We start from the raw sequence: 72089 nt of genomic DNA, 5'->3' as shown, positions 1-72089 counted from the left end.
TGGGGGCTCAGCAGAGGGCATTCTGCCCTTGGACTCAACCCTGAACCCAATGGCCCAGGGCCTGGCCAGTGAACTCTTGGGGCTTTTGACGGTATTGTGTGGGAGCCCTATTGTCCTGCCCATGCGGGGTCTTGCTCCCTTCCAAAGTCACCTGGCAGCTGCACCCTGATTGCAGGACCAGCCTGTACCACCCAGCCTGAAAGAGGAGCAGTGTTCCTGTGTTCATCAGCTGCCATGTTTCTCCCCAGAGCGGGCTGCATTTCAGTACTGAGCAAGTGATCCTCGTGCCCTGTTGCTGTATGACTGTTAATCAGCTGCCATGTTTCACCCCAGAGCAGGCTGCACTTCAGTACTGGGTGAGTGCCAACAGGCCTCCTTGGCAAACCTGCTGGGACCCTTCAAACAGCCCTGGGAAAATGCTGGATGCCATGGAGGGGGTCCTCCCTGCAGGGAGCCAGGGAGCTGCTCCCCTGGTGAGTATCCTGACCCATGCATCTAAAGCGCCTCGTACCCACAATAATATCATGCCCCCACTCAGCTCTGTGCCATACCAGGCTCCCCTGGCATCTGCCTCTCCCCACTCACTGACTCAACGGCCCCTCCACTCCCACAAAGTGGGAGGGGCTCTTGCCACCTGCTGCCTGCTTGGCGCCTGGCATTAACAGCCTAATTAAGTTCATTGGGCTGGGAAGGGGCCCAGCCTTAGCTACAAGGGATGGGCAGGGAGCCACCCTTTGAAGGCTGAGTCAGAGGGGTGGGGCTGGAGTTATATGACCCCACCCCAAGCTGGTAGCTGGGGGCATCCAGCGGGGTTTCAGATAGAGACAGTGTGGAAAGGGAGGATGGGGAGATGGGAGGTAAAGAGGACACTAGACAAATGGGGGAAGGAGGGAGCAGGAGAGAGGAATATTGGGGTGCTCAGGCAGGGGCTGGGGTCTGAATGGGGAAATGGGGGCACTTGGGTTGGGGAGTCTTACAGGGCGTGGAGGGGGCTGTGTAGAGGTGAGTTCAGACGCGGCATCGGAGGGGGAAGAGAACAGCAGAGTGCGGGGGACACTGCAAGGGAGTTAAGCGGGAGATGGCAGAGTCGGATGAGGGCAACTAGCAAGCTGAAAGCTTGGGTGGCCACCCAGGAGAGATTCAAACACCGCCCAGCAGCACGCCCACAGCCAGCAGCGTGTTTCTAGTGGGGGTGCACATCTGCACATGCCTTGGTGCCAGAATAAAACTTATTCTGTGCATGGATGTTAAAAATTAGAAGGAAGCCTGGGGCTGGGGAAGCAAGAAAGGGAACCGGGGAGGGGACTTGGGGGCTGTGAACCGGCAGAGGGGGAACCAGGGTTGGGGACAGGGGGATCGAGAGAGGGCTGTGGATGAGTGAGAAGGGAGCGAGGGACAGGGACGGGTAATGATGGGCAAAGTGAATCCAGGGCTGGGGTCATGGCGAGCTGAGGGAGGATGAAGGGTGAACCAGGGACAGGGATTTTTGGGGAACAACTGGCCTTCCCCATGCCAGCCCCCTGCAATTGATGTATGTTGCCCAGTCGGCCAGCCTCTCTCTCTCTGGCAGAGCAGCCACGCTGGCCCCTGGGCTGTTGTCCCTGCCTGGCGGAGGTGGCAGGACAGGGACGCCCTGGTGCCCCTCCTCGCTGCACACAATAGCGCTGTATCCGGTGGAAAAAGTCTGGCCCCTTGTTATTGTTGCCCTGGGCTTTTCCTGGTGAACAAACACCTCCTCAGTGAGCACAGGACAGCTGGGGGGTGGTGCCCAGCCCCCCAGGGACCTGCTGCCTGCATTGTGCCATCATCCAGCTCTGTCCACATTGTGTGTGTGCGTGGGGGGGGGAGGGCGGTATCTGTCTATCTGTCTGTCTCACTCCAGAGGCTGGCAGAAGCCAGTGGCTCTGCGTAAACTCTGGGGCTCCGCTGGGTGGGTAGGACAGGTGGTGCTGGAACTATTTTGCGGGGCGTGCTGAGCTGTGGCCCCTTTAGAGCTGTTGTGATTGGGTTATCAGCTTTCCCAGACCAGACTCCATTGCTAGGCCACAGCTGGGGGCAGGTGGGACCCCAGAACCAGAGGGACCTGCAAGTGGCAGAGCTTCGGCGGGGGACCCCAAGGGCTGTTGGAGCCTACGAGGTTAACAGGTGGCAGAACCCTCAGGCTTGGTGGAGCCAGCAGCAGGGCCATCCCCCAGGTGCGGGGAAGCCAAGTGCAAAACCTGGGGGTGCTGCAGCCCTCCCCATGCCCTGCTCCCCCCGCCTATGGGTAGGACTGGGTGGGAACCACAATCACTAGTGTGGGATACACCAGCACCTCTCACCAGCCATGAAGAGAGGCCAAAGCCCCACGCCCTCCTAGCACACCCTGCTTGGCTCCCCTCTCCCCAAGCCCAGACCCAGCATGCCCTGGGCTGAGACTTGGCGACCAGGGCTCAGACTCTTGGCCTAGTTACCCCTCCCTGCCTGCCTGTGGGTCATGGATCTGGGAGGTGGCTGGTTTAAGCCGTTGTCATGCTCCCCATAACCTACGTTTGGGTGGGCAGTAAGTGGCCTGCAGGCTGGATGTGGTTCACCAGGGTTAGCACCAGCATTCCCTGTAAGCTGAATGCTTGGGCATCCGCTCAGGAGAGTTACAGGTGCTGCCCAGCTGATCAGCAGAGTTTCCCCAGCTGGTGATGGTGCACACAACAAAATTTATTCTCCACACAGGTGGGAAAATTTAGCAGGAACTCTGGTTAGCCTCTGGCAGGCTGCCAGATGCTTTATGTACTGAAGTATCCACAGGTAAGGCAGCTTGCTGCTCCCATTGGCTGCGGATCACAGTTCCCAGCCAATGGGAGCTGTGGGAAAGGGTGGCCCGGGCCGTGCCCTTCCACAGCTTCCATTGGCCAGGACCATGACTCACGGCCCATGGGAGCTGCACCTGTAGACACTCAGGTACATAAAGCATCTGGCAGCCCACCAGGCCCAACCCTGGTGAACTGCATCCAGCCCTTGGGCTGCTTCTTGCCCACCCCGATCCAGATACCTACCTGTTCCCTGGTGTAACTTGGAGCGGTCTCAGGGCTGCTCTAACACACGCTGCTCCCTGGGCCCAGAGAGGCTGAGAAAAGTAAGCTGGAGTGAAGTGTTTACACAGGGCCCCCCCATGCAGGGTGTGGTTCTCCACACGCTATTTCCTCCCCCTTTGCCCTATCAGAGCACCCTGAATGGCGATCCTCAAAGAGTTGAGGATATAAAGGGGAGATCAACTGTGACCCCTTTAGCAGTATATTGGGGCACTGGTCTGCAGGGCAGCAAACCCCTTTGTGAATCAGCTGCTTGGCTTCCTTCTGAGCCTGCAGGCTCCAGCCAAGTCCTGGCCTAGCCTGCCTTGGTGGAGTTGGCGAGAGAGCCCAGCCCAGCAGCTCAGGTGTGATGCATGCTGGCGGTGCCAGGAGGGTTGGGACTCATTCACAAAGCTCCTCAGCTGAACTCCCTGAGCTCAAGTTTGGAGGGAAGCTCAATGTGGTGATGGGAGAGTGAGGACTAGAATGGCTGGCTTCAGTGGAGCTGCTCCAGTTTACACCAGTTGTGGAACTAACCCCTCTGGCTCCAGAGAAGAGAAGCCCATTTACACCAGCTGGGGATATGATCCCATGGACCGATGCCCTCGTACACCAGCAGAGATTCTGGCCCTGAAGTTTTATGTGTCTTTACAGAATAAGGACAGGCAAGAGAAGATAGATAGATAGAGGACAGAACAAGAGGCAATGGACTGAAACTGCAGCAGGGGAGGTTCAGGTTGGACATTAGGAAAAAGTTCCGAACTGTCAGGCTGATCAAACACTGGAACGAATCGCCAAGGGAGGTGGTAGAATCTCCATCACTGGAGCTATTTAAGAAGAGGTTAGACAGACGGCTTTCAGGGATGGTCTAGAAAGCGCTTGGTCCTGCCATGAGGGCAGGGGGCTGGACTCGATGGCCCCTCGAGGTCCCTCCCAGTCCTACTCTTCTATGATTCTAAGAGCAGCACGAGTTTCCCTTGCCACCACTGTTCTAATTTTTTCCATTTATGTGGGGAATGAATTTTTTAGGTGCCCCAAGGCTTGTGCAGCTGCGCACCACCAACAGAACCACAGGCTGCCAGCTCTGGGCGCTCTGCTAATCAGCTGGGTGGCACCTGAATCTCTTCTGGTAGTCACCCAGCACGCAGCCTCCAAGGAACACTGCTGGACACCCAGCTCTGCACCCATGTGCCTGAGCCCTGCACTGCAGGGACCATCTGCAGAGATGAGCAGGGGTGGCTCATGGCATATTCAGTTCTCTGCCCCTCTGCTGAGACTGCCAGGGAGGGGTGGTGGGTCAGCAGCCAATTGGCAGGAAGCGTCTGTGACCTGGGTGACTTTCCCAGCAGGAGCAGACTGAGACCTGAGAATCTCATCTCATACCAGGGCCTCCCAATGCCCATTGGAGAGGAATGACTTTGTCACCACCCGTCTGATGGTGCAATGGTCTGTGTCTGTTTATCGTCCCCTCTGGTCCTTACTTCCACCACCTACCCATGTTATAAAACTTTCTCGGGGGCCTTTTATCGACCCCTCTTGGTAACCCTCTTTCCTTCAGAGAAGAAAGCTAGAAGCTGGGGGGAGGGGGTGGGGAAAGAGGAAACCAAATCCTCCCTTTGTTAGAAATCAAACGAGAATCCCTCCTGACAGACCTCTTGTAAAAATGCCACTGGGTCATAAAGTTGAGGCTTGGGGGGCGCTGGGGTGAGGACGAGGGGGCTGGGAGGCAGTGGGGCCTGGCAGAGGGAGGAAACGGTATGTGTGTGGGGTTACTGTGATATGCTCCCCCTTAATGTGATTTCCCTCCAAGCTTGGAAAGGCAGTCAGCTTCTCTCGCACAGCGTTCCTAGAAGTCCATCCAGGTTTCTGGAGCCCAGACTCTCCTCTGGTGTAAATCAGGAGTAGCTCTGTTACAGTCACTAGAGACACCTTGGTGTCAGACTGCTGTAAGTGAGAGGAGGGCTTGGCCCAGCCTGATTTACAGTGGGCCTGATTAATGTTCTAATTTTTTCCATCAATGGGCAGAATAAATTTTATTGCGTGAATTGAGGTATGTGCAGCTGCGCACCACCAATAGAAACACACGCTGCCGGCTGTGGGTGCTCTGCTAATCAGCTGGGTGGCACCTGAACCTCTCGGGGGCAACCACCCAAGTGCTCTGCTGACAGAGAACACGGGTCCGATTCCCATCACTCAAACCAGTGCCCCACCATTCACTTTGAAGGGGAGCCTTTGCACCAGGGTGAACGATGTTGGAGATGAGCGCAATGGAGCTGCACCCCGTCAACACCAGCGCAACAGGTGGAGTGGGGAGAAAAGAGAAGAGGTTTTCTCCTAGCTCTGCCTACAAAGGAAGCTCCACCTGCAGGAGACACCACGTAGGGGGGACTGTGTAGAGTTTTGTTCAAAGTGTGGCCTCACTACTGGACCACACTCATCTTACCTATTGATTTATATGACTTATAGATGATTTATAGAACCCACTCCCAGCATTGTCCCCTGGTGGGGAAGAATGCACCACACTCCTCTTCTGTTTGTTCTCAGGGCTGATAGGAAAGACAGCTAGCCTACGGGAAACTCATTTGGCAGGAGCTCTGACCTCTCCCTTTCACGGGGCGAAAGTCACATGTGTCGAAGTGTGCAAAACACACCACATGGGTCTGGCTACGCTGCCAAGTTAACTTTTGTCAACACCCAAAACTCAACAAAACAAAACTTGCTCTCATCCACAGTGTGCGCAATGCACTGGGGGCAGGTATCCCACAGTGCAGTGGTGTGGAAGGCCGAGCTGATCCCTGCACATCTTGGGATTCCCTCCGAGCCCTCCTGTGGCCTCCTCAGCTGCCAGGAGCCCCATCTTGAGTAGGTCGGTGAGCTCTCCATGCTTATGTATGTCCAAGCTGCACAGTGGCCTGCTCCCTTCCCTCTGCGGCAGCCATCTGCCTGGGCTGAGGAGCAGTCCAATGATTCCTCCTTTCTTTGTTCCCTAAGGGAGCAGCTCCCTCAGCTGTCAGATGCTTTCCAGAGCTTCGAAAAGGGAGGGGCGCAGGCCTGCAGGGCAGCAGAGATCAGACAGCAGAACCCTCAGGGCAGAGCATTGTGGGATACTGGGGGAGGACAGATCTGTCAATGAAGCAAACAGCAGAGTCTACACTGGCTCTTTGTGGACCATAAAGGCAGGGGAAAAGCCAAAATTCATAGAGATGGAAGTTTTGTCACTAAAAATGGGTGTTTCTCCCCACAAAAGTTGCACTGCAGCGCAAACACTCTCACTCTTTTGTTGCCAAAGGGCAGTTTTTGGAAACAAAACTCAGCAGCGGAGACAGAGCTTTAAAGAAGGTGAAGGAGGGGCTGAATAGACCCACACGGGGATCGAAACTTTGGTAATGAGCTCTTCAGTCTGGCAGAAGAAAGTCCAATGACTAGAAACTGCAACTACAAATAGGTACACATTTTACACAGCGAGGCTAGTAGCCACTGGACAGCATGTCAAGGGTTGGTGCCCTCTCCATCACTGCCCATTTTCCCAAAAGAACTGTTCTAGTTCCGTCAAGAATGAAATGGGGGAAGTGCTCCGTGGCCTGTGTGATACAAGACTAGCCGATCACAACAAACTTTCTGGCCTTAGCAGCTATGAAGAAATGACGCCAAAACTGCACTGAGCGATGTTACACAAAGGCCTGCTGTAGAATGTGTAGCAGGGGAAAGGTATTGGGGCCTGAGAAACAGCACAGCAGAGAGGACAGGACCGGTAAGCAGGTGTTGAAAGCTCAAGGAGTGTTTCCAGTGAAGGTGCCAGACACTTCCAGCAAATGCACTTTCCCACCCCGTAGTCTGCAGAGAAGAGGTGGAGATGACTTTCTAAGACACACAGGGATATCTTCATTTGAGGAAGCTCATTCCCCTAATCTCCCCATCCCTCACTTTAGATTTTCCAGGGTTTTTTTTTTTTTAATTCAAAACATAACCCTCTGCTTTTTTATTATGGCAGATGAATGGGGGACGCAGGTTTGATTTGGGATGTTGCTATAGGAAAGAAAGGGAAATTATTGTCAGTGAAGCTCTGTTGATGGCTCGGGGTTTCATGGACCTGTGCTACCATCAGGACCGCCAACTGGGAGTAGGGGAAGGGGGCAACTGCATAGGGGTCAAGTTTTTCAAAGGGCCCTGGAGCCCAAGGCCTTTTTGAAACTCCAGGGGAGTGTCACTCTGCCACTCTGCTTGTCTCTGGAGGGCTGCTTGGGGCACCAGAGATGGTCCCCATTACCCACGCTAACACTATCCGGAAACTTACCCTCCATATTTCTTACTTCACAGGCGAGAATGATATGTGCACAACAATGGGGTATACAAAGGCAGCAGATTATAACGTTAAAATGATAGGTTACAGGAGGTATTTGGTCCCAAGCATCTCCAAGTTAGGTATGTTTATTTTCATAATTCATTTTTCATAAAGCTTGGGAGGTGGTCCATCACAGAGAGCACTCACAGACTTGAGTGGTTTGCCAAGGAGGGGCCAGAGGGTTGAGCACCCTGCTGAACTTAACCCCTGGGAGCTGCTTCTGAAAGGTGCTGAGCTGTGACAGCTCCCTTTAAGGTGAATGAAAGCTCAAAAGGACCAGCACACAGGACTTCCAGGCTGCTTACTGAGGTGCATGGGGATGGATTCACCAGAGCCACCTGAGTGTAGAAGTTCTGATACGCTCAATTGCACACATGCATGAAAGGCATGCTAAGCCGATGTGTTATGGACATCGACGCACAATCACACCTGCAATCGTGCTGTCACAAGGACACACTCTCTCTTTTAATCTCCTCACCTCACACACACATAAGACCATCAGACCAAAGGTCCATCCAGCCCAGTACCTGTCTTCCAACAGTTGCCAGTACCAGGTGCTTCACAGGGAATGAATAAAACAGGGCAAGTTACCTAGCGGTCCATCCCCTGTTGTCCAGTTGCTGCTTCTGACTGTCAAAGGTTTAGGGACAGCCAGGCATGGAGCTGTGGCCAGTGGTCGCTCTAATTTTTTCAATCCATGGGCAGAATAAATTTTGTTATGTGCACAGAAACATGCGGATGTGCACCACCAATAGAAAGACACAGGCTGCTGGCTGTGGGCACTCTGCTAATCAGCTGGTTGGCACCCGAATCTCTCCTGGGCGGCCAGCCAAGTGCTCAGCATACGGGGGAAACTGTATGTCCCTAATATCTTGGCTAATAGCCACTGATGACCCATTGTTTTGTATGATAACTTTGTATTTTAAAATGTGAATTTCTTAGATTCTTCTTATCAAGGGATCTGGGGGTTACAGGAGAGGAGATGGAGGTTATGGGAGGGTTACTTGGGGGGTTCTAGGAGAGGGACCTGGGGGGGTTGTAAGAAAGGGATATGGACTATATATCACCCCAACATCTGCACCATTTGCAAGCCATGTGGACTTTCCATTGTCAGGAGTGCAGCAGGCTGGCAGGCTGCAGTGGAAATCGAACGGTTGGCTTACGAGGGCCGTTGCCTCTCAAAGGTGCCCATTGTGTGGCACTTTGGAGAGGGAGGAAAGAAACGGTGCTTTGAAGAGAAAAAATCGAGTGCAGGCCAATGAGTTTCTCAGCTGGCTGAGCTGGCAGGGCTGAGATGTCCCAGGTAAGCCTTTGGTGAAGCAGCATCCAGAGCTAATCCCTGGGATGTCCAGGCTGCCTGAGAGGTTTCCTGGGGAAGCCAGTGGCAAGTTCCTCCACAAAGACCTGATCCTGAGACGCCTCCAGATCCATGAGGATTGAGGACACTGAGCCCCTTTCAGGATCAGGCCCCACATTGGCTAAGTTTACTCTTGTAGGGTTTGTGCCAGGTCACAATGTCCATGGGAATTAGCTGGTAACCCCTGTGAAAGCTCCACGAGGCACCGAGCTGCAGCTTTAGGTTCCCAAACCCCTTCACAATCTGGCCTGATGCCACTTGGGAATACAGGACTCGAGCTCCTAAGTCACTGGGGCGCTTTCAAAACTGTCACCCCGGTGCCGTTCTCTCGCTTTTGTTCTGCTGCTATTGGAAACGGACGGAGTTCAGCTTCAAATGCTCACAGATCTTGTTTCAAAAACATTATCTTGGCCTTCCTCTGATTTGAGGTTTTCTGTCCTTCCTCCTGGTTCCTTTCCAGCCCCTGATCCCCCCCGTCCTCTGTGGATGGCATATTCCACATCCATTACAAGTATGCCGAAAAGTCAAAAACCGCAAATATGAGCCCAGATGACTGGAGTGAGTGGGGACAGATTCCCAACTACTGTAAGTCTAGCCAAGTGACACTGATCTACACGCGCTAAGGATTTGACCCAGAATCCAGGGACCCCTCTGTAGAAAAGAGGAGGCTGGTTCTTGCTCATTGCCGGGTGGGGGAACCCCACCACCCTAAGTCTTCATATACCCTGATTACCCAGGTCTCTGCTTGCCTCCACCCCAGAGCTTTGCCCTCATGTGACCATGCAGCGCTTTATGTCAGATTTTTATTTTAAGCCCTATGAAAATCCCTCCTAAAGACTCATTTCTCCAGCATTGCTCACAAGAAGTGAGTCATTAGTAAAACAACAGAAATAGTTCATATTCCTCCCTCCTCTGGACTTCCCAGCATATCCTGCCATCTTCGGGGCCCTTCTTTGAGGACTGATTTAACGGCTGGGTGTGGTGCTTACTGCTGCCAACGATCCCATGGATATCCAGGGGGCCAGTTTCTAAGTGAGGTCCCATTCATGAAGGAAGATTTCCCATCATAAGGCCTACGCCCCATTCACCCTCTTGTTTTGAGTGTCAGAATGGTGCACAGATTTCCTGCCCTCTGAAACATTTTCAAATGCCTTCAGGAGTGCGGAAGGGTAGCACAGCTGCACTGGTAAGAAATAAATAAGAAAAAGAGGACAGAGTCTGATCACAGTTATAGGTACTGGGAGAAATCTGGAGTCGCTCCCTTGGCTTCACGCTGGAGCATCTGAGCTCAAATCAGGCTCTATTTGTTATGATGTCTAGGTCTCTACAGGTGGCTGGATTGTGCCCTGTATGAATGTTGAGGACTGATTTGATCAGGCACAGGCAGAAGAAATCTGATTCCTGAGGGCTCTTTAACTTAGTGGACAAAGACCCAACCCCAGGAAGAATTCGAAGTGGGAAGAAGGTGAATACCTTTTTAGCAGCCAGGCTAATTAACCACTGGGCTGGCTTACCAACAGAGAATGTGCAGTGAACAAATGAGTCTCTGCCACAGCCTCTGCTGAGGCTCATGCACTGAGCTCCAGAGATCCCTGGTTTGGTGCCAGTTGTCGGCATTACACCAAGATAGAAGCTAAGTGACTTGCCCCCAATCACTTGGAAGTGCCTAGCTAAGTGTGGAACTGAACCTAAGCTAATGCACTCACCACTTAGCTACACTGCCCCTCTCGCCAGTGCTTTGAGTCTTTCCCTCCTAGCGGATGCCATTCTAGGGTCTTGGCCAGACTAGGATTTAAATGTGCATTCTGACTAGTATCCTCTGCTAGCCAGGGCCTGAAGCACCTGCTGCAGTTCAACCACAACTTACCAGGAACCAGTGGCCATGTCACCAAAACGAGCTACACGGGTTACTCGCCAGGGCGGAAGCAATCATGGCATTCACTAGCCTAACCATTGACAGGCAGACTTTGAACCAGGGAGCCTCTGCACAGGGGCTGCTGCAGTGTGAGTTAAAGCCAGCTGATCCACCGCTAAGGCTGTAGAGGAAAACTCACTTTTACACTAGCTGGTCAGGGTGGTGGAGCCTCCAATTTACCTCGACCAGCACACATCAAAACTACAGCTTGCCCTGTCTACACTAGGATTTGAACACATGCTAAATTTTCCTAAGGAAGGCAAGGTTACTTGGTAAGATCCTAGGACCAGTGTTTGGAAGGAGGACAAACTAGAGGATTGTAATTATCCTTTCTGCTATGAATCTTGCCGTGAGCATGGTGGACTCTTGAGTGGGAGTCCCCTGGAGTTCAGACCAGCTTGATTGGAAGATGCAACCAAAACACAAAAAGCAGTCATGGAGCACGTTAAAGAGTAACAAAATGATTCATCAGGTGATGAGCTTTCGTGGGACAGACCCACTGCTTCAGATCTATAGCCTTACCAGAAAAGACTCAATATATAAACCACTGAGGTCCAAAAATTGTTATCAAGGTTGACAAACTAGAAAAATTATCATTGTTGGCAAATCAGATAGAAGAGCAGAGAGAAGGGGGTGAAGGATAGGATAGTAAGTGTTAGGTCAAACATCAAAGTATGTGAAAGAGTCCTTATAATGGGTCAGGTAATTACTGTCCCTGTTCAAGCCAACCGTTAATGTGTTGAATTTGAATATGAATGTTAGTTCCAAACATTCCCTCTGCAGATGGTTGTTAAAGTCTCTTTTCTGAAGAACACAAACTCTTTAAGGGAATGGCCCACTCAATTAAAGTGCTGGCTGACAGGTTTGTGTATTTGGAGATTTTTGATGTCTGCTCTATGTCCATTCATTCTCTGGCGTAGAATGTTTGTAGTTTGCCCAATATACATAGTGGATGGGCATTGTTGGCACATGATGGCATATGTGACTTTAGTTGAAGAAGAAGAGACTGTGCCCATGATTCTGTAGTTAATCTGGTTAGGTCCCGTGATAGTATCTCCATAATAGATATTTGGACAAAGTTGGCAATGGGGCTTGTTGCAATGAAAAGTTCCAAGATTAGTATTATTGTGGTAGAGCCTGTGGTTAGTAGTGAGAATCCTCATAAGGTTGGGAGGTTGTCTACAGGAGAGAACAGACCTGTCACCTAGGGTCTCCTGGAGTGTGGCATCCTGATTTAGCATAGGTTGTAGGTCTTTAATGATGCGTTGCAGTGGTTTGAGTTGGGGGCTGTAGGTAATAATGAGAGGTGTTCTGTTCTTGGTTGGTTTTGTTCTGTTATTGGTGTTATTGTTATTGGAAGATGCAGTGTTACACTACTCAGGTCAACAGGACTTTTGCAGTTGGTTTTTAAGGAGGTTTTTTGTGTTTTATCCAGTGTTAAGTGTGCTAGTATCACTATGAGTAGCCAGGCTTGCAAATGCTTTCCATGTACTTTACATGCTGCTATGTATAACACAGACCCGGACAAAAATGTGGTGATTGTTTCTTTCCAGCTGGAAAAAGCGCATTCAAAAACTTTTTATTGGGAGGCATAAGTTGAAAGCGGCTGAAGAAACTTTCCACATGCACAAAACACCCCAATAATGTTTGGGATGAGACGAGGCTCAATTAGCTCAGGCTGCAGAGGACAGATTATTGCAAATGGCCCTCTTCCATTCGCTCTCTCACTGACCCAGTTGTGCCAGGTGCTGCACAACACTTAGTGAGAGAGATTTGCTGCCTTACACTGTGGGCAATCTCAACAGGCAGGTCAGACAAAAGGAGGAAAACAGAAAGGGTGATTACTAGATTGTTTCTTAATTTTTCCTTTCATAAAGTGTTTTGTGACCGCAAAAGGCTTTTCTTACAGAAATTAATATTTTCCTGGAAAATGTCCATTTCCCCCTGAATTTTTCAGGTTTTTGTCCCCCCCCTTTTTTTTTCCTGATACCCAAACAACAGAAAAATTTCTCTTAGAAACTGAAAAAAAATGGGTTTGAGATTTTTACTTTTTGACAAAAACCCGAGAGGCTTCAGGGAAAAATGCCAATGCCTGTTTTCATCAACATTTTTCATAGGGGAATAAAAAGTAATTTAAAACGTTCTAATTATTGCCCCCAGACACAGAGAGGAAACTGAGTCACAGGTCCTTGCCTGGTGAAAAGCCATGTACGCCAATTTCCAGCATGGTAACTTGCCCAAGGTCAGAGGGTGTATCCCTCACAGAAGTCAGAGCGTCTCTGTCCCAGGGCAGAACTGTGATCACGCAACCCCCTTGCTTCTCTCAGCTTGTACAAAGCAGGGTTGTGATACAAACTGTGCGGCAGCCCAGTAAAAGACTGTATTACTTTTGGGCCACCTGAATGTATACACAGGTTACCACTTTCTTAAGAAGCCCCATTAACATCAGTCAGACTTCTCAGATGAGTACCTGCTCAGCAGAGAGTGAAATCCATCACCAAGTGAACAGGCAGCCCCGGGTCCCTGCACCATTTAAATCCTAATTGGAAATCTGGCCCTTTCACACTCTTCCCCACTCTGAGTATGAGGACTGTAATAAATAGGGCCAGACTCAGATTACTACTATACTGGTGTAAATCTGGAGTCACTCCATTATTTTCAGTAAAGTGACTTCGGATTTACGCTCCCGCATCTGAGGTCAGTCATTTTCCACATTGCTCATTTGTTCCACTCTTTCCTTCTCAGTCCTGCCTGGCCCTATGATTTATTAGTACGATGAACAAGAGGTGGGTATGAGCCACAGAGGTCTGGAGCTGGGTCTCAGCTTCAGGGCTGTTTGGGATTTTGTGGTTCGGCCCAAAACAGAGAAGAGGGTAGCTGCGGTATTTGGAATAGGATCAGAAGTTCCTGACATTTGTGTTTGTTCAGTTCTTGGGCTTCTGTTCAGGGCCCAACCCAGATAGTAAAATTGTTATGAAACAGCATAATCTTTGATAGATGTTCATTCTTCAGACTCTTAATTCAAACCATCGCTTCACGAGAGCCTGGTAGCTGTAGGGGGATTCTGTAGTGAGGCAGCACGCTTCCATAGACAAGATGGCTGGGGTTCCCTACTGTGCCTTGCCACTCACAGTATCTAAAACCATGGTGTCCAACACGCTAGCCACAAGCCACACAGGGCTGTTTGGCCAGCTGAGTGCGGCTATTTGGCTTGAACAATAAATATATTTGCGGTGAGTTCTATAGTGGCCTCTGCTTAGAACTGGTTGGACACTTGGACTGAAAAGGTTGTTACAAGGAAGGGGGAGGAAATTATTCTCCTTAACCTCTGAGGGTAGGACCAGAAGCAATGATTTTAAGTTGCAGCCAGGGAGGTTTAGGTTGGACATTAGGAAAAATTTCCTACCAGGGAGGTTAATTAGTGCAACAAATTGCCCGGGTGCTTGTAGAATCTCTGTCACTGGAGATATTTAAGAAGCGGTTAGATAAATACCTAACGGGGATGATCTGGACGGTGCTCGGTCCTGCCGTGCGGGCAGGGGACTGGACTCGATGACCTCTCAAGGCCCCTTGCAGTTCTAGTGATCTATGTTTCTACAATGGTCTTCTGTGCCTCGGTTTCCCTGTTTGTAAGATGGGGCTCATAGCTCTGTGCTTTGAGGATAGCTCAGTGCTCTCTTTGTATGGCCAAGCAGCAGACGATGACACAGGGAGACGTTCAGTCGCACAGTGCCATGCTGCACTTCAGAGGAGCGCCTTGTGACCAGATGGGACATCTCTCTCGTGCAGTGCCCCCTGCTGGAAGGTTTTCATATTACTTGCCTCATCTTGGCTGAGTCGCTCACGCCAGCAGTGGGGCTGTAAAGAGGAGACCACACTGCTTCAAAAGACACGGGACACGCAGCCGTGCACACCAGGGTTCCTGCTATTTGTTTCCATCCATGGGCAGAATAAATTTTGTTCTGTGCACAGAGGCATGTGCACCAGCAATCAGAAAACATGCTGCCCATTGTGAGTGGCTGTGGGCGCTCTGCTAATGAGCTGGGCGGCATCTGAATCTCTCCTGGGCAGCCGCCCAAGCACTCAGTTTACAAGGAACGCTGGTGTACACTATTGCAAAATGTATGTCAAATGTAACTGCCCGTGAAATGTGGAGGGCTGATGCTTGGGTTTAGCTGATACATGATCATGTGCTGTTCTGGCCTCTGTTGAGAAGCCCTTTTCTTCCTGCAAATCTCAGCTGTTGTTAATAAAAAGCCCTCTAGCTGTCGTGACTGCGAAGAAAACCTCAGAAATGTGACTCAGATGGAAGCAGTCTGCCTGAGTCTGCAGAGAGCCTGGACAGATAGCTTGCAGGAGGGGAGCTAGAACCACCCGCTTCCCCACACAGAGGAAGTTACACAGGTGGCCCAGTGCTGAGCAATGTTCCCTCTAATTTTTTCCATCCATAGGTAGAATAAACTTTGTTTTGTGCACCAAGGCATGTGCAGATGTGCACCACCAATTGAAAGACATGCTGCCAGTTGCTAATTTTCTACTAATCAGCTAGGCAGCACCTGTATCTCTCTGAGACAACAAGAGGGTGAGGGTAGGAGGGAGTAGGAATAAATCCCAGGAGTTCTGTACCTTAAGCACATCTCAGACAGAAAATGTTCTAAAAAGAAGCACTCAGAAATGTGGAATCTGCTGTACAATGCCTGCTGTGGAAACCCTTGTGGTCATTCTCTGGATGCCTTGTCCCCTCCATCTGCCTCATCGTGTGTCCGGTTGTCCAGTTCCGCAGCCAGGAGATCTGCTGTCTCCAGCGAGGTTAGCTGCAGAGTAGCCCGCTGAACCTCTGAGATGGAAGAGCACAACATGCTGAACAGTGTTTCCTGTAAGCTGTGTGCTTGGGCAGCCGCTCAGGAGAAATTCCAAGGCTGCCCAGGTGATTGGCAGAACACCCACAGCTAGGTGTGGTGTTTCCATTGGTGGTGCACATTAACACCTACCTCAGTGCACATCAAATTTATTCCACACGTGGATGGAAAAGATTTGAGGGAGCATAGGTGCTCAGATACTAGGGATGGGAGTGAAATGAGTGTCCCATTGGTGGAGAACCCAGAAGGAGCGTGGAAGATTAGCTGCAAATCCTCCAGTGAAAGTCTCATAGTCCCCTTTAGGGGCAAGAGGCAGGAAGGGAAGCCAGTGGATCCTCTCAGCAATCTGCTGGGCTCAGTGTAGCCCCCTAGGTGGGTCTCCGTTTCCTACTCCCCGAACAACAGGGTTCTTTTTGGAGTGGTTCTGCCATTGCAATCCCTGTACCATATCTACACCCTGGGTGTTAACTTCCTCTGTGTGGGGAAGCGGGTGATTCTAGCTTCCCTCCTGCAAGCTATCTCTCCAGGCTCTCTGCAGACTCAAGCACACTGCTTCCATCTGAGTCACATTTCTGAGGTTTTCTTCACAGTCACGACAGCTAGAGGGCTTTTTATTAACACCCATATCAACATATCTGTTGTGCAGGGTTGATACAGAGCTCTCCACTGCCTCAGCTGCCTGCAAGTTGGTGCCCCAAATTTCACAGTGCCTCATGCACCTGTGTATTTTTGCATCCTGGTAGGGAGGACCTGGGTCTGGCACACCCTCTACCACACTTTAGACCCACAGAGACTCAAGCCCACACATCTTGCATTGAGGGTCTTCTACAGTGTCTCAAGGCTGGGGGAAACTCTCTTGGCAGTCACTCGATAACGAGTAAGACGTTTTCAGGTCACCTTCCTATTTGTGAGTCTGTTGATGGCTGATCAGCCGGATTCTGGAGCCGCAGGTCTCATCACAGAAGGGGCAGGTGTTGGTAGCTGTTGGAGTGACACAGGGAAGTTTTTGCCACTCTTTCCTCCTTCTCCACCCCTCCTTGTCAGCGCTGCGGTAGGACCTCTCAAATTGCACCATCCCCTAACGGACTACTGCTCTCTACTGGGGACGGTCCTGGGCAAGGTTCTCCCAAGTGTCCACATGGTGCTGCACTTTTTCATGTGTGCCTTCAGCATGTCCTTATGTTGCGTCTGCTGGCCCCTAATGCTCCTCCATCCTTCCTCCAACTTGGAAAACAGAAACTGTTTTGGGGGGCGCTGATCAGACATCCGAACCACATGACCAGCCCAACAAAGTTGTTGGTGAATGATAATGGCTTCAGTGCTGGTCCTGTTTGACTCTTCCAGGATGCTGGTGTTCATGTACCTGTCCTCCCAAGAGATACTTAGGATTCTCCTAAGGCACTGTTGATGATGTTGTTCAAGTGTCTTCAAATGCCCCTTGTATGTTGTCCAGGTTTCACATGCCTACAGTAGCGTTGGACCAACCATCATGCAGTATTCAAGGACCTTTGTCTTGGCATAGTTGGCCCAGTTCTCAAAGACCCTTTGTCTCAGGCAGGTGAAAGCAGAGCTTGCACGGTTCAGAAGATGCTGGATTTTTGCATCAATGTTGACTTTAACAGAAGGATGACTTCCAAGGTCTGGAACACACCTTGCCCGACTGCTGCTCCATTCCCCTATTCCCCTCTGCACCTCGTCCTTTAGTACCTCATCACCCAGCCTTATATATGGTTTGCAAAGGCACGTCCCAATTCAAAGGGACTCCTATACTGCCAGTTCCAAAGATCCCCACAAGGGGGCAGACAGACATTGCAAAGAACAGGGCTCGAATGCAACTCCCAGCTAGGGAGGGAGCCCATTCCCAGGCAACTCTCACTGAGGTTGGGAGACCACCTGCCAAGGGAGAGGAATTGCCGAGCTAGCAGAGAGCTTTAGCCCCAGGATATTAGAGAGGGCAAATGGCTTCAGCTGAGCTGAGTTAGATGAAGGGACTGAGGTGTTTCACAGAACAGCCACAGGACTTTGTGCTGTGCTCTCAGTGGATGAGGCCTGCAAACCCCCGGCGAGCTGAGGTGTATGGCCTCCCCTGTGAGCCAGTGCAGGCCTAGGAGGTGCTGTGCTGCAGGATTGGAGTTTCAGGAGAGGAGCTTCTTCTTGTAAAGGCGGTTTGACACTACAGGTTGCAGCTCCCTTATCTGGCATGCTCGGGACCACAAGAGAATTTGCTGGATGAGGGGAGATCTAGGCTTCTGCACACAGATAGACCTGCATTCCAGGGCTGCTGCAGACCCCGCGTCCCGCCTCTCTCCCTGGGACTCTGGCCCCAGCCCAGGCTCTGCCACAGGGCTCCGGCCAACCCTTGCCCCTCCGCCTCCTGGCTGCCACGGGGTAAGTGGAGGCTCTGACTCCAGGTCCCCTTGCTGCAGGGCAAGCAGACTCCAGCTACCATGGGACAGGTCAGGGCTCTGGCCCACTACTCTCTCGTCTGGCAATCGCTGTGTTCCTGCACGACTACAGATATTACTGGATGAGAGAGCACTGGATTTGAGAGGTGCAGCCTGCAACAATACCCTCCCCACAATTTCAAGCAGGCCCTGGGGTTCTTCTTCACAGATGATCCTGCCGGTTGCTCTGCGATTGATAGAGGTGCTGCATTGCATCAGGACAGAGCCAGTGACTTTTCAGCTGCAAGCAAGTGATCTGGGGAGTTGGAATGAGCTGTGTAGTGAAGGGTGCTGACAGCCACTGAACCAAACTGTAAACCCTGTTTATAATGGAAACCACTACAAGCCAGGGAGTGTGGCAGCTTCCCCCACCAGGTCTCCCTCGTTCAGCACCATATACACTATTTGTATACACAAAAAGCTACTTCACTCAGAGGACAGGGAAGCACTGGACTGGGTTAAATAAAGAGGTGGCAGAATCTTCATCCTTAGAGGTTTTGAAGTCTGGCTTGACAAAGCCCTGGCAGGGATGATTTTATTGGGGTTTGTCCTGCATTGAGCAAAGGGTTGAACTTGACGACCTCCTGAGGTCTCTTCCCACCCTAATCTTCTATGGTTCTAGGATTCTTCCATGACTCTAACGAACACAGCCAGGCCTGTGCCCAGCAATCCAACAGGCCTAGGAGTGGCCATAGCTGGAGCCCCGGGCCCTTTAAATTGCTGCTGGAGTGCTGTGCTGTGGGCAGTGGGCTTCAGGCAGCTCAGAGAGGCTGGCAGGAGTGGGAGTGGCACACTCCGCACAGTGCTGAATGCCGGCTACCCCTAGCTTCACCCCTTCAGCCTGAGGCCCTGCCCCTCCAGGAGCATGGAGCTCTCCCACCATCTTGCACAGGGGCTTGACACGTTTGTCGCCCTCTCTCTGAACACAGCGTGCGTGCCATGTCAATAAATTCCCCTCAAGCCCTTTGGAATAATAGCTCTTGCTGTTACAAAAGTTCTCATTATCACAGTGCTGCCTTGTGTCACAACTCTCAATACCTGGATTTGACATTTTCAGATAGAACTGGTTTGGGGGAGCCCCTGGAAACCGACATCCTGCAGAAGGTGGGAGTTTCAATTCCCCCCTTTTCCTCTTTCACAGTAATAACAACATCCAAAGCTGAGCAGTTTAACAAAGGAACCAGCCACAGTTTCTTCCTCACGTGCCAGCAGCATTGCCAAACTCCAAGAAATACAATCCCTGCATTTAACTTGATCCGAAACCCATCTGAAGGGTCAGGAAAGTGAGCCACCCTCCCACCCCATACAGCTATGTTGACAGACTCCCCCTCCCTTCCAGCTCCCTGTGGTTATTGCTAAGGGCCCTCTGCTGCCCTACGGAGACAACCCCCATTATTCCTTGTCCAAAAGAATCCTGTCCAAGGGGTGAGTGAGAGGTGGGGGAGCAGGGAGGAGACATTCCTGGTGATTTAATAATGAGCATCCAAAAACAATACAACAATTTTGCTCTGAGGATGCAGAGACAGCAGAGTCCAATGGTTAGGGCACTGGAATGGGGTCTAATCCGAACTCTTCTGCCTTCGCACTTTGCCTGTTCACTTTGATGAGGCTTCTCATGAAGTGAGAGTCTCCCAGGACATACGGGGCTGGATCAGAAGGTGACCCGGTGCTCCCCTGACACTGCACCACTGACAGCTCTCCTGTGTCTCTGCCCTTTGCTGGCGGGAGACAGCTCTCCTGCCGGCGTACTGAAATCACCCCCAGGGAACAGCTGTAACTATGGGGGTGGAAGATGCTCTCTCACTGACAGAACACTGTGATTTTTTTTCACACCCCAGACTGAAAAAAGTTTTGCGCAGACAACGCCTAAGCTGCTCCGTGCAGCTTCTGGAGCCCCAGCTGTAAAAGGGGAGTTGTGCTCTTGGCCCTCCTTAGTAAAATGCATTGAAATTTGTGGTTGACAAGTGAAATGGTGGGGCCATTAGTTCAAAAAAGAACTAGATACGTTCAGAGAGGACAGGTCCCTTGATGGCTGTTAGCTAGGCTAGATGGGAGCCATGTCCCTGTCAGAGGCTGGAAATGGGCAACAGGAGAGGGATCACTCAATGATTACACGTTCTGTTCTCCCCCTTTAAGGCATCTGGCATTGGCCTCTGTCGGCAGACAGGACACTGGGATGGATGGACTTTGGTCAGATCCAGTGCGGCTCTTCTTGTGTAGTTTTGGATCATCCCACTTCATATCATACTAGTAGACGAACGCAGTGTTGCCTGGGGCTGTGGCTCTGACAGGGGGCTTGCAAACCTCCAGCTTGTGCCTGGGCAGGGGGACATCCCCCCACAGCTGGTCTGCGGAGGTGGGGGCAACCACCCCCCCTGCCAGCTGTTCCTCAGGGTGATGGGGGGGAGTGGGGGCTGTGCACCATGGCTGCTGGCTTCTCCTGGGGCTGGGCGGGGCCAGGCTGGGCTGTGCAGGCCACCTGCTGGTGCTCCCTTTGGTGGGGTTGTGGGGCAGCCAGCAGCTGTTCCCTGGGTCTGGCTTGGGCGGGGGGAGCCTCCATCTACCAGCTCTTCCCCAGGGCAGGGTGGGGGGTCATTCAGCACAGCCACTGGTTTCTTCTGAGGCCAGCAGGGTCCGCGTAGGCTGCCTGACGGCACTCCTGGTGGCCAGCCCAGGCCCACAGGGCGGCCAGCAGCTACTCCCCAGAGCAGGCTTGGGTCGCAGGGGCTGTGCTACCAGTCAGGGAGTGATCACTGGGGCGCTTGTTGCTCCTTCACCTTACACTTAGATTGTCAGCTCTTGGGAGCAGACACCATCTTTTTATTACATTTGTACAATGCAGTGGTGTTTGAATTCATGCCTGGGACCTGTAGGCACTCAGTCAGTACTGTGTCCCTCCTGTGAGCCTAGCTTTGAATGGGACAATACCTCCCTGTGGTGACAAAGCCACAGCTGTTTCTCTAGTTTGTGTAATGCCGTCTGCACAGGAGGTCCGTGAGGATCAAACCTTGGCTGCCAGATGAAAACACAAGCCTCTTCCATTTAAGTTAAAGAAGGAACACTGCAAACTGGTAGCAATACCAGGCTCCCAGCCAGTGTTCCTTGTAAGCTGAGAACTTGGACAGCCGCCCAGGAGAGATTCAGGTGCTGCCCAGCTGATTAGCAGAGCACCCACAGCCGGCAGCGTGTGTTTCCACTGGTGGCACATATCCACACATGCCTCAGTGCACATAATAAAATTTATTCCACCCATGCATGGAAAAAATTAGAAAGTACACTGCTCCCAGCCTCTAAGTTGACCAGCCGCTAGATGGGCCAAAGACAACATCTGGCATCAGCCCTGTGGGTAAACCGAGGCCAGCATTTTCTGGCACATTTTGCCCTGTGAAATATTATTCCTAACAAACCTGCTCTCACGGCAGCTGACAGCTGGGAGAGGGGCCCTAGTTTTGGCAGGGCGCTCCGTGTGCGTGTGTGTTTTTCCGCTGATGGAGCAATGCAGGGGTGTGTGGGTGCGTTTGCAAGCTTCCGCTGCCAGACTATCTGTTCTGATTGCAAACAGAGTCCTTTAGTCTCCAGGCCTGTCAACCTGGCGCCTTTCATCAGTGGAAAAATAACTCAGGTCCGTGATGACTGAGGAACCTGGCTGCCATTGACAATCTCCTTCCAATCAGCTGCAGAGGAGGTGGTTAAGGCCTGAGCCTGGTGCGCTGTGGTAGCGCTTTATTCAGCCTAGCCCAGCGTGCTAATGGGTATTGCGCTGCCTCGTTATCGATCTGTTTCCATCTCGCTCTCCTCTGCCCTGACCACAGGCTAACGGTTTCCTGCCCGCACCAGGATGCAACCGCCTGGAGACAAGACTTGCTTCTAACATACCTAAGCACAGCTGAAGCACAGGGCTGCTGCTTCTCCCTCTTGGCTCAGCAAAAGGTTGTGGGTTGTGTCAGTGTAACTGTTATTATTTATATTATTGTGGCATGTAGTAGCCCCAGTCAGGAACGGGACCCCAATGTGCTGGGGGCTGTACATTATTTATTAGGTGTATTACAGTAGCACCTAGGAGCCCTAGCCTTGGGTCAGGATCCCCTTGCAGTAAGTATTGTAAGTGGTTTACAGGGTGTATTACAGTAGCACCAAGGAAATCTTCATGGATCAGGATTCTATTGTGCTAGGGGCTGTACATTATTTATTGGTTGTATTATGGTGGCACCACGAAACCCCAATCCTAGAATGGAACCTCATTAACCTAAGCACTGTACAGACACAGAACGAAAAAACCCAGATCCTACCCCAAAGAGGTTCCAATCTAAGCAGGCTGAAGTTCTGATATGCGGTATTGCCAACGCTCACCATTTTACTGCAAACCTTATAATATCTCGTGTTTTTCTTTAGGTCGCAGGTCCTGAAGGCAGGTGACTAGGTAAGAATTTCACCTTTTATTTAAAATTAGAAGATAAGTTTCCAACACTCTTAGTCGCAGAAAAAAAATTGAAATCATGACTTACATGTAATCTAAAGACAAAAAAAAAAAACCCAGAAGGAAAATAAAAAGACTTTAAAGAAAGCAAAATGATTCTGGGATGCATTTACAGGAGTGTTGTGAGCAAGACACAAGAAGTCATTCTTCTGCTCTATGCACTGATTAGGCCTTAGTTGGAGTATTGTGTCCAGTTCTGGGCAGCACATTTCAGGAAAGATGTGGAGAAATTGGAGGAGGTCCAGAGAAGAGCAACAAAAATGATTAAAGGTCTAGAGAACATGACCTATGAGAGAAGACTGAAAGAGCTGGGTTTGTTTAGTTTGAAAAAAAGAAGACAGAGGGGACATGATCGCAGTTTTCAAGTACCTAAAAGGGTGTCACAAAGAGGAGAGAGAAAAATTCTTCTTGATCTCTGTGGATAGGACAAGAAGCAATGGGCTTAAACTGCAGCAAGGGAGGTTTAGGTTGGACATTAGTAAAAACTTAACTGTCAGGGTGGTTAAACACTGGAATAAATTGCCTGGGGAAGCTGTGGAATCTCCATCCTGGCATGAGGACAGGGGATCTGACTTGATGACCTCTCAAGGTCCCTTCCAATTCTAGTATTCCATAAATAAATTATGATTTTTTTAAAAGCTCTCTGTGTTTAATCCAGGCTTGTTATTTTGTGCAGCCCAGCTCATGATTTTTGAATGCTTAGCAGTGGCAATGTTCAGTATGAGAACAAGAATAAAATTTCAGGCTCAAGGAGGTGGAAAAATTGTGAGCTCTTCCTGCTCAGCTTAGTTACTATTGTGTAAGGCTCCTGCCACCTTCAGTCACAGAAATCAGAGCTGATATTGTGAGATTTCCACCCTCTCGTATCCAGTGAAATGAGCTGGTGCCATATGTGACTGCCACCATTGTGAATTGCTGAAGTCAGGTGAGAGGGCGTGTCTCATATGTAACACTGGGAGAAATGTCCTCTGTACAGAGGCTCTAGAAGAATTCCACAGAGACTTCAACAATCTACACCCCACCATCAACTTATGCCTCGATCACAACATGCAAGAGATACATTTCCTGGACACTACAGTACTAATCAAGGATGGCCTGATCAGTACCACACTGTACCAAAAACCTAGTGATCGCTATACTTATCTACACCCTTCTAGTTTCCATCCTGCACACGTGACTAGATCCATTGTTTACAGTCAAGCTCTTAGGTATAATCACATTTGCTCTGATCCAACTGACAGAGACCAAAAACTACAAGAACTTTACCAAATATTCATAAACCTGAATTACCCACCAGGAGAAGTAAAAAAACAAATCAACAGGGCCAGACGCATACCCAGAAACCAGCTACTCCAAGATCAGCCCAAAAAAGCCAAGAACAGAACACCACTGGTCATCACCTACAGCCCCCAACTCAGACCACTGCAACGAATTATTAAAGACCTACAACCTATTCTTAATCAGGATGCTACACTCCAGAAGGCCCTGGGTGACATGCCTGTTCTCTCCTACAGACAACCTCCCAACCTCATGAGGATCCTTACTAACAGCCACAGTCTATACCCCAGGAACACCAGTCCTGGAACCTTTCCCTGCAACAAAGCCCTCTGCCAGCTTTGTCCACATATCTTTTCTGGAAATACCATCACTGGACCTAACCAGGTTACTCACAGAATCACGGGCACTTTCTCATGCTCCTCTACTAACATCATATATGCCATCATGTGCCAACAATGCCCAGATGCTTTGTATATTGGACAGACTTCTAACTCCCTTAGACAAAGGGTCAACGGGCACAAAACAGACATCAAAACACTCCAGATCCACAAACCAGTTAGTCAACATTTTAATGGAATGGGGCATTCTGTCAATGACTTCAAGGTATGTTTGTTACTGAAAGGAAATTATCGCTCCTTTGTAGAAAGGGAAGTGGACGAACTGACGTTTATGTTCAAATTCGGAACATTAACACATGGTTTAAATTGTGATGTGAACTTTCTGAGTCACTACAGGGGCTCGTCTGCATACCTAACTCAATCTAATTCTTGATCTTCCCCCCCACCCCTCCACTCTCTGATTTGCTCACCTTGATTATCTTTTTCTGATTTGTCCTCCTTGCTTACTGTTTTTGGTTCTCTGTGTCTTAAATATTGAGTCTGTTCTGGTCTGGCTATGGTCTGAAGAAGTGGGTCTGTCCCACGAAAGCTCACCTAATAAACTACTTTGCTAGTCTTTAAAGTGCTACTTGACTACTTTTTGTTTTGATAGTGTATAGACTAGCACAGCTTCCTCTCTGTTACTACCCCTGGAGGTTTTTAAGGACAGGTTAGACCTGTTAGAACCTGTCAAAACTGCTCGAGACTAGAGTACTTAGTCCTGCCTCAGTGCAAGAAACCAGAGTAGATGATCTATGGGGGGCCCTTCCTGTTTCTTTGATTCTGTGTCAAATGCTGTGTAATTAACACGTCTCTTCTCCATACAATCTGCAGGGGAGGAAAGAGCACTTTCTTGTGACTTCTCCTGCCGGGAAGATAATGGCGTCCCCTTTAAGAGACTGCCCCAGTCAGTGACACCTAAACTGCAGCAGTAACAGCTGCTTGTCTGCCACCTGCCTAGGGTTATGGGAGGTCACCAGAGCTGTTAGTCCCATGTGGCCTGGAACCTCAGCATCCGGATGCCAGAACTCTTGCTGCTGCTGCTGCTGCTGCTTCTGCTACAGGGGGCCCCTTCCTCTCCCAACCCAGCTCTTTAGCAAGTCCCATTATCTGCTCACACATGCACTCCCTTGTGTGCCCACACACAGTCTATGCACATATACTCTCCCTGACGTGTACTCACATGCCTGAACATACACACACAGGCATATATTAGTTATATGCACAGGGGAGTCACACAATCTAGACATATACACATATTCCCTTATGCACATGTCCTCTCCCATACACAATGTGTCTGTGTGTAGAAAAAATGTGCGTATAGGAGGGTTTGCACAGATCGTGCATGTGTATACACACTTCTACAACTGTACAATCTATGTACACCCTCCCATGTGCACACATTTTCTACACAGACGCTCCCTTACACATACACATATTAGCTGTACACACACAGTCATATACAATCTACATACACATGTCCTCCTTACATGTACAGACATTAGCTACACGTGATACACATAGTGCTATGATAATGCCCCATGCTCCCACAGCAAATTTAGACAAAAGAAATTTGAAAAAAGTTCAAAATCAAACAAAAGGCTTAGAAAATATTGAAACAAAACTATTTCAATTGACCCAAGTTAATTTGTTTGTTTGTTTGTTCGTTCACCAGTTCACAACATTTTTTGAGACTTCAAGATTTTTGAGCTTTTTTGGCTTGATTCAGGGTGAGAAAGTTTTCAAAATCGTGAAAATTCTTGGGGATGGGCACAGGGGTCTCTCTAATGTTTTCCACCGACAGGTGAAATAAATTTTGTTATGTGTGCCCAGGCATGTGCAGATGTGCACCACTGACAGAAACACACTGTGGGTGCTCTGCCAATCAGCTGGGCAGCCCCTGAATCTCTCTCCTGAGTGGCTGCACAAGTGCTCAAGCTTACGGGGAACACTGGATGGGGGCCATGAAAAGTTCTTCCTCTCTCTGGCTACGTCTACACGTGCAGCCAACATCGAAATAGTCTATTTCGATGAATAACGTCTACACGTCCTCCAGGGCCGGCAACGTCGATGTTCAACTTCGACGTTGCTCAGCCCAACATCGAAATAGGCGCAGCGAGGGAACGTCTACACGTCAAAGTAGCACACATCGAAATAGGGATGCCAGGCACAGCTGCAGACAGGGTCACAGGGCGGACTCAACAGCAAGCTGCTCCCTTAAAGGGCCCCTCCCAGACACAGTTGCACTAAACAACACAAGATACACAGAGCTGAAACTGGTTGCAGACCCTGTGCCTGCAGCATAGATCCCCAGCTGCCGCAGAAGCAGCCAGAAGCCCTGGGCTAAGGACTGCTGCCCACGGTGACCATAGAGCCCCGCAGGGGCTGGAGAGAGAGCATCTCTCAACCCCCCAGCTGATGGCCGCCATGGAGGACCCAGCAATTTCGACGTTGCGGGACGCGGATCGTCTACATGGTCCCTACTTCGACGTTGAACGTCGAAGTAGGGCGCTATTCCTATCTCCTCATGAGGTTAGCGACTTCGACGTCTCGCCACCTAACGTCGACGTTAACTTCGAAATAGCGCCCGACGCGTGTAGACGCGACGAAGTTGGTGCCGCTACTTCGAAGTAGCGTGCACGTGTAGATGCAGCTTCTCTGTCCTTGTACTGCTCCCATCTGCTAGTATCTGAGAATCATCTGTATAGGGCAAACGCAAAGTCATGACACACTGGCCTAAAGAAGCCAACTCCATGAGCTCTGCCCAAGTTGCATCCATCCATCTGCAGCAGCCTGAGGATCCCCCCGCTCCTATTCCCAACAGCCAGCCTCAGGGGAAAACAGCTGCTATTGGCTCCAGTTCGTTGACGACGTTTAAACCCCCAGTGTCTCTAGCAGGGAGCCAAGCGATCCAAAGCCCTTTTGAACATGGTTGGTTCCCCCCTCGGGCTGAGACACACACAGGAGATGCCTCCTTCCCTGGTCCCAGCAGCAGCATAGTACTGTGGTTAGGAGACTCAAAGGAAAGGGGCTGCTGTCGGTTTAACTGATGCATGTAACAACTGGCAGAGTCCTGGGTTTGTTCATGACCTGAGCAGGCTTTGAATTTTCTGGAGCCTAACCACACAGTGAATGTTAGAGCCAGAGCCTCTCCACGCTGCCTCTGAGGTTAGTTAGAACAAGAATAGTTTCATCGTCCTTTGCCCTTTCCACACAAGCTCTGCAGGTGTTAGCTAAACTACGTTGTACCGCTTTTAGCCCAGGGAGTCAATATTACCCTTTGTTATATGCATGGGGAAGCTACAGCACAGAGCGAGGAATTGAGTGAATGGCACCAGCACACAGAGATACAAAACCCAAAACAAACCAGGCCTAGAATCCAGGAATTCTGATTTCTAGTTACTGGCTCTAAGCACACCCTTCCCCAGGGCTAAGAATAGAATGCTCTCAGCCTCTCAGGCCATACATCCTAGACCGGGGTGTGCAAAGTGGTGGGTGGACTGTCTCGGAGGAATATGAAATTTCACAAGGCGGGGGGGGTGCAGCACCATCAGCTGCTGGGTCTCAGGTTCATTCATCTAATTAAAAATGTTGAAATATGTGACTGTTTTTATGTCAGTGTATTCACATTTCTATACTGATTAATAAAGTTTTTACACTCAAAAGACTTATTTTCTTATACATACCAAAAGGCTGTTTTTTCATATGAACATAACCAACATTTCTGTGGTTTACATTACATTATACAAGCTGGGGGGACCCACTAATTGCAGGGATGAAAAGCGAGGTCTGACATAAAAAGTTTGTTTACCTCTGTTCTACAGGGTTCCACAAAGAACTAGATAAATACATGGAGGTTCGGTCCATCGGTGGCTCTTAGCCAGGCTGGGTAGGAATGGTGTCCCTGGCCTCTGGAAATGGATGTCAGGAGAGGGATCACTTTTGCGATTCCCTGTTCTGCTCACTCCTTCTGGGGCATCAGGCATTGGCCTCTGTTTGAAGACACAATCCTCGGCTAGGTGGACACTTAAGCTGATCCAATATGGCCATTCTTATGTTCTTAGGTACTCTAATCCCTGCCCTGAAAGCTGGCTGGGAACCCCAAACTCACTTTCTTTAGGTGCAACAAGCAGTCCTGTGGCATCTAATTAGAGACTAACAAATGTATTAGGTCATGCACTTTCGTGGGTGAAACCCACTTCATCAGATCGGTGGAAATAACAGAATCCAGGGTATATGTAGTAGAAAAAAAAAGGGAGAAAGGAAAAGAATTACCTGTCATTAGTAGGACTAATTAATGAAGCAAATTAAGCTGGATGTGTCTGACTCATAGCATGTGATATAGACATGTGGATATCAAAGTTGGGAAAACTGCCCTTGAAAGGTGACGGCCAGTTGAGATCATTATTCAAGCTTAAGTTAAGGGTATTAAATTTGTAAATAAATTCCAGTTCAGATGTCTCTCTCTCTCTAATTGGGTGCTAAAATTCTTTTGTGGAAGGATGGCTACTTTTCAATCCATTACTGAGTGTCCAAGGACGTTAAAACGTTCTGCAGGTTTATGTGTATTATTCGCTCTCATTTGAAGCTAGGAACAGAACCAGGGAGTATGGACTCCCTGTCTCTTGCACTAGCTGTTAGAGAACAATCCCACCCAAAGGTAGGAACAGAATTTAGGGTGCCCATTATTCCCCTGCAAGTTACAAGTCACTCCAAGCAGAGCTTGGCTAGGGCTGTCCAGCTGACCTCTAGCATTGGCACCATTCTTCTGCAATACGAAATAAATCCTGACTCTGGGAAAACTGGCTGTTGCGGAAACTTCCCATCCATCCCCAGTGGGACCCCTGTTCTTTAATGCCAGGCTTAGTGGACCAAAGCATTAGTGCCCCAGTTGTTCACTGGCGCAGGAAATTCAGCTTTCAGCTGAAATGTGTTTACTGCATGCTCCTGAAAAGGAGGCAGTGTGGCCTAATGGTTGGGGCAGATGCCTGGTGATAAGGAAGACTGGATTCTTGGTTTGTCTCAGCAAGGGACTATAAGATCTTGTGGCTAGAGCAGCAGTTTAGGTGTCAAGCTGTATGCTTTGAGGTTTGTAGGTTCTAAGCCCACTTGTGGAAGAGAGTAGAGGTGCTACTTGGTGTAGAAGATGAGGCTGCTTAGGTGCCTGTTTTGGTCCCTGCAATACCTGAAGAGCAATTGCTAAAATCAGAGAATAAAAATTACGGGTGACAATTTTATTATCTAACATGTCTATGTTTCTACGGTTCTCAATAGCTTCTGCCTTCCAGCTGGCTTTGTGGCGGTCAGTGGCGCAAGAAAGCAGACACAGAGCCTGCCTGAAGGCATCTGGGAGCCGTCAGGCATATACATCCAGGAGAGGGCAGTGTTGGGCAGGACAAGGACGGCTCTGAACTTGGTGTTGGGGGGGTGCACCCAACCCTGGCATGACTTTTTGTCTGGCTCTCCAATAGTATTTTCAATGGGAATCATCTTTGTTGAGGGGTATAATGCATAGTACAAAAGTCTAAGAGAGAGAAACCAGAGCTGAGCTCCCGGGAGGGATCTGCTTGACATTTAAACACAATCAGAAAAGACGGAGAAGGCGTGGTCTCTATTACTAGGCTTATTACAGCAGTGTCCATTGCCTCCCAGTTTAGATACCCCACTGTGTCAGGTGCTGTACACAGAGACAGTCCCTCTCCTGAAGAGCTTATTGTCAGGGAAACAATGGGAGAGGAAACTGAGACATGGACAGGGGAAGTGGGTTGGCCAAGGCTGCAGACGCAGCTAAAAATAGGAGCTAGGCCTCCTGGGTCCAACCAGTGCTCTGTGTTCCCATGTTAGCCTGGAGTTTAGAGAGCTGCCAGAAAGGAGTTTATTCATACAATCTACTCCCTGTAGAACTTTCATTCCTTCCCTCAGGGAAACAGTTCTCGCGGCTGGGAAAGATTTCCGCTCTGTTCCTATGAAATAGTCCATCTAGTCATATCATCACTCAAAATTCCTCACCACTCCCCGCTCCACACACACACATTGTGTTCAGGAAGAGTCCCCCACCCCTAAGTCATAGACTCTATTCCCAGCTTTAGGAAAAGAGCAGCATTTAGTGGTTGGAGTGGGGACAGGTATCAAAGCTCCTGGATTCTTGGCACTCATTTTTGCTCCAGAATCTGATGAAGTGGGTCTTACCCACAAAAGGTCTTTATCCAATAAATAGAATTGTTAGCCTTTAAGGTACTATGGGACTGTTTGCGGTGCTACAGACTAACTCAGCTACCCCTCTGAGATTACCTCTGTGTGAGGCTACATCTTCCGGTATGTGATTTCATGTGTCTAGTAAGGACAGGAGAAATTGATCTCTTAGGGCTCAGAGTCATTCCGTGTTACTCCTTGTGAGACGAGAGGAGTGAGGGAGGTCAACGGGGGGAACTCTCCCATCAACCTTCCCCAGGAGAGACAGCAAGTTAGCTGAGTGCAGGTAGATTGAGGCTACCTGTGCAATTGCCTTAGCAGGAATTGCGTATCTGTGGTTGACTTACTTTGCCTAGTGTAGCCATAGCCTGAGTTAGCAGTTACAGCATGGGAGATCCAAACTGGAAAAAACTCGCAAGATAATCTTATGAGCTTTCATCCATCCATTTTGTCCAACTGGTCCACCAGGACACAGCTCTCCTGCTCCCCATGGACTCTGCCACCTTGCGTCAGGACTCCTGGTCTCTGGTCTCAGCACCAAGTGTGGAGTGGGAGGCAATGGTTAGAGCCAGGCAGCTGAGACCCAGAACTGATAACGCTAGTGTGTGGTTTAGTAATTAGAGTAGTGAGGACTAGGAATCCTGAAGCCTGAGCTCCAATCCAATGACTTGCCCAAACTTTTGCAGACTCTTAAATACATTGCTTTCTCTTTCAGGGCCTCAGAGTTGGTTAATGGTTTAATTAATGTTTGAAAAGCCCTCTGAGATCTTTGGGTGAAAGGTGCTAGGAAAAGGAAAATGATTGGCTTCAAGTGTAGTCCTGAGCTAATTCAAGTTCCCAATGTCCCAGCAAACTGATCCTGTATTAGCCCCACTTTGAAGAGACAAAGGCATAGCACAGAGAAGCAACTTGCTCCCAAGTTATCAGTCCCAAAACCTCTGGTTGGAGTGTTGCAAGCAGTGTTCCCTGTAAGCTTAGCACTTGGGGAGAGGAAAGTTTCAGGCACCACCCAGATGATTAGCACAGCACTCACAGTGGGCAGCATGTCTTTCTATTGGTGGTACACATCCGGGCATGTCTTGGTGCACATAACATTTATTCTGCACATTAGAGGGAATTCTGGTTGTAAGGTAGACAAACAATGGGCCAATGTTATAGCTTGGTTCCCAGTACTCCCAGAAGCACTCTGAAGCATTACAATCAGTGCTGACCCCGCTGCCAGCAGCACAAGGGCCCTAATTTCTTGCTCTGGCTTTCAGGCAATGCTGTGCCACCTGTACTGTTCCTGTCAGGGCCTGGGCTTTTCCTTGCAGTTCTCAATGCAAGAGTTAACCTGATTTCAGCCTGTTCCATTTCCAAGATCCCAAATGAAGGTGGTCCATAGGCAGGCTGTCTGGCTAGTCAGGAAGTCGCAGGGGCCACCAGTCGCCAGGGTAGCTGCTAAGATCCCAAGACTGTTTCATTCTCTAGTCATGTGGTCTTATATCTCAGCAGACTTGACCGGGAAATAAGAGGGCGAGACAGAACTTCGAGTAGGGGGAGTAACAGCCCGGAAAGGCTATAATTATTATTTACTCAGTCTTGCTGGCACTGGAGACCCAGGAGGCGGGTCATTAGGCAGCAAATAATTAAACACTCCTGGGAGAATGTGTAGGACAGCAGATCCCAAGGAGATTATATGGAGTGGGAGGGGATGTCATTATTCCTACAAACACGTGAGGTTTCTGTTGGATCCCTGCCCGTCCCATACTCACACCAGAGCAGCCTCCTTTGTGACAACCTCTAGGCATCCTTCCTTCTCTCCTCCGCACCTTTTCTTTCACCCCACACACATGCATTTCTTCCAGGAAAGGCAACCCTGCTTCACTGTCCAGTGCATCCATGCGCAGTGGGTTTAGAATGGTAGCAGTTTACTTGGACTCTGTCCTGGTGTAATGATGGCACAAGAGACAGGGCGATGGAGGATCAGGCCCCTGGCCTGTGTCCTGCCTGGTTCTAGCAAAGCCTGGTCTTTCTGCATGAGGGAAGCAAAAACCATCTGTGCAGCACCTACTGCAGACTGTTTCCCATCCTCACTGTGGCCTCTGTGTGTTGCAGTAACACACACAATAAATCATCTTCTGTCCAGATTTAATATGAACAATAGATGTTACAGCTGGAAGAGGCCCCCCTTTCCCTCCATTCTACTGTTGTACATTTACTAGCATTCTTGCCCAGTCTAGCTCTGATGTCACAAGGGCAGGACACTTGCTCAGCTCTGGGGTTCGGAAGCACACTGGTGAAACCACCACACTTCTCTTACACCACTGGGAAGACCAGATAAACTAGGGAGTGGATTTGGGTGGGGGCTTGATTTTTACTGGCATAGCTGCATCGGTGCAGACTCTGACCTCTGTTACAGTGGTGTAAATCCAGAGCCAACCCCCCTTGACTTTGGTGGAGTTACTCCAAATGGACACTTATTGTCACTGAACTGAAAGCTGGTCCTTGTTATTGAATCAGATCTGAGCACTGAAGGCCAAGCCAAGGGAGGTGTGGCAAGCTCCAGGAGGGAATTTCTTGACTGTCACCTGCTTGTCATAGACTCAAGCACAACCGTCTGTCTCTGGAGCAAGGTCGGCTTGTTATTCCCTGGGGCTTTGTCTAGTCTAGTGTTACACCTCCCAAGGGATGGGGGTCCCACGCTTTCCTGCAGAACGCCAGCTCCACTATCCAACTGACTGTTCAATTTCTTCTTCTTTGGCTCCAGTTCATCCAAAATTTCCCTTTGCTCATTCCACCCCATTACACCTTATTAACCCCCTGGTTCCACCATAACACACACCTTCTTAGGGCCAGATCCTGAGCTGGCGTAAATCAGTTTAGCTCCGTGTGCTCCAATGGAGCTGCATCCATTTACGCCAGTGGAGGACGTAGCCCAGGAAGACCAGTTTGGCCCCGTCGTGATAAGGGAGCCAGGACAGTCCCATTCTCTACAGGCTGTTTTCTAGCCAGTTTTGAATTAAAACTCCTGCTGGCTCAGGGGCTTGGCAAGATGCTTGCACACAGCCAGACAGCTGTCACACACTGCCCCCTGACCTGGACAAGACTTGTTCCTGCTACAGAGAAAAAAGTCCCCAATTCAGCGCCCCCAAGTTTTCAGGGGGGCAGTGAGGAGAGGGTATTGGGCCAAGACGGAATAAATCCCGTCACTGGGCGGAAATAAGGAAATGGAGAACCAACCAGTTACCTGTTAGTATCCACTGTGGCTGCTTCTGGTGCTGTGCAGCCTGGCAGGCAGAGGGTTAAGTCTGCTACTTGCCAGCCTGTCTGCAATCCCCCTCCTTAGATATCCAAGAAGTGAACGTTTCCAAAAAAATATATATATATCTTTCTTTAGGGCCCGTGGCCAATGAGAAAAGCCCTCAGCTTTCCAAGCGGCCAATCCTGCGACACCATCTGCCCTGATATGACCCCCCTCCACCACCACCATTCCCCCCCTTTTCCTGGCTGCCCACATATGGGAGATATATATAGATAGATAGATAGATATATCTCCATATGTATTCGTTTGTGTGTGTACGTGTAGCTATCGGTATTTGACGGGGGATTACAAGAGGGGGCAGAGAAGAGGAGAAGGAACATGTGTGTCTGGCTGCCCCCAAATAACCTCCTGAAACTGTAACAGACAAGAAAAGACAACTCCCCCCCCCCTACTCCAGTGCAATTTACAGTAGGAGCACAACAAGGAGATCTCATTAGAAAGCCCGGGGTTCAGTTCTCCTCCGTTCCGCTACATGCCACATCTGGATTTCCCCCGCCGCCCACAAGCAAACCCTTCTCAGCAGCAGCACCCTCCACGCCAGCTGTGAGTATCTTGCTTTTTTTTGAGGGGGGGTGCTGCATGGGGGGGTGGAAGGGAGTCACTCCTGCAGAGCTTTGGGAAAGGACTGGTCAAGAATTTCTCTCCCCCCCCTTCATTTTTCCAACCCTCCCCCCAGCTTCCTAACTTTTCCCTCTCGTGGTAAAACGGGGGACCCCCTCCCTGCATAACGGGGAAACGCCACAACAGCACGATAAGGGACGGGCCCCGGATAGAGCAGAGAGCCAGACAGACCCACCAGCTGCGGGAGATCTGGGCAGGCACAAAAGAAAGACCTTTCAGCCCAGGTCCCCACCCCCAGCAGGGCGAACTCCCGGCCCCGCGCCGTTGTCTTGACTCTGATTGTCATTATTTTTCCAGCTCCCAAACTGCAGCCGGCGAGCCCGGGGCTCCGGAAAGCCAGCCACGGTAAGTAGCGGGCTGGTTTTACTTTGCAAAGCTTTGTCTGTCTTTCCCCCGGTGCGGGGAGACGTGGCTGCAGATGGCGAGGTCCCCCTTCCCCGCTCCGCTCCTGAGTCCCGGCGGGCGACTTTGGCAGGAGACATTCCTCCGGCGTTTTACTCCCCGGATAGCCGGAGGCTGGACCGAGGTCCCCCGCCTTGCTGGGCAGCCCTGTCCTCGGGATCACTTCAGTCACTTTTATGGGAGCAGAGAGACCCAGACTGCTCCTTCTTGGAAGACAGCCGGAGCGCTTGGAGCGGTCAGGAAAGACACTCCCTTTTGTGCTTCTTTCCAGCAGTCTAGGGCAGGGTTCCTTCTAACGGTTTCCATCCCTGTGCAGAATAAATCTGGTTTGGTGCACCAACGCATGTGCCGATCCCAAAGAAACACGTGTGGGAGACTGGGGGTGCTGTGCCAATCATCTGAGCTGCACCTGAATCTCTCCTGGGCAGCTGCGCAAGCACTCCACTTACAGGGAAGACTGGTCCTGGGGCTTCCCTGGCTACTGTTCTTTCCAGGGTGGGGCTGAAGTGGGGGAGATCTTTCCCTTAGCTTGGCTCCTTTGGGAGCTGGTCTGTGATGGCTGGAAGGTGCAAGAATTAGGGAAGCTCCAGGTACATCCCCCACTTTGGGGGCAGAGCCTTTCCTGTCATCTTGTGCTAATATATTGCACAAGGGGGTCTCTTGTGTTTTAAGGGGTATTTCTAATACCTAGCAAAGTTTGTGGAAACTCCTTAGGCTCCTTTGGAATGCAGCGGGGAGAGAAATGGCTGTAGTTTGGTTTTTTAATGCATGGGTCAAATGGGAAGGGGATCTACTGCAGATGCTAATTTATACTAACTGAGGCTGGGCCCAGTCTTTACCATGAAGGTCAAGGGAAAATTTACCTGATTTTTGATCCTGTTGGGTAAATTCCAGAAGTCAAGTGGGAGGGCACAGGTTCTTTGGAAGTCTGTTTACAAGCCAGCAAAAAAAATCCCCGAGCAGAGGTGTTTTAATACCGGTTGCCTCCAAAGATGGGAGAGGAAAAGGGGAATGGGCGTCAGCCAGGGACCTCTTCTGCCACCAGCCCCACAGCTGATCATTCCCTCAGTCTCTGGGTGTGTTCTGTTGCATGTCTCAGTAAGAAAGGTTTCACATACAGGTATAACAGGTTACAGGAAATGTTCCCTCTAATCTTTCACATTCACAGGTGGCTTTTTGCCATTCATGTGCAGAATAAATTTTTTAAGTATACAGAGTTGTGTGCAAAGGTACACCACCAGTAGAAACAAAACCCAGCTGTGGGCACTCCACTAATCAGCTTGGTGGCATTGGAATCTCTCCTGAGTAGCCACAGAGCATAATTTTTTGTTGTCATAGGGGCTAGGTTGTAATCAGTGCTCTCTCCTGTTCTCCATCGATGGGCAGAATAAAGTTTGTTCTGAACACCAAGATATGTGGATGTGCACCACCACTATCTGCTGCCAGCTGTGGATAGTTGTGGGCGCGCTGATAATCAGTTGGGTGGCACCTGAATCTCTCCTGGGTGGTCACCCAAGTGCTCAGCTCACAGGGAACGCTGATTGTAATGTACAGGAGAACATACTATGCTCATGGGGATTGTATAAGTAATCTAATCAGCTAGACAGAGCCTAGTTCTGACCTCAGTCATGTCAGCGTAAATCATGAGTAACTCTAGTAAGCAATGCAAAACTGGTGTAAGAGCAGAACCAGCCTCAAAATCTATCATGTAATCAATATCTGTTATGATCATTGCTAAAAATATTATCACTATTGGGGTACAACAAAGGAGCTTCAGCCAGCAACCAGAACCCCTGTATGATGGGCGTTGTACAGACACAGAACAAAGAGACCAAAGCCCTGTCTCTGGAAAAGTTTGCAGTCACAAATAGCTCTTTAGAGACAGTCATCTATGGCTATGGGCAAATTTGGATCTAAGCCTCAGCACTTTCTTATAGCGGGGTACATTGGTGTAAATGCAGTGAAGTCAGTGTTTAATTACACCAGAGTAAAATGCCACAAGAGAAGCAGATCAGTGACACCAGGAGTAACTCTGTTTTCTGGATTTCCACTGCTACAAGTGAGGTCAAAATCTGGCACTTAGTCCGTGGAACATTTTGAGACCCTGCAGCATGGGAGGCCCTGGATGAGCATAAAATTATAGAGCCTCATTCATCTATGAAAGAAGGGGCAGGGGAGGAGGTTTAGCCTTATTCTGCCACCGTTGCAATCCCTGTCTCTGCTGATGTAGCTAGCTGTGCAGAGTGCTATTTCACCATACAGATGGAGACGGGGGGTAGAGGTGTCCAGAGTCCTGCTAGCTCTGACATTTTGTTTGGCTTTGTATGGTGACATGTTTGAGAGGGGCCGTGCTTGCAGGCAGTCGTGGAGAAGGAGGAGGCAGAAGGGAGAGGTGGGAGAAGCCACTGGTGAAGACAGAGAGGCAAGTGATGTGGGATTGTAATGGTTTAAATGGATGGGGAACAATAAGCACATTTACAGCCCTGAAGGGGAAGAAGTAGAAGGGAGGCACAGAGACAATATTTCAATATATTCCATCCATGTGTGGAATAAACTTTTATATGCACCAAAGCCTGTGCGAATGTTCACCATCCACAGAAACACACAGCCTAGTCACGGGTGCTCAGCTGATCAGCTGGGCAGCATTTGACTTTCTCCTGAGCAGCTGCACAAGTGCACAGCTTATGGGGAATACTGGCTAAAGAGTCTGGAGGAACCAAAGGGGCTGTTCTTAACAGATGCCAGTTCCTCCTTCTTGGGAATCCTTAAGGGCAGGAAGGTCCCGTTCTGGATCAATACTGTCTGCCTGTTTCAGTCTGGAGGTCAGGGGTCAAGTCCATTTCTCTGCAAACGTGGCATGTAGCCTCCCCCATAAAGATATTGTCACCCACCCCTCGAGGGTCCCAAGGAGCTTCACCAACATTAAACCACTAAGCCTCCGCCCCCTCCCCCCAGAGCACTTGATGTAGGAATCATTATTCCCCATCTCACAGAATCGATTGACCTGACAGACGGCTGCTCTCTGATCCTCCCTGACCAGTAGATTGCACTGCCCTCCCTGAACTCTGGGAATGGAACCCCGTTATCCTGACTTCTAGCTCCAGGTGCTCTCACCACTAGGTACCACTGCTCTCTGACAGCTGAGAATTGACTCTAAGTCCTAATTCTCAGGCCTGGGACTGACCTTAATGTCATGCTCTCACTTGCTCCAAGTGCAGAGCTGTAAAGCTAAGAGAGGGAAGAGCCATATCATCATGAGAGACACATAGGACCAAATATTCAAATTACCTCCTCTTTTTGGGCCCTGCCTCTTGGATTTCCAAGCACGTCTGTAGCCCAAGCAGTTAGCTGCAGGTGCAGTTGGGCCACTGAGCATGCCCCTGCATGATTAGCACATGCAAAGGATGGCAGCAGCAAATATACTGCAGGCACCATTAAGAAGGCCCTTTGGGAATGTGGTCCTTAAAACTCGGCTAGACAAAACATGGAGGAACAGACTGCAACAGGACAGTCTGTGTTTGTCTGTGTTCATCCTGTTAGCGTGATTTACATCCCTCCCTTCTGAGGCTTTCCCAGCTCAAGCAGTTTCCTTTGTGTGCCCGTGGGGAACCATTCTCCAAAACACAGGGACAGGGGCCCTAATTGTTCTATGGGGGGCAGGATGGTCTAGGGAGGAAATCTGCATGACGTTGCGTGAGCTCTGTCACCTGCCGTGCACTGTCCCTCTCTGTAAAATGGAGATCCCAAACACTGTGCTCTTTCCATAAGCGCCTGGAGATCTAGGAATGACAAAGTACTCTGCAAAGAGCTAGGTATTATTACTGTCCAGTTCGAACTCCTAGGAATGGAAGTCACATCCATTCAAAGATCACAAGCTCAAGTTCAGCTTAAGCAGGTGTCACGGCAAAGACTCCTGCAGAGTTAATACCCCACTGGGGATTATCCAGTCATTTCTACAGAGTCTCTCACATGGGCTGATCCCTGCTAATGGTGCCCTAGCTGCTCATAGGGCAAAGTCACTTCAGTCATGCCTCAGTTCTCTCATCTATAAAATGGGGATAATGATGCTGCACTCTTTGTGAAGCACTTTGAGAGCTGTGGAGGAAATGTGCTGGATGAGGACTAAGTATTATTAGCTTTACGTGGAAAGAAGACACATGGGTGGATGTAGAAGCCCTGGTGCAGATTCTTGATTGCTCTGTTCTGATCTGGACCGTGCACTCACTTCTGACCTGGTGTAAGTGTCTGCATGAGGCAAAGGGCAAGTGTAGACTGAGCCCCAAAGCAACTGGGACCACTGTCTTTAGCCTTTATTTATATACAACTTTATTCAAAGGAGACGACACATTGATGGTGCTTCTCCCCATCAATTAGAGCACTGCAGCTCTCGGCACTGTAATTACAGCGGTGTCAGCTTGTCTCCAGACCTTGCTCATAGGGGATTAGAAAGTTGGCATGCAAAGTCCTTCCTCCCAGGGTCGGGCTTCTTCAGAGAGCGGCTGGTGGGGGCAGATATTTGTGAGTGTTTGTGAAATTGTTGAAGTCAAGCAAGTCTGCCTGCCTCTGAGCCCCAGGGCCTAGAACCCACATCTTGTGGGTTTTGTCCCCACCTAGCTTGGGAATGACAGCGATCTGAATGCTGGAACATTAGTGGTGCTCAGTTCTGCTAGGTGTAGAAAGGTTACAATCTGCCATCCAGTTGTCACTAAAAGGCCGCCAGGTTGGCTTCATTTTCCTCTCGCTCAGGAGTATACCCATCAGTCTATTCCTTTGGCAGCCTTGTGTGCTGATACCAGGCAGCCCAGGCTGGGAGCCAGAGAGAACCACAGGGTCTGTCTGGGTCCAGCAGCCTGAATAAAATATCTCTTTTACATCCATCACAGCCAACTCTAGTTCTTCTTTACCAGGAGGGGACATTTTTCCATTGAGAGGTGGGGCCCAGATCAGGCTCGAAGCACCTTTGTATGGCAGCATGTGACAGAGGCTGAGAAACCCACCAAGAGTGGGGGGGGGGGCAGGGGGCGCAAGAGGGTAATTGCTGCCAGGCCCAGAGATTCAAAGGGATGGCCAGAGCCAGTGTTCCCTGTAAGCTGAGCATTTGGGTGCCTGCCCAGGGGAGATTCAGGTGCCACCCAGCTGATTAGCAGAGTGCCCAGAGCTGCTGATAGCCACCAGCATGTGTTTCTACTGGTCATGCACACCTGCACATGCCACAGTGCACACAACAAAATTCTTCCTACTCACGGATATTGAAAATTACAGAGAACGCTGTCCAGAGCTCTGGCCCTTTTAAATTGCCGTCAGAGAGCCACTCTGCATGTCTCTGAGAGCTGAGGTGGGGGCACCTGCTGCAGTCTGAGCAGCCTTAAGTTCTGACTGCCTGAGTCCCCACCCTTTCCAGGGTGCAGAGCCCCAGGGTCCTCAGTGGCTGTGAGCCCCACTGGATGTTGGTTTTGCTGTCTCAAAACCTGCAGGCTGGTAAATCTGACACCTTTCAGCAGCACAAAATTCACACACTTAAAAAGAGACAAGATGGAGAGCCACCAACATGCAGGAACTTTGTCATCAATGACCAATTTGCTTTGCTAATCACATTGAGTGATTCCAAAGCCTGAAAAAAAACACTAGGAGCATCTGGTCAGACCTCCTGGGTGACCCAGGCTAGGGAACTTCCCCAAAATCATCCCAGAAAAGATCATTTAGGAAGAAAAGAATTGTTCAGTTTAAACATAATCAGTGGTGCATCCAGCATGAACCTCAGGAAATCGCCCCAGTAGTTATTTACCCTTAAAATTTACACTTTATTCCCAGTCTGACTTTGGCTAGTTTCAACTACCAAAGACCTTCCTCTGCTTGACTGGAGAGCCCAGTATTAAATACCACTTTCCAATGGAAATGATGATAGACTGTGACCAGGCTCCCCTTAGCCTTCTCTTGGTTAAACTGAATGGACTGAGCTCCTGCAGTCTGTCAGTATCTTGCAGGTTTTCCAACCCTTTAATCATTCTCATAACTCTTCTCTGACCCCTCTCCAATGTATCATCATCCTTGAAGCATTGGCAGCAGAACCAGCTATTGGATTCCAGTGGGGATTGCACCAGTGCCAAATACAGAGGTAAAATCATGTCTTGGCTCCTACTCAAGATCCTCCCAGGGTAGCATTAGCTCTTTTTGCTACAGCTGTACACTGGGAGCCCATGTTCAGCTGATGTTCCACCAGGACCACACATCCCTTCCAGAATCCCAGGAGAGAGTCACCAGTCTTTAAGCGTGGCTGGCATTCTTTTCTCCTGGATGTATTTATCTACATTTCGCTGTACAGGTTGAACCTCTCTAGTCCAGCACTCTCATGTCTGCCAACATTCATAATCCAGCATGATTTTAGTTAGCCGGATGACCACTTAGCATAGGTGTGGCCAAGTTTCCCGTGGTCTTATAAAGTTTGTTTCCACCCACCAGTCCTGGCTCTCCGTGTTACGTGCTGTTATTTAGCTATAATTTCATAGAATCATAGAATCCTACAACTGGAAGGGACCTCAGGAGGTCATTTAATTCAGGCCCCTGCCTACAGCAAGATCAACCCTAACTCAGTCATCCCAGCCAGGACTTTGTCAAGCTGGGACTTAAAAACCTCCAGGAATGGAGATTCCACCACCTCCCTAGGCAATACATTCCAGTGCTTCACCACCCTCCCAGTGAAATAGTTTTTCCTAATGTCCAAACTACACCTATTCCTACATACTTCCAGACCGTTGCTTCTTGCTCTGCCATCCGTCACTACTGAGAACAGCTGCTCTCCATCTTCCTTAGAGCCCCCCTGCAGGAAATTGAAGGCTGCTATCAAATTGCCCCACGCTCTTCCCTTCTGAAAACTAAATAAGCCAAAATCCCTCAGCCGCTTCTCATAGGTTATGTGCTCCATCCACCGAATCATTTGCATTGCCCTCCACTGAACCGACTCCAATGCATCCATAGCCTTCCTATATTGTGGGCCCCAGAACTGGGTGCAATACTCCAGATATGGCCTCATCAGTGCCAAATAGAGGAGAATAATAACTCACTAGATCTGCTGGACATTCTTCTCCTAACACACCCCAATATGCCATTAGCCTTCTTGGCTACAAGTACACGCTTGACTCATATCCAGCCTGTCATCCACTGTAATCCCCAGGTCCTTTTCTGCTGCACTGCTACTTAAGTAGTCAGTGCCCAGTCTGTAACAACGCTTGGGATTCTTCCATCCTAAGTGCAGGACTCTGCACATGTCTTTGTTGAACCACATCAGATTTATTTTGGACCAATCCTCCAATTTATCTAGGTCACTCTGGACCCTATCCCTACCCTCCAATATATCCACCTCTCCCTCTAGTTTAGTGTCATCTGCAAATTTGCTGAGGGTGCAATCCATCCCCTCCTGCAGGTAATTAATAAAAATGTAGAACAATACTGGCTTTAGAACTGATCCTTGGGGCACTCCACTTGAAACCAGCTGCCAACCAGATATTGAGCCATTGATCACTACCCATCGGGCCTCACCATCTAGCCAGCTTTCTATCCATCTTACAGTCCATGTATCCAATCCATACTTCCTTAGCTTATAGGCAAGAATGTTGTCGGAGACTGTATCAAAGCTGTGCTAAAATCAAGGTATATCACATCCATTGACTTTCCCATATCCACAGAGCCAGTTACCTCATCATAGAAGCTAATCAGATTGGTCAGGGATGACTTGCCCTTGGTGAATCTATGTTGACTACTCTTGATCACTTTTCCCTCTTCCAAGTGCTTCAAAGTGGATTCCTTGAGGATCCCCTCCATTGTTTTTCTGGGGACTGAGGTAAGTCTATAGTTCCCTGGATTGTCCTTCTTTTCTTTTTTAAGTCATCCGGGACATCTCCAGATCTCCATGAATTTTCAAAGATAATAGCCAAAGGCTCTGCAATGACATCTGCCATCCCCTCAGTACCCTTGGATGCATTCACTGTGGACCCATGGATTTTTGTGTCCAGCTTTTCTAAACAGCTCTTAACCTGTTCTTTCCCCACTGAGGGTTGCCTACCTCCTTCCCATACTGAATTACCTCGTGCTGTAGTCTTGGAGCTGCCCTTATCTGTGAAGACTGAGGCAAAAAATGGATTGAGTACTTCAGCCTTTCCTATCATCTGTCACCAGGTTGCTTCCCTCATCCAGTAATGGCCCCCACGTCTGCCCTGATAACCCTCTTATTGTAGAAACCTTTCTTGTTGCCCTTCACATTCCTTGCTAGTTGCAGTTTACCCCTAAATGTCTTCTAAGAGTCAAGAGAGCAGTGGATGTTTTGGTAATGCTGCTAGACAATATTGACCTGCTGTGGTCTGACAAATTCTCTAGTTCAGCCAGGGTCAGGTCCTGAGGGTGCTGGACTAGAGGTTCAACCTGTGCTAAAAAAATTATTTGCTTGCACCCAGTTGACTAAGCAACCAAACCACTGTATCAGTGGTTTGCAATGTTGCCTGTAAGCTGAGCACTTGGGCAGCCTCCAGGGAGAGATTCAGGTGGCACCCAGCTGATTAGCAGCATGCCCACAACCACCCACAGTGGGCAGCATATGTTTCTACGGGTGGTGCACATGCCTTATGTGCATAACAAAATTTATTCTATCGATGGAAAAAATTAGAGGGACCACTGTTGCCTTGCCCTCTTCGTTACCTACCACTTGCCCAATTTTGGGGTAATTTCAAAGATTCAATTTAAAAAAAAACAAAACTGAGCTGGAGAGTGACTGCTCATATGATGTAATATGAAAGAGTGTGGAGTCTAATGGGTAGAGCATATGAGTGCGAGTCAACATCTGTTTTCTATTTCCAACTCTGGAAGGGAGTGCTGTGTAGTGGTCAGAGGGAATGTTTATCAACGTCCTAGTGCTCTGCTCCCAGAAATGGATGGGAATATGGATACAGAGGAAGGAGAGAAGGCAGAAATGAGAGTTAAGTGTCCAGTGACTTTGACGGAGATGTGGGCTCCTAATTGTCATTTGTGCATTTGAAAGTCTCTCTCCCGATGGTTAGCTTGTGATGGGCAGTCCGGATATCTGACTATTTCTACTCCTAGTCCTTGAAGCAGGGAGCATGGTCTAGTGGTTAGAAAATGTACTGGGCATAGAGACTCTTGCAACCAATTCCAAGCCCTAGGAGGAGGCGGGTGTTTCGGGTTAGAGGAGGAGATGAAGTTATTTCTGACCGCTGGTGTGGAGGTGGGCGAGTCACTGCCTCTGTGCCCTCAGGGGAGCTGTTTGGGGGTGGCATGCCATAAGACACACACAGCCTCTTCAGGTCCTCAGCACACTGGAGTCAGTGGAGGACACCTGAATGCTGAGTGACTGCCAGATGTTCCACCTGAGGCTATGCCCGAAGGCAACTTAGAAACGAGTGCTGAGTGTGCGTTCTCCTTTCTGCCCATGGAGAGCACCTGTATTCCAGACTGAGCCTATTCACTTCATGGTGGTCTAGAGACACTTGTCTTAGGGCCACCCATGCCTGCTAGCATTGCCCTGACAGCTTCTAAGCTGGAGCTTGTGGGAGCCTGGCAGGATTTCAGCTAGACTTTGCTCCCAGCAGAAATAACGTTAACCTTCAACGTGGCTGCACTGAAACACATCCCGTAGCCTGGGTCAGGCTTCCTACTGATTGCAGGCTCTGAAATCAAGGGTGTTTAGACTACATGCTGGTATCTCCTGGCTCTGGACTTTTCAAGGAGAACTGATTATATGTGAAGGATGGATCAGAGAGTATGAGCTCTCAACTTTTGTGGGCAGTGATTTTCTAAAGGGTCTGAACTGTAAAAAAAGTATTCAAGTCCCATTTTCAAGTGTCTTAGGCACCTAAGAGTATAACTCTCATTGGAAGTCAATGGTGCAGAGAGATAACAACCCTGTTTTGCTCAGACCTGCACAGACACATGGGAGGAGACAGTCTCTGCCTGGTGGAAAAGCTCACCACCTTTGTACATGAAACAAAACAAGATCATACAGGGTGTACGTAATAGACCTAGAAATTGAACACAGAATTCCCAAGTCCTAGGGCTCTCCAATAACAAGAAGATAATGATTTCTTTCTAAAAACAATCAGGCTATTGGTTTTGTTAAGATTCTATGGCCGTGTCTACACTAGCCCCAAACTTCGAAATTGCCATGCAAATGGCCATTTCGAAGTTTACTAATGAAGCGCTGAAATGCATATTCAGCGCTTCATTAGCATGCTGGCGGCCGCGGCACTTCAAAATTGATGCGCCTCGCCGCCACGCGGCTCGTCCCAACAGGGCTCCTTTTCGAAATGACCCCGCCTACTTCGAAGTCCCCTTATTCCCATCAGCTCATGGGAATAAGGTGACTTCAAAGTAGGCGGGGTCCTTTCAAAAAGGAGCCCCGTTGGGACGAGCCGCGCAGCGGCAAGGTGCGTCAATTTTGAAGTGCCGCAGCCGCCCGCATGCTAATGAAGCGCTGAATATGCATTTCAGCGCTTCATTAGTAAAGTTCGAAATGGCCATTTGCATGGCCATTTCAAAGTTTGGGGCTAGTGTAGACGTAGCCTATGATGTGTACATGAAGGTGCTTTCTTCCTTAGAGTTTGTTGAGATGTCTGCATGAAGTGAGGCTTAATATGATGGATGACTGACTTGTGTGTGCCCGTGTCTGGATGGAATCAGAACTGCTCAGCTGTGAATCATGGACCCTGCACTGCTCCCAGCAGCAATTCCCCTTTAGTTCAATTGGCAGACCACTGGTGCTGTTTGGAGCTCGGTATCCTGAGATATAGCTCCACTGTTGGTGTGAAGTTCTCAGTAGCTCCACTGTGCAGCTGACTGGTGACTGTAAACTCCTAGGTGGTCATGGAATTGTTATACTGCTCCTGGATCCTCTTCTGATCTTCCAGATAATTACAGCCCTTCCTGCTTGTCTTTAAAAATGAGGGTGAAACTGACATTTGCAGCATCATCATCAGCAGAACATTGTGGTTCCACCGAAGTGCTTTGCAGAAGCTTGTCTTGTGTTTTCTGTCTAAATTAGTGCAGTGGCTGGTTATTTTAATAACCCCGGAAACATTCCCAAATAATTCTTCACATTCATTCATTCCATTGAATACACTTGCATCAGGGATGAATTTGGTCTCTTGTTTCTTGAACAGGGCTAGGCAGGAATGAAAATTCTTCTTCCCTACTTGCCCTACATGCTAAAGAAGTATGGGCATTGCTATGAACTGCTGCATTTCAGTCCCTGCGAGCGCACGCACACACACACTAGTGATTAGAAATCCCAGTGAAGGGCACCTTAAAGATAAATAGAAGGGTCTGTCTGGGGACAGACAGAATGATAGATATGCAAGCAGCAGGTACGGGGATGGGTAGCTAGCTGGCAGTATGAGTGGCAATAGAAATGGAGCAATAGAAAGGGGGATGGATGAATGGAGAGAGAAGATTTTGCAAAGTGCTTTGGAATTCCTTAGAATTAAAATCACTGCAAAAATTTAATTTTTCAATCTTTCTTTTTTTAAATGACATGATGATGTTAATCTAATTGTGGGTTGCCCTTTCAAGTGATGTTCACATTCTGGGGAGACTGGCGAGCCCCAAATAATGTAGTAAGAGAATACTGAGAATTGCCCCTGTGTACATAGAATAAGCCATCAAAATCAGAATGGGGATCAATTCTATTCCCACCTGAGTGACAGTATTTCTTCTGAAATTGAAGGATGGCAGGAGATGAGAGGGGACAGTTTTGTTTCTGTCCGAAGACAATGTGAACCAGTTTGTCCCATTTTTCTACAGGATACCCATTGATCCAGCGAAGGAAAGAGTCTGTTCACAGATAGAACATAAAACTAGCCTTATTCCTTGGGTTTTAAAAACAATGCCAGGAAAGAAAGTTCAGGGTCATATTGATCCTTTCCTCCTAGAGTAATGTCCAGAGAAATGGGGAGGAATTTTTGATCTTTATTGTTGCATGGCTCAGAAACAATTAGCTACAGCAGAAAAGAGAAGGGGAGACCAAAGGTCCCACCCATTCTCCCACCACACTCAGGGAAATCTCCCACCACCTCCAGAATCTGTTGGATCTGTTCTGTGCAGACTTTGATTTGTAGGGGACGGTTATGATGAGCAGAAGTGCCAGCGTGTGTATGTGTATTCCTGTGAGAAACTACGTGGAAGCAAGGGATGGGGACACTATTGTGATTCAACATTTAGGCAGTGGTAACGCCTAGAGACTAACCAAATGAAACCTCATCATGGTATGTGTTGTGCAGGCTGAGAGTAAATAACAAAATATCCCCAAATATCTGGGATGGCAGGGTCCGCTCCCACTCTGAGACAGACATGAGCCCCCCCCCCCCAAATAATTCATTTATCAATGAACCATGTGGATCCCTCCTGGAACTCCATGGACATCAGGGGGCTACAGCCAGAATGAATTTCCCAGCCTGCCTGCCAGCACCAGCAACACCAGCAATGGGGCCCCCTGGGAAGACATGGTCCCGCCCATTCTTCTGAAAGTCAGGGGCAGCTCCTGTTCACAATGTTCCTTCTTGTTGAGAGGCAGCTGGGCACCCCCAGCCTGATTCCTGGTCCCTCACCTCTTGGGGTGCCACAAAGCATGGATGTCAGAGAGAAAAAGAGTCTTTTCCCCTTGCCGCAAGGATGCCTTGTGCCCTGTTTACAGATATTCAGCCCGGATTTAAAGCAGTAGGAGCCAAAAGCCTTTTTGTGGATCAGGGAGACAGGCTGTTTCAGGTCATATACTGTTAGAGAAGGCTCCCTGCTTCCCACAACCATCCTGTGCCACCCCCAGTCAAGACAATCAAGCCAGTGCTTGTGCCACCAATTATCACCTCTCTAACACCAAAAGTGGTCCCCATCTCTACCCAATCCCACTTACAGGCCAGATGAGATAAGAAACCTCCCAGTTCAATGGAAAATCCAAGCTACCTGAGCCTGGATTCTTTTGGTAACTTCCACTAACTGGGAAGAGTCCAGTGTGGAGGAAGGAGGGGAATCTGGCTGCCCCCAAATGGATTTTTCTGTCTTTTTGGTGCCTTTTAATTGAGGCCCTGCCCTGCCCAATGCTCCGGGTTTATTTTTAGCAGAGAGCCTGCCACAGTGAATCGCTCTGAGCGAGGGGAACTGAAATTGGGGTCTGGAGCTCAGCCTCTCCACAGACCTACAATTACTTCTCCTTTGAGTTTTATTTATAGCTCCTAGAGGTTTGCTTAAAGGAACACACCCACTGAAATTCACTATAAAAAGGAAAAATGGCCCCTTCTTGGAGGCCCACAGAGCACTGTTAAAGAGACAGGGGTTTCTTAGATATATATAGATATATATAGATATATATAGATATTTTTTTCCTGGTGGCTGTCCTGCCCATTTTAGCAGTTGCTGCTACTTCACCCACATTCAGGCACTCTTACAATCTGACACAATCAGTCAGTCAGTCAGTCAGTCACACACACACACACAAAGATGACATACAGACACACAGTCTGACAGGCACAGCCTCCTCACCTTCTCCCCACGGAGACAAGGCCCCAGAGATATGCAGAGCCAAGCACACTATCACACAAAGATACAGATTCACTATCAGCAACAGGCAGAAACACAAAGGCTGTTTCACATCTAGACACACAAACGCACACAGGTGTTGGAGCTACAGGTGCTGTAGCCCCCAGATTTGAAGTGGTTTCTCTATATTCTGGGCTTACATTGTGCTTCAACAGCTCTCAGCACCCTCGCTACACAAATTGTTCCAGTACCCTGGCAAATACACATCCAGGCACGGACACACTCACTGACAGCACATGACATCACACATACATCAAGAATGCAAAACTGCACACACATACAGAAATACACACACACATAGCTGAACCTGAACACAAGGGTAGTAACACACGTTACCTCTGATATTATTTTGCCATTGGTTTTGCATTTGAAATGAACTTTTTCAGACGAGAAAGGAACCTGTCTAGCTCATAAGTGGAAATTTACATTTTTCCTCCGTTACTGCCTCCAGCCCAGCTTGGACCATCGACCTGCATCCCAAGGACTTTCCTTGAAAAAGATCTTTTGTCATTGCATACTACAAAAGCAATAACTCAGCAATAAGAGTGAAGAACAAGGAGGAACACAGATGTCTTTCAATGCCCCACAGCAGCTCCCGCCTCAGATTGAAGATTTGGAGCGGCTGCTTTGAGTTGGGGATGAAAGCTGAGAGGAGTTGTTTGGGGTTCAGTGTGAAAATTTGGGGGTTCAGGGTTTAGAAGAAGGTTTCTCAGCACCAAAGGAATCACAGAACACTAGAACATCTGATGAAGTGAGTCTGTACTCACGAAAGCTCTTGCTCAAAACTTTTCTGTTAGTCTATAAGGTGCCACAGGACCCTTCGTTGCTAGAACTGGAAGAGACCTTGAGAGGTCATCAAGTCCAGGTGTGACCAAGCACTGTCTAAATCAGCCCTGTTAGATATTTATTTAGGAGTTAGTTTCTGGAACAGGCTTCCAACAGTACTGAGGGCAAACAACCTAAGTGTTGTGAAGATGGAGCATAAGAAATTGATGAATGTGATAGGATGGAGTTGGCTGTGAGGTAGCAGGGGACTGGACTCAATGACCCAAAAGGGTCCTTGCAGTCCTGTATTCTGAGGTTCTGATCTGAGCAGTCATAAACTCGAAAATATGAAGGTCAGAAGAGATAATTATGATTATCTCACTTGACCTCCTGAATAACACAGGACAGAGAACATTTCCCACCAATTTCTACATCAAACCCCAATTTGTGTTTGACCTGGAGCATCTCTAGTAGCAAGACCGCTTGTCTGAATTTGAAAACTTCAGACAACCTGCTGCATGATTGTTTTAGCTTTGGATCTGGGTTAAGGTTGATCCCTATCGTAGCCTGATTAGGTTTTTCCCAAGTTGAAATCTGTTATTTAAATAATTTCCTTACAGTAGCCTGTTCAGGGTGTCCAGCTGAAATCTGGGCCTCATCAGGCGAGAGGCCCTTCATGTAATATGAGAAACACCTTGCTCCCCAAGTTTGGAAACTAATTAAACAGAACATTTTCTCCTGTATGTCGTAGAAGTTTTGTGCTGGGGTTTGGTTTCTCTGCTGGATGGCTTTGCAAATGGGGAAAGATGCCAAAAAAAAAAAAAGCCTATAAATAACTTTTTCATGAGATTAGACGGGGGTGGGGAAGAGGCTGAGGTCAGCTCACACTGGAAAGCAATACATGCCTTCCCTTTCACTACTGACAAAAGCAAAACAATGAGTCTAACAGCCAAGAGGAGGAGAGCCCATAAAACACTCTGCAAAACGTGCAACTGTCCAGTGCACGCCATAACATGGCCCAGATAAAAAGACCTTCTGCTCTGTGAAATATGAGCTGCTTTCTCTGGTGACGAGGAGAGCACCAAGCGAGTCGGTTGGATCAGAACCATGGAGCCCTTTTCTGTGCTGTATGGAGAGACTGAAGGAGCCTGCAGAGAGAGAGAGAGTGAGACACACACACACACAGAAGAGAGGAGGGAGACACAAGACGGAAGAGGTTGACAACGTGAAAGTGCATGTGTGTGCCAGACAGACAAAGGGATGGAATGTGCGTGACAGAGAAAAAGCAGGCGAGAGGGAGTGTGGAGTGGGGGAGACAGCACAAGCCAGGGAGTAGCGCCTGGTTGAAGGTGTGTCTGATGCAGAGAGACAGTGTGAGGGGGAGGGAGACTTAGCTGGGATGAGCATGTTTGCAGCCAGAGACAGAGAAAAAAGAGAAGAGGCGGTAGAGGAACACCCTGGTGATGGCTCTGTTCAAAATGCATAGAAGGCTGGTGTGACAGGAGCTGGGATGGGGTGGCAGGAGAACAACCAGAACAGGTGGTGAAGGAAGAAGATGCAGCCCAAAGCTATAACAGCCCTGGATTCCCCCCTCACCCCCCACGCCTCGCCTGTCGGCGCAAGTGCTGAGAGCTGACATGTGAGTAGCCCCGGGTGCTAAGAGAAGCAAGCAGTACCACTCAATCCCCTGTCACTCCAGCCACAATGGGGGCCTTTGTCTGCCTGGCAGCTCCTAGAGCCTTTCCCAGTGCTGCTAACTAGGCCGGGCCACAGAGAGACAGAGCCATAGAGCCTATTGCTGGTGTTTATTCCACAGCTGCATGGCCTGGCTCATGAGTCTTTTTTCCTGAGCAATCCCTTATCTCTCAGTTTTTACTGGTCCAGGCATGCCTTGCCATGCAGTCTAAGAGTGACCATCTGCAGCACCCTGAAATGACTGACTGCACACCCAAAGGGCCACGTGGCCTCCAGGACCAAAGAATGACTTTACACACCCCCAAGGCATGAGAGCACCCACAGTTGCAAAGAAAGACCACAGTCATCTATGTGAAGAAGATCAAATTCAGGACAGGGGTTAACCAACCGTGTAAAGCAATGGCTATTCACCCTGGGGTAGTGTCTTGCTAGCCTGTGCAATGACTCAAGGTTGATCAAGCATGATTGACCCTTGAGAGTAACGATCTTCACAGCAGGGGCAACATCCACACCTTTTCTGTGCCCGGCTGCACCGCCATGCATTTCTAATGTTGCTGTAATTACGGAATATGTGTCACATACGTAAATCTGCAAGAGGTTTGGGCTGCACTATGACTTCAGCTCTCCACCTCTGAGTCCAAAGGGGGTGACACAGGTGTTGTGTTCTAGCGAATGCTGCGGAGCTATGCCACAGCTGAGAAAGAGCCTGTGCAAAGACATGGCCCTGGCATCGTAAAAACCCTGGCCTCTTCCTAACAATAGTCTCTTGCATTGCAAGAGTGTCTAGAGATTGCAGCCCCACTGAGCACTGAAATATACATAGCAAGAGATCTCCAGAAATCTTGCAGCCAAAGTACTTGTCTACCAGAAATTTTTTCTAATAATATCACTATAGTCCAACTGCTGTAATTCTACCAGTATAACTCCCTGTGTAGACACTCTCATCTGGAATAACAGTGACTTTTTTCTGCGTACGTTGAACCACCTCCAAAGCAACACGAATTCAACTGGAAAAAGGCATTTTTATACCAGACTCAAAGAAGCCACATAGAGAGTTATTCTGGTGCAACTGTAGTGGCTTCAGTTCATATCCTATTTTATACCAGCATAACTTTGCTTTGTAGACAAACCCCAGCTAGACAGAGTCTGGGTAGGGAAAGCGAGGCACAGAACAGCCAAGTGATTTGCCATGGACACCCAGCAGATCAGTCCAAAGGTATGTTCATACAGCAAGTTTGACTCTGGTTCAGACACATTGAAACCTTGTGCCCCCATACCATTTGCACATAAAGTCTTCAGAACACAGCCTTCTTAGTGCCTTCCGAGGCTTAGGTCCCATGGAGAGCTACAGAACCCCACTCCTCTACCCACTTGTGCATACTTCCTCTCTCGCATGTCCTAAAGATAATAGCACCTGGGTGGGATTCTCTCGATTTTTTCAGTGGGAGGCACAAAGAGCAGTTGGGAGCCTAGCGTCTCACCCTATGCTTTTGTGTTGGACTATTTTAAAAGGAGTTATAGAGGTGGAATGAGGGGAGGGCTACTTTGTGGCATGGTGGAATGTAGGAATTCAGAGTAGGAGGGGCTTGGCGTGGCTTATTTCCATAGGATTACCCAGCATGCTTGGTTGGCTCAGATCTGTTTCACAGCAGTCTAAGCCCTGGGAACAAGCGGAAAGATTTGAGCTTTGCTCAAGGCTCTGCTGAGCTTGTTGCAAAGTCTTTGGTTTTTGTTTTTGTTTTTGATTAAATGACTTTACCTTCAATTTTCCTAGGAAGGCTTTTTAGCAAACGTTGCTTTGCAGTGGGATAGCCATAATTTTTGGAAGAGGGTAACAGTGATGTGGTCTCCCCAGCGACTGGCAAACAAAGTGGCCATTATTTGTCCTTCTGAGACTTTTTTCCAGGGGGCCCTTTTAAGGTTTATAGCTTAACTATAAATACCATTATGTCACCAGCAACCAATCAGAAGGCTGGGTGAGAGCAGGCCTCACTGCAGGTCCCAGTAGCTTAAATGACTTGGCCCCAGGATGGAGGAAGGAGAAACACTGAATTGTAAAACTGAATTAAAAGGTGGGGTTGCATCTTGCTTTATACTGTCAGGTGAAAGGATAGTGTGGCACTGGGAGCAAAGTTTGTTGTAATTAGGGAGTGTAGAATCATAGACTCTTAGAACATGAACTGGAAGGGACCTCGCGAGGTCATTGAGTCCAGTTCCCTGCCCTCATGGCAGGACCAAGCACTGTCTAGAGTGTTTCAAGCAGGGGTGCCTGGGAGCTGAGACTCTGCAGACCCGTGTTCTTAGAGGACATGTTACCAAGTGCTGAGAGCAGGGGGTGACAACTCAGGACTCCTTGGTCCTGTCTGTGGCTCTGGAGAGGAATTTGGTGTAGTGATTGATCTTGATGTCCAACACTCTTGCCACTAGCCACATGTGGCTATTGGGCCGGATGAGTGTGGCTAGTTGGCTTGAACAATCAATATATTTTCAGAATAATGTGGTTAGTTTGCTACAGTGGTAGCCACTAGAATGCTTCAACATGGCCCTGAATAGCAGAAATAGAGGCCAAGTCCTGGGCAAGGACACACGGGGAATGGAGGCAGCCCAGGAGCATGGCTGGAGGTGGAAGTGAAATGGGGAGAAGGTGAATCATGGAAATGAAAAGCACAAAATGAAGCCAGAGCTTGGGACAGGAAATGTGCTGTGATTTCTGTAGACAGGGGCCCGTTCTGGGCCTCCCCATCTGAAAAACACAAGAGGTTCCAAAAGCTGAGCATTAATGTTTAAGGGGCTGAGTTTCAAGTACGTGCAGCCAGGAGGCCTGGCGGAATGCACTGGGCACAATATGTATCTGATTTATAATTAATAAAGGAGATTTATTTCCCCTGTGTCTCCCTCCCTCACTGATTTTGATCTCCAGCTTTAAAGAGGCAGATTGGGCAGTGTTGGGTTTTGTAACGTGCTCTTTGTCCATTAATGCTGCACCAGCAGACCTGCAGAGCTGGGCACACCCTTCCGGCTTTACCCTCGTAGCCTGCAGATTCAGTCTGCTTAAATGTTTGTTCCTCCCCTGGTTGGACTTTTTCAGTTGCTTGATTTCGTTAGTGCAGAAAGCAGAGAGGCGCAGCAGTAGGGGGATTAGATACAGTCCACAGCATGTGGGGAGGGTGGGACAAGTGTTCATTCTTGGGGTCTGAAGCACAAACAACTGGTCATCCGATTTCCTTTCCCCAGCTCAAGACAAGAAGGGAAAGCAAGAACAGAAGAATAACCACACTGGGTCAGACCAAGTGTCCATCTAACCCGGTATCCTGTCTTCCGACAGAGGCCAGTGCCAGGTGCCACAGAAGGAGTGAACAGAGCAGTTAATCATTAAAATTGATTTCACTCCTGTCATCCATTTCCAGCCTCTGACAAACAGAAGCTAGACACACCATTCCTACCCATCCTGGTCAATAGCCACTGATGGACCTAAACTCCATGAATTGATCTACCAACCTGCATCACAAGGAGATGGTCCAGTCCATTGATGGTCCAGTCACCTCCTCTTGCAGCTGGGAAGGCAACAAGCCCTCAGCCCTTCTGACTAGTATTATTAGTCCTATTTCACCTGGGGAAACTGAGGCACATCACGGGGCAGTGACTTATACAAGGCCATGCAGTGGTAAAGTCAGACTCAGAAACCCAGGTGTTCCTGGTTCCTAATATTATACACAGGCTTCGAGACCAGGCTGCAATTTGCACTGCAAATTGGATACCAGGGGCCCAAGGTAAGAATTTTGAGGGCACAATCTCGCAGTCATTAAATGGGGAAGAGGAAGAATGGGTTGCACAGAACCCAGTTTCTGCTATTTCTCCCATCACTCCAGTGGGTAAAGGGAGAATGGATTAGTCTAATAGATTTAATTACAGTGCTACACCATGGCTGAGAACAGGGTGGATAGAAGCACAGGGTGGTAAAAACTATCCGTGCCACATTGGCCAGTGCTTTTAGTCCCTGGTAGCCAGATTTTAACTGGAAGGTTTGGAGATGAGCAGAGAGGGAGAGATGTTTTCTTAACAGCCCCACTGTCTGTCTGTCTGTCTGTCTCTCTTTCCGTGTGCTGTGTTGGCATCTGACCACGGCTGGCTTGCTTCTGACCTTCTGTCAGTTTTAATGGAATGAAGATTAAATATAAATAAATACAGCAAAAATCCAAGCCTTTGGGGCAGGTTATAAAGCCTCCTGCCACCTCCATTTGATGGAGGTTAGGGTTCGGAAAAGGCTTCTCTACGGCCAGTGATTTCAGAGCGGTGGCAGCAAGGATGATTTTTGCCTCTGTGCCTGAAACAGCTGGTCAGAGATAACAGACCAGATGAACCTGGTCTGGCCCAGTCTGACAATTCCTGTGCTCCTTTGGGTTGCTCCTGATTTATGCCTTAGTAAGTGAGGTCAGAGTCAGACTCTTTACATGCAATGAAAGGAGAGTGTTTTTGTGGTTCAGATCGAGGAGTGGGGGGTCAAGCGATCTGGATTTTACTTCTGGTTCTGAGTATGTGTGGTTGAGTGGTTTGAGCAGAGGCTGGGAGATAGGACTCCTGGATTCTAGTTGTGGCTCTGGGAGGCAACACAGTCTAGTGGTTAGAGCAGAAGACTGTAAATCAAAGACTCCTGCATTGTACTCTTGGTTTGGGGAGAGAGTGTGAGCTAATAATTTAGCGTACAGGCTGGGAGACAGGACTCCTGGGCTCTATTTCCAGCTCTGTCACCTCCTTCCCAGGTGAGGCTGGGTGAGCCACCTCAGTTTTCCATTTACAGAATTGTTTCCTGGGGTGGGGCTGTGGAGCTTCATTCATGAATGTTTGTCATGTGCTGTGAGATCTGTTTGGAATCTGCCAGAGAAGGGAACTGCATTATTACTTGTATACCTGCAGGCACCTAGCCCAGCATTTGTTGCCAGAGAAGTGACTGCGTTCTTTCACAGCAGCTCTGCCTCCAGAGACTATAAGCCCTGATACAGAGGCCAATGAAGTCAATGGAGGTCTTTCCCCTGGCTCCAAATGAGCTCAGGATCAGGTCTGCACAGGTTTGCATGTTGGGGATTGCTAATCCCCCCCACCCGCACTTAATGGTTCTGTTGATCAAAATCTCCATTCTGTTTTCTCTTCTCTTTTCCCCCTTCCCAAGCAGTTCCCTGTGCTTGTTGTGGCCCAGCACCGCATGACCAGCGCAGACAAGACATCCTTGCAGTGCTACAGTTGGCCTAACAGAACAGAGCCAAGTGGGAGGAAACATCATATAAAATCAAGATGACATCTTGTGAAATGTGCTGTCTAAAAATATGCACAGAACACCCCCTGGCGCTGCACAGGAAGCACAGCTGCAGTGCAGATGCCCCTGCCCCACCAGAGGAACAGGGGACTAGGAGGATGTTGTCCTGTCTCCTCCTATCCTGAGCTGTCTGTCAGATGGGCTCTTTCCCTGGAAGGGTTAAAAATCCCCGAGGAAATACCTTAGCATTCATGGGGAAGAATCAACTCTGCATCTAGGGAGCGGTGGGCTCAGCCCAGGCACGTCTGATGCACTCAGCCCTGGCTACTGAGAGAGAAACAGGCATGTGTACGCAGCCAGTGGAAGCTTCCAAGACAAAACTAGGAGACAGTGATGGCTCTGACAGGCTCTGTTATAAGCAGGAGTTGCCAAGGTCACGCTCAGGAAAAAGCATTGCAGTCACCTCTGTTCTCTCCTTCCCCTGGTTTCCCCCCATTCCTCATTCCCCCATGGTATATTTGGTGCCCATTCCTCTGGCTCCCAGAGGGCAAACTGTCTGGTGGTTTTAGTTCTGAAGTTAGGCAGCCTGGGACTTTCTCTGCCTCCCCTCCTCCCTGCCTTGCCCACTCTGTTGCTATGCCTGTGTCCTAAAACTGCTTGGAACAGTAAGAACTGGAATTTCTCTGATTAGTCACAAAAGTTCCCAGAAAGTGGAGCGGAAGAAAGTTGAGGAGAGGAAAATCAAAGGTGGAAATGGGGCAATCCTTTATATTGTCCTTATACTTTAGGGGGTTGTATGCACCTGATGCCCCTCTCTGTCTCCCCACAACATGGCTTCTGCCGGAGCCCTGGAACTCAGAATTTCCTCCTTCCCCTGCCCATGTGATTTCTACCAGTGCACGGGGAGTTTTTTGGGGGCTAGAGCAGAGGCTGAGCAAATCTCTCTGCCCCACAGCCTGGCACGAGGGAGCCCTCGCTAGCGACTGGCTGAACAGATCCCATGGCGGGAAGGGCAGTGAGAAGGCAGCCCTGCTGCTGGCCGGCAGGAGAGAGCGACAGGGGTAGGGTAGAGTGGAACCAGGCTGCAGTGCAGATGAATAGGGCCATATTTAGGCATACAAGCACAAGCTGCTGTGTAGGGGCACTCAAAAATGTGGTGCCCAAAATTTTTCAGGTGCCCTAAACAGCCATGTAGTTCATGTATGCCTAGGGACAGCCCTGGGATGTTGAATGGGAAACAGCAGCTACTTGTTCAGAACACAGACACAAATCACACATGGACCTACATCCAAACACAAGCCCACGGACATACAACACAAGCACTGAGACAAGAAGTCTCACACCAGATTCACTCAGCCACTTACAAACACAACACAGATACAACAAACACCAAAACACAAAAACGCAATAATGCAGATACACGCACCAAGATCTGCACATAGTTATGAACACACATATGTACAAAGATATTCCAACACAATAACAGTGATATACAAACGAAGACACAGTCACACGACAACAATATACAAACTGACACACAATAATACAACTGCACAAATTGAGATAAACATAGAGGCTTACAATTAGGTTAATACATCAATAACAGGGATATGAAAGTTAAGAGACTCTCATGCCATACCCACCTGCATACACATAATATCCAGGATACACAAACTGAGACACTCTAACAATAATAGATACACAAACTATCCACATAATAAAAGATACGTAATTTGAAATGTTCTCTTCACTGCCCACAAACATACATATAACATCACCAAAATCAGTATCCCCACAAGCTCGCACAATAACCAAGATACATGTGGAGTCACCTACACACAAACAGGCTAGTGCTGTTTACCTTAGAGGTGTCCCTACAGCTCAAGGAACTTGGCTATGATCTGTTTTTTGGCTAAGCAGTTTGGATCTAAACCCTCTCAACTCTCTGGGGACCTGAGCAGTGGCTCCTAGTCCTCTGAACTCAATGGAACTGTACTCTCTGTTGATAGCTTCCCTCCCCACGGGATTCCATCAGACACACAAAAGGCTCAGTCTCTTTCACATTAGGCCATTAAAAGCCATGCTTAACTAGAGAATATAACCTTATTTGACCTTTGGAAGTCCAATTCTACTGAGGCAAAGAGAGAGGAGTATAAATTCTATCAAGTGTAAAAGTATAACTAGGCAAACCATAAAAAAGAATCTGAAGAGTCTTTAATGTGCTACATGACTGCTTTTTTGTTAAGATACAGACTAACACAGCTAAAATGTGTTAAGTACATCAGTAGCAGGAAACCTGCAGAACAATCAGTGGGATCCCTGGATGATCAAGGTGCTAAAGGAGCACTCAAGGAAGCTAAGGCTATTGTAGAGAAGTTAAAAGAATTACAGGTTGAACTTCTCTAGTCCTTCACTCTTTGGTCTGGCAACATCAGTAATCCGGCCGAATTTTAGTTAGCTGGATGACCACTTCTCTTGGGTGTGGCCAAGCTTCCCGTGGTCCCATAAGTTTGTTTCCAGCCACCAATCCTGACTCTCAGAGTTCTGTGCTGTTATTCAGCTGTAATTTACCCCTAAATGTCTTCTAAGTTTACATCTGTACAACAGCCCTATTTTGGAATAAGATATTTCAAAATAACACAACCACATGCAAAATCCATTTCAAAATAGCACCCAGATATTTCAAAACAGCATTTCTGGGTCCATAGAGCTATTTTGAAATAGCACCACTGGAGCCCATTATGGCCTATTTCAAAATAGGAAATGAGGTTTGCAGCAATCAAAATAACACACCTGTTTATGTCAAATTTATTTCAAAATAGCCTGTACTTGATTTAGACAATGCCAAAGTTATTTTGAAATAACTGCTTTTATTTTGAGATAACTTGGCTGTGTAGACATAGCCTAAGACTCCAGTAAGCAGTAGAAGTGTTAGTAATGTGCTAGACAATATTCACCTCCCCGGGTTCAGCAAATTCTCTCGTTCAGCACCGGTCAGGTCACGAGGGTGCCATACAAGAGAGGTTCAACCTGTACTTGCGTTGCTATTGTCTGCAGAAGACATGAGGGAGATTCCCGCAGCCAGCCATTCATTTTAGGTGGCAAATCTGAGGAACTGTCCCAGACTGAGATGTCAATAGGAAGTTTTGGAACAAACTGATCCATTAAATAGGAGCAGCTTACTAGGATCAGGTGGTATTCATTCAGCAGTTCGGAAGGAACTCAAATATGAAATTGCAGAGCTGCTAACTGTGGTATGTAACATATCGCTTAAACAGGCTTCCATATCAGAAGACTGGAGGATAGTTAATGCATAGCTTGTAGCAGTTCTTGGGATTCTTCTCTCCTAAGTGCAAGATTCTGCACTTGGCCTCATTGAACTTCATCAGATTCTTTTGGCCCAATCCTCCAATTTGCCCAGGTCAATCTGGACCCTATCTCCACCTTCCAGTGTATCTACCTCTCTCCTCGGCAAGTTCACGGATGACACTATACTAGGGAGAGACGCTGATACACTGAAGGTTTGGGTTAGGATCCAGAGTGACCTGGACAAATTGGAGCACTGGGCCAAAGGGCACACTCTTGATTCATATCCAGCCTTGCATCAATTGCAATCCACAGGTCCTTTTCTGCTGCACAGTTGGTTAGCCAGTGAATCCCCAGCCTGTAACAGTGCTTGGGATTCTTCTGTCCCAAGCGCAGGACTCTGCACTTGTCCTTGTTGAACCTCATCATATTTCTTTTGACACAGTCTGAAGCACCCGGCACTGGTCACTGTAGGGAGAGAGGTTACTGGGCTAGATGGACAATTTTTCTGACCCAGTAATACCATACTTATATCACAGGGGGCTGGAGCAGAGAGTGAAACAAAGAACTAGAGTGGATTGCCCTGTGTGTGGTGTGACAAAATGCAGCACAGATGCATTATACTCTTTTTCTATCCATGTCCAGAACACATTTTTCATTGCAAAATACAGCATGAATGTGCATCAGCAGTAGAAACAAAACCTAGCTGAGGATGAGCAGTTTAGACGTGCAGGACCAAATCCTGCTAATTGCTACACCTGTGGGATAACACAGAACCCAGTAGTGTAACTGAGGTGCAAGTGAATTATGTGCCCTGTTATTATTAATAAGCACAGACAATGTATTCAACACTTCACAGAACTTCAGCAGGGCTGACAGCCACTATGGGCCCCTGGGCAAGGTGTATGTGTGTGGGGACGGCTCCATGCCCCTAAAAGCGGCAGTGCTTTGGGCAGAAGGGGCAGAGCCAAGAGTAGTGAGCCCTTAGTGCCGCATGGAGGATAGCACTGGACTCGACCCCCGAACCCTAAGAAGCTGTACAGAGCGGCAGCATGACAATCCCATGGTATTTCAATGGGGCACAGAGCTCCAGGCCCCATTGAAATGCTGAGCCTCTATACAGTTGCTCCCTTTGCCCTACATTCCTGTTGGCGGGCCTGAGGACTCGACAAGGAGACGAGGCCCTGGCCCCTGGAAGCTTAGCTCAGGTGCAGACAATGCACATAATGCCCTGTATAACAGTTCAGAGCAGAGCCGATCAACATGGAAATGCTTTGGGGTGCCTTTACTGTCCCGCTTGCAGTTTTCCCACCTGTAAAACGATAGTGGAGAAACTGGGAGATCCAAGATACCCGTGGGAACTGAGTTATAGAGGATACAGTTACAGTTGGGGATTGGAGCAATGAGAGGGGAAGCAGATTTTGCTGGGAGCATTTCAGATGGGTTGAAGGGGGAAGTCTGCAGATCACAAAGAAGTGGGCAGCAGTCCAGAGCAGCTAGCGGGGGAGCGGGGGAAAGGTCTGATTTTAGAGTATCATCTTTCTGCATCCAGCATAGCCACTCCCCAATGTGGAACCCCAGACGTGACTTCCTGCATCTCCACATCCTGTCTCACCATATCTGTGCTGTCTGAAATTGGGGCATTGAGTCAGATGCCTTCCCTAAGCGCCTTACTTTCCTTCTAATTTGCTGTCAGAGCTGAATAAATTAATGGGGAGGACTATCAGTGTGCTAGGCAAATCCCAGCAGGGCCCCAGACCCCCTGCAGATTAATCTGCCTGTCTCGCAATAACCTGTCTCCCAAATCACCACCTCTTAATTCAGAGGGTGCTCAGAAAAAATCCCCTCTATAATGCCATGCCATTGCCCCTCCCGTCACCACCAGAGGGAAGATCACAGGGCCGAGGGAGTGCAAATCATCACGGAGGTATTAAAAGGAAACACAGACAGTACATTGAGCTTCAAAGCTGCGGCTCAAAAAGTCGGTGGCTGGAGAATTGATTGGATCTTTCCATTTGCAAAGCAGAGAAGAGGGGGTGGGGAATTTAATTTGGAAAATGGCAGCTTGTCCAACCAAAATGTAGTTTGTTGCCCAGGGTTTTGGGTGTTTTTAAATCAACATCAAATTGATTATAGGTTGTCTTTCATCCTGGTTTCTATTGATGCACAGGCGGGGTTGTTCCTGATTACCTTACACATTCAGGAGTGACGACAAGAAGGCAGGGAGATCTCCAGCTTATTTGGAGGAGAGGCTGCGAGATGTGTTTTGTCATTCCTGGAAAGAAGGTGTTGTGTTATTTCCTGCAATTAGTTCTCCCCAGTCTTCAATCCAATAACATGAGACAGGGGTTCAGAACTTGTGACAGTGAGGGGAGAGGGGCAAAGATCACTGGGAGGTAGCTTGCTTGTCCCCCTTCATGAACTCACACTTTGTGGTATTATTATCTGTAGTGCAGTACTGCCAGCTGTGCCAGGTGCCACCCAAACATAACTAAAAGATGGTCTCTTAGCTGAAGATTTGTTTTTAGTAGGAAAAAAGATGTGCTCTGTGGTGGAGTCTTCATGCTGACCTTGTGTGAGAACTAAAGGGCTTTGTTTTCGCTTGGATTTTATCTCATTAGTTACTGCTTGTTAGCCAGCCCAGGGTAAGAAAACCCCCTTTCTCATTGTGAAAACAAACCATAGGATGGGAGACAGCAGGTAGAAACATCAAAAAGGCAGGGGGATTCTAACATAAAAACGACACACTGACAAGTTATGTCATTAAGCGACAGTTATGCCATCACGCGCATTCTCACGTATTTACAGCCCCACCTACACCAGTCACAAAGACCTATGCAGAGGTGGTCTGAACATGCTGCTGGCTTTTATTCCCTTGGGATTTATTTGCCGTGCCAGTTGGCGGCAACTGCCTTGTAGTTCAACAGCAGCAGAGTTCTAGCCAAAGACCTCATGGCGCATTATAAACATTCTTTCATGCAGTTTCTCTGTGAGGCAGGCAAGTCAGATATTAACATTTGCATTTTGAAGACACAAAAACAGAGGTTTGCCTCAAGATCACACAAGTCAGCAGCAGAGTCAGGAACACCACTTCAGACTCCTGAGTCTGATGTCTCCCTTACTATAACCACTAAATCATGTACGCTACCAGGGTGCATAGAAAAAAGGAGTTTAAGGCCAGAAGAGTCCATTAGCTCATCCAAAGTAACAGGCTGCAGAATTTCATCCAGTTACTTCTGTATTAAACCCAGTATCTTGAGTTTGACTAAAAGATATCTTCCAAGATGGCATCTAGAAACTTAACTAACCCTCACTGTTAAAATATACGTACTTTATTTCCAAGGCTCTGGCTACACTGCACCTCTATCAGCAAACCTTTTGTTGTTCAGGGGTGTGAAAAAAAACACCCCAACCAACAAATTTCACCAAAAACCACTGGCATGGCAGTGTTGTGTTGGCAGAAGAGCATCTTCTGTGTTGGGAGTTGTTTAATTATGCTGGCGGGGGAGTCCTCTCCCTTTAGCAGAGAGCCACTGTACAGAGACCTTACAGCACTGCAGCGGCAGCAATCTGCTGTGTAGACATGACCTAATTTTAATTTGTGTGGCTTTAATTTCCAGCTATAAAGTGTTCAAACTCCCAGTTCCCTGCCCAGTCAGCTTCCTCCGCAAACTGGATTCAGAATATAGGTCCCTAGTTGTCTCTTTAGCTCCTTTTAACCACTAGACAGCAATGCCAAAAGAACATTAAAAAGCATTATTTTTGGAATGGGGGTACATTTTCTTTTGTTGATTACAGAGACCAATTCTTTTGTCAGATACACTCTGCACAACCCTATAGGCTTCCATGGCACTGCATGGGTCAGAAAGGGAAATCTGGCCCAGTGCCATATGAAACGTATGACATTTAAAAAAATAAATTGAAAGCAGTTAGCACCCTGAGCAACAGTCCCGCTAATATTTTCCATCCTCATACAGAATAATTTTTTCTATGTGCACTGAAGCATGCTGAATGTACACCACCAACAGAAGAACAAACCCAGCTGTTGGCGCTCTGCTAATCAGCTGGGTGGCACCAGAATCTCTCCTGAGCAGCCTCACCAGCGCACAGCTCACAGGGAACACTGCCCCAAGGTTCTGAGACCCAAAAGTCAATGGTCTAATGAGGTATTGAGTAGTAGGAGACCCAACTAACCCCTTAGCACCATCTCCAACTGAGTGAAGTGCAAACAAGTAAGCAAACAGCCACAAGGGTGGAAAGCACACTTAAATGTTTTCTAATGTCTTTTTAGTAATCTCAGGTGGAAAAGAAACTGGTGCTGTCAGTTACACCATTGTAAATTCAGCGTAACTCTGCAGGTTTACATGAGCACCCACGACAGAACAGAATCCAAGAGTTATTTATCTCTATGCTATTCCTTCTCTGCAGGCCAATTATTTGTGGCTGCACAGGGCCAGGGATTTCTTTTCTCTCTTTTGTCAACAGACGGTGGGTGGATCAGAAAGGATGCGCTTCCTTAGCTCTCGGAGCCCCTCATGAATTTAATATGATGCTGGAGTTGCCCCCCTCTTCATACCATCTCACAAAATGTCTGCAAAGAACCTTCCGACAATATCTGCTCTGGGGGAATTATGTGGGGCTGCTGTATAATCCCTGTGGGGTAAGAAAATCCCCCAAGGTTATTGCATCTGTTCAGGCTGCACTCCCTTGGCTCAAGAGATGCTGAGGTGGTGGGCGTGGGGCAGGAGAAGTATCTCAGGGAAGGGTGCCTGGTGGGGGCCAGGGAAATCCTATAGAAGAGCATTTAAAAGTGAGCCACTTGAAAAGGCTGGTGGGTGTTTAAATGCAGTGTGTCACTGCAGCGGGCAAGCTGTCTAGACAAACTCCTGCAAATCTCCCAGGCACTTATCCTGTCTCATTCATTTCTGATGGACTGTCTAGTGCAGACTGAGCACAGCCGTCTGGTGAGGAATGGAGCCCTTGCATGAAAGGCCACCGGCATCCCTTTTATCTTCCTTTTGGTTTTTCTTTGACATTTCTTTGTTTCCCTTCCGGATCTCTCCTGCCTTCTATCACCATGAGCTCCTTTAGAGGGAGGCATATGCAGGTATATAAGGAACTCTGAGCAGAGCACTGGACTTGAATACATGCACAGAATGGACTTATTTGAATCAATAGTTGAGCAAATCGTATCCACGGTATTCTCAAACAAAGGACATCTCTACTCCCTTACAACCAGATGAATATCCACTATAGTCTATGGAACAGGAGAGATGTCTCTGGGCCTATAGACCCAGCCACTCCCAGCAGCTGGTAATGTTTGAACAAGGGCTGTTAAGGAGTCCCTCTGGCCAAGGCAACCCCCCAGTCTCTCCCAGCAAAAGGCACTAGAATGGACAGCACAGCAGGGGCTGCTTGTGGGATCTTATGCAGGCAGGTGCTCCAAGGAGGAGCACAGCACAAGAACCTGAATAAAACTCACAGCTACTCCACTGCAGGAGTTGGTGCCGTAAGAGCACCTGCTGTCAGGGGAGCTCGTAGCTACTCCACTCCCAACTTCTCCCAGCAGGAATACCATAGGCAGGAAATAGTGCAAGAGTGCCAGCTGTGGGAAGAGCTCCCAGCATGTCCAAAGGCCATGCCCCTCACAGCTAGAATCCCTCTGGCAAGGAGATAAAGGTGCTCCTTTGGCTCCGTCTACACTGCAGTTAGAAACCAGCGGCTGGCCTGCACCAGCTGGGGCTCAGGCTGCAGGGCTGTTTAACTGCAGTGTTGACTTCCAGGTTCAGGCTGCCAGCTGGGCTCTAGAACCTTGTGAGGCAGGAGGACCCCAGAGCTCAGGCTGCAATCTGAGTCTGGACGTTTACACTGCAGTAAAACGGCCTCCTGAAGCTCAAGTCAGTTGGCACAAGCTACCTGTGAGTGTATGACTGAAGGCAGGTACGTGCTAAGGCCAGGTGCACACCGCTAACTTCAATCAGTGTAATGACGTCCCTTGGGGATGTGACAAATCCAGATTGGAGTGACATGGTTATACCAACCTAACAGCCAGTGTGGACACTGCTTTGTCTGTGAGAAAGCTGTCCCCCTAGACTGAGCTGCTGCCTCTTGTCAAGATGGTTGAACTACACGCGGGGGAGAAGTTCTGTTTGTGTACTGGGGCTACAGAGGCCCTGCTGCAGCTTTTTAAGTGTAGCTCTCCCCTAGAGGACCACATAGCTGCTCCAGAGCCTGCATTTCTGAGCAGGAAGGGTCATGAATGGCAACAGAGCGCAAGCTCCTCCTTCTCATGCCTGTCACTGAGGACATTGTTCTCAACCTACGCCCTTGGTAGACACATTATATACTTGATGTGTCCACTGTTCATTCCTTTCCTATGAGGATCTCAAAGCCCTTTAAAAACATGAAGGAATGAACAACTCACTACCCCACCTCCAGAGGCACAGAAGTATTATCGCCCATGTTTTATAGAATGGGGAAACCGTAGGGACTGGGCCACAGGAAGGAAATAGCAGAGCCAGGTACAGTACCTAAAAAAACTCTCTTGTGCTAAGCACTGGACCATGCTGGTCCCTAAGCCAACACTCCTGGAAGGAGACGGGCACGTCACACGATGCTGTGGAGGGAGGGAGAGAAGGCCAGCAGCAATGGGAGTGCTTATCATGCAGATACTGTTGTTTCTTTACTAGAAGATTTACCCAGTGTTGCTCAAGAAAAAGGGTGGAAGGTGCAGGAGGGGCTCAGGAAAGGGGGCTAGAAAGCTCACCAGGGCCTCCTGAGACAGCAAATGGCCACAATACTGCTGTGATGGCAGCTGCTCAGGGTCACACTGGTCTGGTGGCAGTGGTTGCCCACCTATCTCCCCTGACCCAACACGGGTTGAGGCAGAAGAGCAGTGGCTTTGGCTCTCCTGTGGGGCATGGGGGTCAGCAATGGGGTGGGAGTAGGGGACACGGCCAGCACTAGTACAGGAACTTTACCTGTGTATGGTGGCCAGTAACATTCATAGCCCCTCCCACAGCTGCCCACTCTCCTAGTGGTGCAGTCATCCCCCTGTGATCACTCTGCAGTATAACTGTTCCCGCTTGCAGCCCCCTCACTTTCCATGTTATAGAGAACAATTCCATTCCAGGCACATCCCTTTTTCCTGGGCCAACCAAATTGTCCCCTTGCTTTAAGTTAGGGTGAGAGAAAGCTGCATTACAAATTTGGTGGCTCTAGCCCTTACCATTTAGGAGGAGTTGTTGAACAAAGGGACTCACAGACAGAAGGGAACATGAACTCTCCAAAATACATAGTAGATTGCAGTGATACTGTTCCTTTCCCTTCTGAAAGGCAGCTAATGCAAGTTCATTTGATCACATAGAGGCTGTTCTCTCACTTTGAGCCTCTACGATCTCATCACTGCAGCCCCCCACTGCCTTACCGAAACAGGTGAGAAATCCAGGACACTCAGGTGCTAGCTTGATAACTGCCAGGATCACTACAAGACACACCCTTTGCAGTGAGCAGTGTTCCCTGTAAGGTGAGAGCTTGAGTGACCACCCAGGAGAGATACAAGTGCCACCCAGGTGATTAGCAGAGTGCCCACAGCCACCTATAGTGGCCAGAATGAGTTTCGACTGGTAGTGCACATCCACACATGCCTTGCTGCACATAAAATTTATTCCACCTATGGACTGAAAAATTAGAGGGGACACTGGAGGTGAGGCCTTGCATTGTCCCTTGTTCTGCCTCCTTTAGCCCCTGGCTGACTAAGAAGCAGCACTAAGCAGTTTCTGAGCCAGCTACATCTACCTGTCATGGATGTGACTTAGACCTTTAAGTCTGATGATGAGATGATAAATGAAGGAGAATCTAGAAGGACACTCAGCCCTTTCCCAAAATAATTAGCCAGTGGAAACATGAATTTGCAGATATTTGTTTCTCTTCAACCCCAAGGCCAGCCATTTTCACTTGGCATCAGTTGTGGTTACTGGTAAGTTCTGAGCAGCAGCAGTGGGAGTGGATGAAGTATGGGCCAGAGATCAACAGATCAACTGATCAGACCTCCCTTAATCAATGGAAACAGCAGTTTCCCAGGTAGCCAAACAGTACTCAGGGAGAGGAAACTGTTTACCCAGAGGCCAGCCTATCTGTCTTCCATTAGTGTGCAGCAGCCAGCTGGTCTGGGTCTGTTACAGTATCTATCTATCTACCAGTGTGGTGCTGTTGCAAAAAAGCAAACATGATTCTGAGATGCATTAGCAGGACTGTTGTGAGCAAGACAGGAGAAGTCATTCTTCTGCTCTACTCTGAGCTGATTAGGTCTCAGCTGGAGTACTGTGTCCAGTTCTGGGCACCGCATTTCAAGAAAGATGAGAAGAAATTGGAGAAGGTCCAGAAAAGAGCAACAAGAATGATTAAAGGTCTAGAGAACAAGAGCTATGATGGAAGACTGAAATAATTCAGCTTGTTTAGATTAGAAAAGAGAAGACTGAGAGGGGACATGATAAAGGTTTACAAATACCTAAAAGCAGGTTACAAGGAGGAAGGAGAAAAATTGTAATCCTTGGCCTCTGAGGATCGGACAATGGGCTTAAACTGCAGCAAGGGAGGTTTAGATCCGACATTAGGAAAAACTTCCTAACTGTCAGGGTAATTAAATACTGGAATAAATTGACTAGGGAGGCTGTGGGATTTCCATCACTGGAGATATTTAAGAGCAGGTTAGATAGACATCTATCAGGAATGGTCTAGACAGTTCTTGGTCCTACCGTGAGGGCAGGGGACCAGACTCAGTGACCTCTCGAGGTCCCTTATTGTTCTAGTGTACTATGATTCAATGATTCTATATATAATCCCTTTGGGCATCTATCATCTATCACATTCAATAATGGATTTTAGAGCAGACACCCTTCTACAAAAGAATTTTACCACAAGGTTAGAGAGAGAGTCATCTGAGTTGGAATTCATTTACAAATTTGACACATTTAACCTTGGGCTGAACAGAGATCTTAACTATCTTATGCATTAGAAGGGTAATTTCCCCACCTCTGATATTTGCAGGAATGAGTCTCATCCTTCTTAATTTGCTTCACTAACTGGTCCTATCAGTAACAGGTAACACCCCTCCACATCCCCTGCTATATAAGCTCTGGATTCTGTGTTTCCTCTTCATTTTCATCTGAAGAAGTGGGTTAAGGTGCAAGAGGACTTCTTGTTATTTGTGACCTTATTGAAGTCAGCAGCAAAATTCCCATTGACTTTGATGGGACCACGGTTGCCTCAGTGGTGTTTTGTGAATGATGCTCATATTGCCTTTCCTGTTGGATTCTGGGAAGGACAAAGCAGGGCCTGGGTTTGCACTAGATCTAGGGGCCACAGTTCTTTATAATCCACCCCTGCATGAAACAACCATCTATTCTGAAAAGAAATCCCTAGAATAGCACTGAAATGGCAGGACTTGTCCCACATGCACGTACATACCACATGTGACTAATGTAAGGGAAGCTAAAGGCTGCCTCTGTGTTTCTCGGTAATACTTGGAGGGTTTTATGTAAAGAGATTGCAAGAGGCAGGCAAGGGCTGTGTTAAATATTCAACACACTGGATCTGGTTGAAATTTATGGAACCGGTGCAGAGAATGTGTCACATGGCTTGAGGAGGAGGAGTGAGAAGCTGTTTGTGCTGGCGAAAAAAAAAAAAAAAGAGAGCGAGAGAGACTTTTTGAACATCTTTGTATATTAATACAAAGCCATGATTTTCTCTGACGTATTGCAGCCCTGGCATCTCCCCAGTAAGCAAGAATAGAAAGAGCCGTGCTAGAATGCTAAAAGAAACCAGAGTGTGCCACAAAATTCCAAACAAAAGGAGGAGCTGCTGGATTTATTCTAAATGGTCAGAGTCCAGTTCATCCTACTCACTTCAAGGAACATACCCAAGTAGAATAGAGGGCAGAATTTGACTTGTTTGCCTTTTACAAGGCTATTTGCAGGGCCGAATCCTTAGCAGGTGCAAATCAACAACGCCCCTCAGCTGACTTCAGTGGAGTTCCTTCATTTTATGAGACCTTTGGCTCATGCCCAGTGTTATAGGTATTCTGCAAAGATACAGATTCTGATCCCCTGCCTACAAGGAGGATGCAGGGGACTCTCTTCCTTGTGCTTATGCTCTGTAAATGCAAGTGTCCATAGAGTCTTAGCACGCACAGCACTGCTGGATGCTCCCAAGCAGGGATGACAGCAAGGTAGGGCAGTACAGTGGCCCAGCCCCTTTCTGCACCACATGGCAAAGAAGCATAATTTAAGGCTGTTGATCCCTGCAGCTGCACCTACAGTGTTCCTTCTGTAGATATGGCACCTGCCTCTGTACTCCACCAACAGAATGCCTCTGGCAACTTCCGCTGCATGGTGCCCTTCTGTACTATCCCATCCCTCCTACTTGGCTGCAGCCCCTAAAGAACATGGTCCTAAAAGCATGCACAGGTATTTCGGGCAGCATTGTTCAATTTCCACCAGCTGCTGGAGCAACATTAACTCCCATGCAGCTTTTCGCTGAAAGAAGCATACTGTGGAAGTACGGCTCCTATCTAACATCATCTTTTCTATCCAGCCTCTGCTTTCGTACCCTGCTCATCACAGTAATATCTGAATTTTGCCTGGGTTTTTGCATATGTGCAGGTGAGAAGAAAATGGGGACTTCTGTTTATAAAGCATATTTGGGAATTTTTCAAGATGCAAGCATCTCCCTCTGTAAAAAAAACATTTTTAAAGCTCTCAACCCTGCACACCAGCTGCACATAGTAAATTTTTAGTTCTTTTAAATTCTCTTAATCAGAAACATTTTTCTGAATGGATATAAAAATATGGCAAGAGACATATTTCCCCTGATAGGTTCATCATTCTGATTCACTGCTATTACGCAGAGGAAGGGATGTCTAGGCTGCCCTGACACCTGCTGGTACTGCTAAAGTAATGCACAAATAAATTACTTTAGGACCAGGCCTTGCCTGTTGTTCAGTGGCCTTCAGTTCTTGTTCAATGACTTCAGCAAGAGCTGAGTGACCTCAGGAATGCGCCGAAGTGGATCCTTAAATAGCAAACCTTCCTACTCTGCAAATATGTTGAGCAAGGGAAGTAGAATAAAACTTCTCTAGTCTGGCATCTTTCATCTGTGGGTCTCAAAGAGCATTACAGATAAGTGTCATATTATAATTCTCCAGTGAGCTAGATATGGATAACAGCTGTTTGACCGATGAATAAAAGGGGGCACAGAAATGTGGATTAATAGATCCAAGTAAAGATTATGGGGATGCCTAGTGTTCACTTTGACCTTGTGGTAAAACCACACATTGCTTTGTCTTCCCTGAGATTTTATCTTGTGTTAGTTACCATGTGCTAGTTTACACAAATTGAGAGCACCTTTTCCCTAGTGAAGATGCACCCTGCAGCTTTGGGGAACATGAGGGTTTTTCTCAACCATGTAGCACTTGTTCAAACTACAGCTTGCTTGTGTTCACTAGCATTTTAAGGTGTTAGCTAAAGTACACAATTTCTTAGTAAAGACAAGACCTTTAATGTGAGTTGTTAATTGCCATTTTATCCTGTTCTAATTTGCACCCTCAAATTTATACTCTTTTCTTGACTAATGTTTTGGGCCTTGTTTAGGGGTTTGCCTACATGGGGAAATTGGCTTACATAGTTCTAGTGCAATAACTATGCCACTGTGGTTATGCCAGTTTAACTCCACACAGCTACAGTCAGCGGTATAATTTATTCTGCTGTAGCTAAGTGGGTCAGGTTTCCCATGCAGATCAGCCTTTAGACTAGGAAAAGTGGTACTTTTTTCTAAAGAGATAACTAATTTGAGATTGAAAGTTAATTTTAATTCAACTGAATACCCCACATAACACCCGTGTACACAGTTTAACATATTTAATGTGATTTTAGCAACAGAGAGGTAGCTGTGTTAGTATCTTAACAAAACAAAAAAGCAGTCATGTAGCACTTTAAAGACTAACAAAATAATAATATAATAAAATAATTTATTAGGTGATGAGCTTTCATGGGGCAGACTTCCTTCTGAGGTGCTGTTACAGCATGCAGATCTAGACAGGTGGGCTTGTGTTTATGTTTGGAAGATTTTCTGCACAACTAGATGGCTAGAAATGTGATTTCCCCACTCCTTATAGGAAATCTGAAACACTTCTGAAATGGATATGAGCCTTCAGAAAAGGAAATTCACGAGAGTGACTATGGCAGGAAGGCCTTTTTCTGAATAGGGACATGTAGTATCTTGTAGCAGCATTTCTCACCAGACTTCTCTTCTGTACAGGGATTGGAGCAGCATGGAATGCCATCTGCTGAAGTGTGATGTGAGGCGCATGAGGCCTAGCATTCATGGAATTATCAAGGAAGAAACTCAAGATCTACTGTACAGAGCCAGCCAGCCAGAGATAACGTGATTTGAGTGGGGGGAGCAATTCAGGATTTGCAGCCTGGCTTGTAGTGAGTATGCTCAGTGATTGTGCGTGAAGCCAGCAGCTGCCTTCATTCTGCCCCCACCTCCATCGGCAGGTACAGGTCGTCCATACCCAGCAGTGACTATGCCCTGCAAGCTCCTCAATCATCCTTCTTGTGTAAGGGGAACCCAAAGCCAGATGCCGTCAGTACGGATTAGGTGTTGAATGGGCATTGTAGCCTCTACCCACTGTGGTGTGCACTTCAGATCTGTCTCCATCACCAAGGGGAAAATATGAGCATTATAAAGCTGTACATCATTGCGGTCTGGCTCCAAAGGGCTTGTCCACACTACAAAATTAGGTCAACCATTTAGGTTGATCTACAGCCACCACAGTAATTCAAATGGGTCTTGATGTCCACACTA

The 72089-nt window shown here is 48.3% G+C and overlaps 1 long non-coding RNA gene across 1 annotated transcript; it reads left to right on the top strand.

Annotated features, from left to right (window-relative positions):
- Positions 1-34021: 34021 nt before the first annotated feature.
- LOC142002935 (uncharacterized) lies at positions 34022-71675 on the top strand. The gene is made up of 3 exons (XR_012642749.1): positions 34022-34135; positions 34511-34558; positions 71538-71675. It is a non-coding gene; the product is annotated as an uncharacterized LOC142002935 (long non-coding RNA).
- Positions 71676-72089: the final 414 nt, after the last annotated feature.

The sequence above is a fragment of the Carettochelys insculpta genome, chromosome 29 (assembly GCF_033958435.1).
Source record: "Carettochelys insculpta isolate YL-2023 chromosome 29, ASM3395843v1, whole genome shotgun sequence".
NCBI lineage: Eukaryota > Metazoa > Chordata > Testudines > Carettochelyidae > Carettochelys > Carettochelys insculpta.
The sequence above is the reverse complement of the archived record's forward strand: the minus strand, read 5'-3'. Positions and strand labels throughout refer to the sequence as shown.